The sequence below is a fragment of the Nothoprocta perdicaria genome, unplaced genomic scaffold (assembly GCF_003342845.1).
Source record: "Nothoprocta perdicaria isolate Ctin4 unplaced genomic scaffold, notPer1 scaffold_2, whole genome shotgun sequence".
Lineage (NCBI taxonomy): Eukaryota > Metazoa > Chordata > Aves > Tinamiformes > Tinamidae > Nothoprocta > Nothoprocta perdicaria.
The window spans coordinates 2,293,233-2,360,970 of NW_020455204.1; the positions used below are offsets into that span (position 1 = coordinate 2,293,233).

Below are 67,738 nucleotides of genomic sequence, written 5' to 3' on the forward strand. Positions count from 1 at the left end.
TGCCTCTCTTGGCACTGCTACAGGCAACATTAGCTTCATGATGTAAAGATAAAACAAAAGGAGCCCTGGGGCTGCCAAAGAAACTGCCACCCAACATTCACACTTATTTTTTTTTTCCAAATTTTATTGCATTGTGCAGCATCTACAGTGGTTTGTTGCTGAGGTCTCATTTCCAGAACAAGACAAATGCAGAATTCCTTGGCCTGGACAACACACTCCCAGAAACTGGGTTGTTCTCCATCCCTGACTCTTCAATCCAGGCGTGATCACTAAGATGTGTTTTTCTAGCCACTGCTTTTTTTTATTTCTTTTCAGTAAATTGCAAAATGTGACAGAGAGTGTCACACTGTAGAGCAGTGTAGACAAAAAAGTGAGGCTCCAAACACATGGAGTATCTGGAGAACCCGAGGGCCAATCAACACTCAGCCATTCAGACTGGGTTCCCCAGGAGAGGCGTGAGGTTTTTTGGTCTTATCAGTACCAGCAGGTCCTGGGAACCAAACCCCACAGAAACCCAGTGTTCCTGTCTCCCCATCAAACAGGAAACAGGAGGTATGTTAAATAGTCGTGTTAATGATGAAGGGAAAGCTACCCGCTGTGGGTTAGCCCACTCGTGCATCTCTGCAACTCCCTCGTGCTCTGCAGTCCCTACAGCTGTGCCTGCTTTCAGGGCTGGCATGGCCCTGCTGAACCAAGTGGAAGAATCTCAAAAAGCTGGACAAGGTACCTGGTTACCAAGCAGGAGGCTTGGCTCGAAGTGGCAGGTTTTGCTTGGATGCTTCCCCGTGTCTCCTTTATGTGTCTGCTTTCTACCAGGTCTTTATGCCTCCTTTGCACCATTTTCTTCAGATGCAGCAGTGACTTCCATCCAAAAAACAGTTGAATGGCACCAGCTTGATAAGACCACACTGCAGCTCGCAGAAATCTGATCACAAGCAGCCCAAGAAATTCCTGCTTGCTCCAATACCACGTGCTTGCCCACAAGTTTACGTGGGAGAGGGGGAAATACTGCATAGGGATCATGTCTCCTGGCAGGCACAGCACTTGTCGTCATCATCTTCTTGGGAACAGCAGCAGGTCCTTTGCTTTCTGTCTAGACAGCTGCTAAGTTGCAGGAGCTGATAAACATCTTGTTTCTTTGCACACCGTGTATCTTTATTTTTGTTATTTCTGCAAGGGATTTCACTTGGCTCAAATTTCAGAAGTTGGAGAGAGGTCCCAGGCTCATTCTGTGCCCTGCACAGTAGTCACTATTTTGTAATACAGATTTTTGCCGCGTGTGGGCCAACAGAATCTCTTTTGCATAATGAGGCTTCTGGGCAAGATTCTTATTGCAAGAGAAAAGAATCAGTCCAAGAGCAGAGGGTTCCTTGTTACAGCCTTGTAGCGACCGTCATGGAGCTGTCGTTCTGCCTCAGGGCCGACGGCCTCCGCTTCCCACGGTAGTTGAGCCGGTTGAAATCCTCCATGATCTGCAGCATAGTCTTGCCTTTGGTCTCTGGCATCACCAGGTAGACAAAGACAGCCATGGACAGGCAGTATGCGAAGAAAATGATGAAGCAGAAGCTACCAAGACCTTCCTACAGGAGAAGAAACAGAAAAAAAAAGATTGTTTCATACAAATTGTATTGTGCTTCCTTCGGTGCTATGGAGGTCCTGGTTCGGTATTTATTGAAAAGCCTGGCCCGAGCCTCAACTGACGTAAGTCCTGCTTGCTACCACCTGGGGAATGGTGCTCAGTGTTAAGCTGGACTAATTCTCCTTTCCTGCTTCAGTGGGGAAAGCAGCGCGCTCAGCAGACACTGTGCGCAGTGCTCAGCTGATCGGAGACATTCCCAGCTACATTCCTGTTGCTCTCCCTTTCTGCTCCATCCTTCTCGGTCAGGGCTGGAATTGGGAGGGGATGTAGAGCATTAACCTTGTCCCTCCTTCCACAGCCCCACAACTGTGAGGGTTTCAGCTTCCCTTCTGCTTCCTAGCAATGGATGAGATGCATGGAAAAGTACGAATGTGTCCATTTTGCACATTAATCCCAAAGGTGATGCAGGGAGGGAAAAGAAGGGAAGCTCTAAAGAGGCTCGAATGACTTCTGCAATGTTGGTGCCTGAGTTACCCCTTCCATGTTTCCCAGTCACTCTCTAGCTGTGCAGATTTAGTGACATTTGTGGGGGTTTTTTTGCCAGACTTGGTTAGATATCTAGGCAGATAGAAAAAAAAAAAAGATATCAGAACTGAATGCAATTAATTTGAGCTGAGTCCTTTGCATGAAGTGTTGAAACAGGGAAAGAGGCAGCTCCAAGATTCCAGATGGGCCTTTGCTCCTCCCCAGACCGAAACAAAACGTCCTGCTTTGCTTACCACGATAAAAGGGAACACAAGCCCAAGGAAGAAGAGTTGGATCCAGTTTGTGATACCAGTTAAAACGTAAGCAGCCGGTCGATATGACTGAATAAATATTTCTGTGGGCAAGGGGCATATCACCCCAGCTGAAAGAGAAAAAAAGGAAAATTTAGAATGTTTGAAAGATTCCTCTGTATCTGAATGTTTGATATTTCTATGGAAGCTGATGGTTTTAACTGCCTGGGAAGTATTTGAGGTGATGCTTGGTTTTGAGGGATGAAGGCAGGTAGGAATGTGTGTGAAATGGAGTTTTACCTCCTACCACAATCTGGGATAGTCTACAAATAGGAATGGCTGCCGCCCCACACGGACACAGGAGTGTGGATTTGCGCTGACTATGGAGCAGCTGGGCTTGGGATCTCTCCTAAAAGCTGCTGTGAGGAGGAAGGGGTGTAGGGAACTGCTCCAGTATGAAATACCTACCTACAATGCCAAAGCTCATGATGAAGGTAAAGATGAGTGCAACAGAGCAGTATGGAACCCAGGGGAAGGAGTCCTGTGGTGGCAATCACAAGCAAATAAGATCAGAAATTAATTTTTTTTTTCATATAGTTTGATTAGAAACAGGGTCAGTCTTCAGCATTGCTGAACACTTAAATGCTAAATGCACATCTGTATCATCCATCTCCCAAAACTTCACAAGGAGGTTTGGTGTCTTTTGGCTTTTGTCTGCGTGTATATGGCTGGGAGCAGCCCCTCTCAGTACGATGGTTAGAAAATAAAACTTCTGTCCCAGCTGAGAGGTGATTTGGGGGATTGGAAGTGGTATCAGCCATAGAGTAAAACACGAAGTGGTGCCACTCACATGCACAGGTGGGGTCTTACCTGCAGTGAAAGTGTGACGGTGAGGAGCCCTAAAGCCAAGGACATAACTGTGTAGCTTTTCCACAGCAGCACCTTCCTCCCCGCACGTTCGATTAGGAAACCCTGAAACCAAGAGGGCCACTTGTCAGCCCCAGGACAGGCTGGAAAGAAGCTCCTGAGCTGCCCCCATCGCGGCCGTCACTGGGCATCTCTGGGCAGCTGGGCCAGGGGTAGAGCTGGAGGGGAGAGTGGAGTATCCAAGGGCTCTTCATTGCCATGAACCCTGCAGCCCAGCACACGCGGCCACTCTCGTTTGCACAGAAAGGGGTGGGGGTCCCCAAAGGGGTCTCAGGCTGCCAATTCGCTACACGACTTTAAGGGAAAAGCTCTCCTGTTCCATCAAGTGCATAAAAATGCTCATGTCTGCAGAGTGCGTGGAGACATTTTTATGTGAGAAATGCGGAGTACTGCTGTTATTTTCTTATTTTCTTATTTTCTGTGCGAGTTTGATTGGAATGGAACATATATTGAAAGAGGCTCTGCTGAAAAGTCACTTACACAGAGGACGGTGGTGAAGATCTCAGTGATCCCGACTCCCAGGGAGACGTAGCGGGTTTGTGCAGGGGGGATTCCAGCTGTTATGAAGACATTGTAGGCATAGAAGTAAACCTGGAGAGAACAGAAGCGGGTGAAGGTTGCACCCCTGTGGTCATTTTTACACTCGCTTTTACAGGGTAGGGTAGCTTTACCCTTTGTTGCCAGAAAACAGCTACTCAGATCTTAACAAGTGAGAAAATCTTCTCCTTGGTCCCAGTAACTATTGTCAGTGTCCTCATGAAGATCATTTAAGCAGAAGAGCTTTTACTGATGTCTCCTGTACTTGTTCAGGGTGAGGAACATGCAGAGATAAAGCAGCATGTACTAAGCAAATGGGTTAAACAATCCTTCTGCATAATCTTTAAAATCCTCTTGTGTTTTGATGGTCTTTTTTTTCCAGATATAAATACCTAAAGCATAAGATGTGAATATGCTAAATTTCACAGAATCATCATAGAATCATTAAGGCTGGAAGGGAGCTCTAAAGATCTAGTCCAACCTCCTGCTCCAGCGAGGAATTTCTACTTGTCCTTCTTGACATAATACTGCTGCACTAGTGGGGATAAAAAAGGAGTTTTGTAAATCTTCAGATCTTTCTGAATTAGTAAAATTTATTTGGAATTTGAAACTTGAATGCTTTTTGTATAATCTCATTTTATATAATAACTATTGCAATATAGAGATATATGGAATTTTTTTCCTAGAAAAAAGGTGTATTAGAGAGTAACTGTGAAAAGCATTCCTGGGATGTTTTAACTCTCTCCAGACCAAGCATTGTAAGCTGAGAAAAATGCAAAACTAGAGAATATTTTAAGAAACCAAATCAAGAAAAGAGTATAGAAACATTCTGCCACTGCACACAGCCAAACAGACTCAGTTTGTGCTGGAATAGCAACGAATTCCCGTCACTGCATTTTGGAGTTCGGCCTCTCTGAGGAGGCTACACTCTTCTTTACAGAGATAGCAGAGCTCGCTTTTTGCCAAGCAAACTGCAAGCAGTGCAGAAAGCAGAGAGAAACGGGCACGTACCACGTTGACTCCAATCAGCTGCATACACGAGGAGACGAGGAAGAGAGTGATGAGCTGCCAGCGGACAGCCCTGTCCCGGAACAGATCACAGAGGCTCTTCGCCTTCTCCCCGTTGATGGCTTTCTGCTCTGCCATCATGTCATCTATCTCCGCTGTGTGGTCACCATCTCCCCAGAGCTGCTTCACGGCTGCAGGAGAGAGAGGGACATGACCCATCACCCCAGCACAGCAGCCCGGACACTAGTTCGGAGGATGGTGTCCTGCCTTGAAAAGTGGTTCTCATTTCAACTTCAGACTCTTTCCTCATGCATAGGCTTCAGTGTAGACCCTTGGGTGTAGACCAGTTCATTCCCATTGATTTTTATCCATAAATCTTAATTACAACATGACCAATGGCCAATAGCTCCTTATGGTGATATGGCATGACCACAAAGAGCATCTCTTTCTTGTGATCAGAATACACTGTACCCAGTGTGTGCTGAGGAAAATGCAAGCTCTGTGATCATGGACCCTACACGAGTCTGGCAGAAGATAAGAGAAATATTAGTGCCAAGGGAACATGAGAATCAAGGCAGAATAGACCTTCTGCAGGCAAAGCTGAAGGTGCTTTCAAGCTCAAAGGCCAGAATTTCCCAACTGCACATCTCTTGTGGGCTTACGCAGGACTTTGTTATGGTATTTTCCAGTTTCTAGAAAATTTCTGCTGAAATGAGTGCTACGTGACCCATTCCTTACCTTTGATGCACCCCTCTTTGTCCTTCTTGTCAATGAGCAGGTAGCGGGGGGAATCTGGGAAGAACGGGAGTGTGAGAAGCTGGATGAGGGCAGGGAGTGCGTTGGCTGCCATGAGAACAGGCCAGAGAGCATCCACCCCGAGGGCTTCTCTGAAACGAGACCGGCCGATGGGAGAAGCTGAGAAATTTAAGATCTGGCCATGCCAGGACCTGCAAACAGAGGGTCCCTTGGCCCTGCTGTGTGGCCTGGCAGCTGTCACCTGCAAGGGCCCAGCTTTTCCCAGCCAAAGAAATCCAGAATCCCCAAGGGAGGATAAAGGGAGGTGAGCGCTGCTGCCGATGACACAGCAGTGACGTGGGGATTGCACCATGTTCCCCTGCTGCCCAGTGAGGAGAGCAGAGCACTGCAACGGAGCAGACTGATTGCAACCTCCAGTAACAGCTGAGAACAGCAAGAGTCATGACACATGTGCTAAAGAAAGCACCCGGAGTGGCTGATCTCTCTGCTTCGGATCCAAAACGTCTCCGGTTACAGCGAGGACGGGATCCAGGGGTTAGCAGCTTGGCATCCACTGACCTGGGTGGCAGCTGCTGGGGCTGGTGGAACTTCACGTTCGCTGTGACAGGAATGAAATGTCCCCTGGGAAAAGAAGGGACCGTGGGGTGGGGGATCCTTGGTGTAGGGCAGGCAGAAGGAGCACGTGCTGAGGGGAGGGAAGCCCCCGTATGGCTCTGTATTTGCCTGTGTGTCTAATGTGGGGGTGTGCTGATTTGTGTGCATTTAAAGAAAAAGGGATGTCTGACATTCTCCATTTCTTCTAAATAGTAAAATATAAAGCTCAGTTCTCAAAAGCTGGTTTTGTTTCAAACCCACCAAATCTAATGAAAAGGCTTTCATCTCTATTTTGTTCTGCCTTTGATGGGAAGCAATATAGGTCTTTGGGATTAAAGGTTTTTCTGCCTCCCATTTACCTAAGCCAAGAATTTAGACTTAGCTGATTCAGCCTGGCTGCCTAGGAGACTGTGAGCACCTTAAGCACACATCTAAAGAAGATTGCAGAGTTGCCCGTGCATTGAGATACGCCTGTCCTTAGTAAGAAGCCTTACCTGAGCCCCAGAGCAAATCCCACAAACTTCCCGATGGCGATGGCCGTGGAAGCCGTGATGGCAATGGCCCCACGCAGCCTCTGAGGGGCACATTCCCCAGCATAGGGGACGTGGATGTTCAGAGCCATGCCCGCGGTGACTCCGGAGACCATTCTCCCAATGATGATCATCTCAAAGGATCCGCAGAGGCGGCTGAGGCCCAGGAGCGCCGAGCTCAGCAGGGCGGGGATGTTGGTGAGCAGCATCGCCTTCTTCCTGCGGGCATAAAGCACCGATTGCCCCACAGAAGGGCACGGGACGTCCCATGGTTGAGGACTTGGTGCCAGATTGAGGGTTCAGCCACGGTGATGCAGAGGGGAATGGGAATGGGGACGGTCTGCTGTGGACTGAGAAGCTCTGGGAGCTTTTGATGCCTCCAGTGCCTTTGCATGTAGTCTGTTGGAGCTGCTAACTACACTGGAGAGCAACTTCGTGAACTGTTTTTTGTGAAATTCACTTAAAAATGCACCTAAGGTTCCAGTGATTTCTCTGGACTGCCTTTCCTTTGGAATTTACAAGGGCCAGGGCATGATTCTTGTTCTGATTTTTAGCAGTCTTCACTGTTCTGCTGCTGGCAGCTCTGGGCTGCCAGCGCTGCCACTTTACACTGCTTTTGCAGGTGCAGAGAGAGTAACATGATGGTTATTCCTACCTTCCAAACCTGACTAGGAAGTATCCAGCAAGCATGGATCCCAGGAGCCCACCGATGCTGTAAATGGACACGATGAAGGACCACATCAAAGTAATTATCTCTTCACTGGGAGAAGAGCCGTATCTTTTCAGCCAGGTCTCATGGATGAAACTTTTGATGTACTTTGAAAGAAAAATAGGAATCAGTGAACTTGGTCAACATGTTTCTCATAATTGCAGTCTTTTTCACTTTTCTTACCTACTTGTCTTGTTTGGTACATTTCTATTGACACCTTTATTGAAATCTTAGCCCCAGTGAAATCAAAAGCAATTTTGGCACTTGCATTCCTGGAGTCAACGTTTTAACAACAAGGTGCAGCAGACCACAGTAAATATCAGTATTAAATATCAATTATGAGTATCACTGAGTGAGTGGCAACTTGATCTTGTGTTTGGTAGATTCTCCCCTTTCCCAATTTTGTGGCACTAGGCAGATGGAAGTTAAAAATCAACGAAACACAAAATGACAGGAGTTAATGTGAGAATGAAGAAAGCACAAAGAGTTAATACTGAGAGGAGAAGCACAAAGCTGTCTGGGTGCATAGAGAGGCAGGAAGACATTGGGAAGACATTGAAATCCATGCTGGGAGCTCATTTTAGGAGTTGTCCATGCTTACCTCGGCAGGAGAATTGATAATGGAAACCTGTAACCCATAATGGAAAGTTCCACCAATGCCCAGGACCAAAGCCAAGAGGAAGAGGTTGCAGCTCATTTTCTGGCAGAGAGAAACAACAACAAATGGAGCTGGGGCAGATATTCAGGCACGTCCCAAAGTGTCCTCCTGGTTTTCCTGCGGGAGCTCTTGTGGCTTGGGAACACCACACACCTGCTTCATCCAGGACTGAGCAGACAGTGCACAAAGTGTGGCTGCTAAAGCACAGGGCAGGGAGGAGTTTGTGGGAAGGAGAGACCAAGCTGTCTAGCAGATCCCCGTGACACACGTGAGTGCTTCTGGCTTTGGCTTGGAGCATCTGACCCTGTGCTGTCCCAGGTCACTAGCCCGGCAGCATGGGGCAATGTGCAGGCATCATGTGCACGCTGTCCATCTGTTTATCCCTCCTCCTTGCCCACTTGTTGTCTAACTTGGCTGTTTTGCACTGTGACTTGGCTGAGACTGGACAAGCAGTTGAGGTTTGAAGGACATTCCTGGTTTCGCAGGTCATACACCCTTTCTTAGAACTGTTCTCTCTGGAGACTTTGCCCCAAATATATTTCTCCCAGACCTGTGTAGTGCATCCCTGCCCCTCAAAGGGCTCCCTGCTTGTTGCTGAGTGTCCTAGTGATCCTGCATCCTGCAACAGCGCAGCGACGCCGGCCGAACAAGGACTGGCAAATTCACCCGTGTTGGAGCATTGCTGAGCTCAGAGGAGCCCGCTGTGAATGAGCTGGGTGTACATACTATATGTATGTTCATATAGTAAATGATGATCAACTCCTTTTTGTCAAAGCACTAGGAAAAAATGAGATTTGCAGCCTGTGCTGTCAGCTGCAAATCCTTCTACTACTAGAAGGATCCTTCCTTCTTGCAGAAGGATCTGTAAATTCTGCCATCCTTCACGCCACAGAAAGTGGCACAGGACGCTCGTCTCCAGCAGCTGAGTAAGTCTCCCTGTAAACTCAAACTGTGTTTTATACCAGCAGCAAAACTCCTCACCTGAGGAGTTTGTCTTCCTCTGCAATGTATCAGAAAGTAAATATAAAAGCGCTCTTAAATCCATTTTCACTGCTTTTTAGAAATAATTCTCTGAAATATTTGCTATCTCTCTTACACCTCTTATTATACGACCACTTCTGATTGGCCTCATATTATTATTGATGCCATCTCATTCATTAATTTTCTTTGTCTACAAAATTTATGCAGCAGGTCTTTTAGAATATTAGAAAAGAGAAAAATCTGTGCTGCAAAAACTCCTATTTGGGAGAGAGAAAAAAGAGAAATGTATATACCAGCGTGCATGGAAAGGCAGCCCTCTCAACTTGCAGGCTAGATCTCTCATGACGCTTCCTTTGGACACTTGGGAAGAAGTCACTCTATATATAGAGAGACAGGATTTCAACACGTCATTTCCTTCTCGCTCGGCCTTCGTGCTCTCATTGGTTTGTCCTGCAGCTCTTGCTCTTTGGTTTGTCATGATGTTGGTTACTGATGAAGCGGTGGATACTTTGGGTTGGTTGTACATTCATGCCAGGTCACCATGGAAGAGAGGTGATTAGAAACAGCCAACGGAGGGTGAGAGCTGCGGGAGATGAGTAAAGGACAAGAAGAAGGACATTGATGGAAGCTGAAGTCCAAGGCCTGGCTCATACTGGCTTAGGCTCCCCAGGACATGGCTTGGTCATCAGCACATTTAGCGCAAAAGTGCTGGACTCCCACTTGGAGCCTCAGTGCAGTAAATGCTCCCATAGCTTAAACCACACCTTGCTGAGCATAACTGAGGCAAGAGATGGTGAAATGCTCTTCAATTTAAACAATATTGTTGTTACAGGCTTCCCTCTGCATTCTGGGGGGAATCACCTTCCTTTTGAAGAGCTAGTGGTGCCTAGCACAGATTAAGAAAATTGGCCTAAACAAGTGACTTTTAAAAAAAAGTTTTTGAAGGTGTTTTGAAGGTTTTTTAATTCTGTAACAATTAACCAACTTGTTAAAGGTGACAATTAAAATGTAACCAGTTAGACCAATTAAAATGTAACCACTGTCTGCGTTTTGTCAGTTCAAAGGCGCCTGATTTCGGGCCATTGTCATGGAAGTTGGAATTAGTGTTTTTGGACATATGCACTGCAGGATGGGGTTGGATACCCAGAGCATGAAGGAATATGGATGTGAGTCCTGACCAACCTTCCCATTGCCAACTGCAGCAGGTCTCTATCCATCTGGGACCTGAGGAAGGTCTCCATCCATCTGGGACCTGAGGAGCTGCCTTAGAGGTGGCCTGGGATAAGGACCTCTGGACACTGGAGGACTTCAACCTTCAACCTTCAACCCAGCCTCTTACCCTGACCCTTCTGTACTGCCTTGTCTTCATCACTTCACTTGTGTCTCACCTCCTTTCTGATCCTCAGTGAAGGAACTGTAGTGATGGTGCCAGCACTTCTCTTTACCTGTATGTGTTACTCTTTATATCTGCCCCTCACTGTCCTCTCCAAGTATTTCTAAACTTCCCAGTTCCATGGAGCCCTGCTCTTGGTCATGTAGTCTCAAAATATCTGTGAAAGGCAACATTAGATGAGGAGCTCTGGCCTCTTTTGCCCCAGGTGGACTAAAAAGGATCAGTATCATGCCTGGATATTTTGCAATATGTTTTATGAAGACAGCTTGGAACATGTTGCGGAGAGGAACATTTTACTGGAATCTAAATCTGCACGTCTAAAATAAGCTGCTGGCATAAGGAGCTACCCAGTCTTGGCACATGGAGAGCCAGACATGCCTCTGGATCGTTTCATTACTGCTTACATTTCATGCATTGTAAGGAAAACAGGTTTACTTGGGATACTTTGACCAGAGCACTTGAAATCTGATGCTCAGAGACCATCGTGAAAGGCCTTTTGAAGCACCTCAAGAGAAATCACCGCAAATGCTTTGTCTCTTTGTCCCCTATTCCACCATTACAGATAGGAGGCAGTGCTGGCAGGTAAAGAAGGAGCCTGTGTGTGTCCAAAACTGCAGATCTAGAATTCCAGGGCGTTTGGTACCTTGGTGCTCACAAGCTAATGATTGAAACCTAGACAACAGGCAGAGCTGCAGGAGGAGTCGCACTGAAAACCATGCAGCACTCAGCAAACAAAAGTTTCTTTAGAAATGGGGACAATTTGCTGTCCCCGTGAGCCCCTGCTCTCCTCAGACAGCCCAGAGCAACGAAATGGTACAAATTGGCACCAAAAAGCAGTGAGCTGGGCGGGAGGTGGCTGTGCATGTGGGGATGCCTCTACGTGCAGGGCCAACATGCACCTTCTGCCTGGCTTTTATGGCCCTGGGACAGAGAATGAGCATTTCCCTAGCTGTTTGAGGCATGGATAAATGTGCAGCAGTCTGAAGAACGCATTAGGACAGAAAGAAGATGGACAGCATCACTTCAGCCTTTGAATGAGAGATTGCCTTAAAAACCTGCCAAAGAGCCAAAGAGACATCCGTGGTGTGGGCCAAATGATCTGATGTAGGGCCATTTCAGTGCTAGCCCCACAGCCTGCGAGAGCAGCCTCTACTCCAGCAAGTTCGCTCCGTGCAGCTGATCTAGAGCCACAGACTGTGGCTGGAAAATGACCCCAAACTGGGACAATTGGCCAAGTCGCCGGGGCGGCTCGGGGTGGAGAAGGGAGCAAGGAGCAGCTGGAAGTCACAGGGATGGAGATCAGCTTCCGATGGCCCCTGGAGGTCCTGCTGCCCGTGAGGAAGGAGGAAGCTGCTCGTCCAGCCCCGCGTGCACAGGGGGCAGGTGCTGGAGGACCAGAAGCTTTTGATGCCTCCTCCCCATCCTGTAGCAGAGCACGGGGGCCCAGGAGGTGCTACTCCCTACGAGATGCATCAACAGCACAAGCAGCACTAGAGGATTGCATGTGCTTTACAACACAGACCCAAATCACAGCTAAAAAGCCATGAAGAAAACCAGTCTAGAATGAATAGTCCCCCAAACAATGCCCAAATATCAGTTGTATAATAAGCCACTTAGCAAGTACCAAAAGCTTTTCTTCCTAATCCTTCTGTCACGTGTTTTTTTTACAGCTGAAAATAATTAACTGCTCAATATTGCTCAACAAGTAGGAGTTTATTTGAAATCACTTGTTAACAGAAACAACAGGAGCACTGAGACAAGGTACTCAGAATTTCATGTGGTGTCTGAAAACACAACATAATCGTATTAATCTCAGTGTTGGAGAGCCCAGACTTAGGGCAAGGAAAGAAAGATTTTGGAGGTGAGAATTACTGCTTGGGTGGAGGAGTAACGTGGAAGAAATTTGCTAGTGTATGGTGTTGTTTGAAGTTAAGATAAGGCATCACTGTCACTCTTTAAATAAGGATTCTCATATAGATATATGTTGCTTATTGCAGATATTGCAGATTGTTAAGCTTTTGTTGGGATTTATCAGTTGAAGTATATCACAATATACTTGTCTATAGCTGTCGATATGACTTCGGCAGCACAGCTGTGTACCTCAGAGATCTCGGTGGGCTGTGACTTTCTGGCAGGCTCATAAATCTAGGCTGCTCACGCTGGATCCTATAGTGGGTGCACACATTTATCCATAATTACTTTTTAGTTTCAGAGTGAGAAGAGGGCATTTTCATACATTTTTTTAAATGTTTTTTTAAGCCGTTCTTAGAAATCTAAGCATGTGGGAGCAAATTTCAAATGTTGGTGCCTAAATCCAGAACCCCAGACCAGAATCAGCTGCTCGGCAGCCTGGACGTTCAGCACTGGCGGGAGGCAGATACTTCATGTTGCAATTCCCTGTATCTGGCTTCTGAGCGTTGGGAAAATTCTCAGGCTGTGTCCCAAGAACATAAATGATTTGTGGATGTAACAGAATTCAGCAGCCAAAAGGTGGCTCACAAGTTTTCATAATATATTTTTTATACCAGTGGTATAAATGTAATGTGAAGCCAGAGTAATATCTTCTCTATATTACTATGTAGTAATACATATTATAGACACACATGCATAAAATAGGTATATTCTATATATTACTACATATCTCTATATTATTCTATGTATGTAGTAATATATATAACTGGATTAAAGTGCTCTCATTAACCCAATCACCTCTTTGTGCCCACGCAAGAGAATAGAACCACTGCTAAACGTCCTGCAGATGCCACCTTCCTCTCTTTGTCCTTTCTGCCTCCTGCTACAACACAGTGGACTTGATCTCCTCAGGGCCTTTGTAGGGAAATGCATGGGCGTGAGATTTGAAATTCCGTTTCTTGAACTCCTCCGAGATTTCCAGGAAGGACTTTCCCTTTGTCTCAGGAAGGAAGAAGCCAACATAGAGCGCAGTGCAGATGCAGACCAGAAAGAACGGGACGTAGCAGAAATGTGCTAGAGTTTTCTGTGGGGGAAGAATAACAAGACAGTGTTGGAGCCGTTCTGTAATGTGACAGACAGGCCATTAAACCTCTTTCTGACATGGAATAAATTTACCCGGGCAATATTTTGTATTTACTGGTGAGGGTCTTGCGCACCTGCATGCAGCCATTCCCCAGCATGCCTCGTCTTTTGATACAGCAAGGAAAGTGTCTCAAAATGTCTTTTTCTGTTCACATAAGGGTACAGAAAGGGGACTCGCTGTAGGAGACAGGGCAGGAGCACATCATGGAGATTTGGTTCCTTTCACTGCAGGAGACGCCTTAGGGAATAGTGCGGAGTCTGGCCAGGGGAGATTACGCCTCAGCTCTGCTCCTAGCCGTGCTCAGCTGAGGACAGAGCAGGAATATTGGCCATTAGAGCCCCACATTGATGTGAGTCCAGCCTCCCCTAAGAAATCGCTATAGGGAATGCAGGGGAGGTATGGTTTAGAGGAGTTCCTGCCCACTTTCCCCATAAAGGGTGATTTTCAGGGCAGTGCTGTCTTGCTGTGCATCTGCTTCCCAGCTCCCCAGGGCCTGTCTCCTTTCCTTGACAGTGTCCCAGTCTCTATCAGATAAAATACTAAAGAATTAGAGCTGACTACGTTGCCTTGAGAACCCACCACGATGAAGGGAAAGGCTGTGCCGACCAGGAACAGATTGAACCAGAGCAGAGAGCCACAGATCACATAAGCAGCTGGCCGGGACATTTGATCAAAAACTTCTGTGGGCAGAACTCCTGTTACACCAGCTGGAAAAAGAAATGGAGAGGAAATTAATTCTATTGTCAATATTATGTTAAAGACTAGCAAGCAAGACCTTGTATGGAAGCATATGAGAACATGGAGCAGTTTGCAGGGAGTTAGTCTCACTACAGAACAAGGCCAGAACAAGTGGTAATAGAACTTAACTGCAATGGGGAGGTTTTAGGTCACTATCAGGAGCTGGCGATTTGTGCAAACTCTCTCTTATTAGAATGACCTTCTAGGGAACGTTTTGTAATCCGCATTATTCTCACCAGGATCAGCCTGGGAGACCGGATTACACATGTCCAACCCCAGCAGCACCCGTGAGCTCGATGCGGACGCACCAGGAACTGACCTGGCCCAATTCCAAAGCTCAGGATGTAGGCGAAGATGCAGATCACGCTGAGATAGGGCATCCAGCTAATGCGAGCCTGCAGCCACAGAGAGCAGGGCGAGATGAGCGGGACACTCGCAGCCCCTTGGTTCCCCCCAGCTCCCAGCCCCCCAAGCCCCCCAAAGGAGCCCCCCAGGCTCCTTTGCCCCCCAAACCAAGGGAAGTTGGTTACCTGCTGGCTTAGGGCCACCATGAAGACAATGGCCCATCCTGCCATGGAGCTGTAGCCCCCCAGGAGCAGCAGCCGCCGCCCCGCGTAGTCTATGATTATGTTCTGCACAAAGCAACAAGCAAATCAGTGTTCAGTGTTAATTAGACAATTACTAGCCAGGCCTCACCTGGGGGTCCTGGGTGCGAGACCCTCTGCTACTCATCTCTTCATCAGCCTCTGAGCTGCGCCCAAAGCTTTTACGATAAATAATCACTCTGCTTACTTCTGAAATGTCTGTTTTAAATTCTAATTGTAGAGTTACAACCCGAAGGGTTGGGTGGTACAGGTGCACAGGCAGAAAACACCGAAACCCTTTCAAACAGCGGCTTTCAGATCGTTACAAAGATCCAGCCAGGGCTTCAGCATTAACCTGGACACAAACACTGAGCAGCTACCTGACTGCTGGGTGTGAAGTGCTGCTTTGGGACGAAGGGCAAGACATCTGAAATTGGGCATTAACAGCCCCCTGCCTGGCAGCAGAGTGAATAAGAGCCTCACGCAAGTGACCGATGTGATCAGTTCGCAGCTTCCTGTGCCGATTACAACATAGGGGATTTTTTCCTGTGGGATTCCAGCCTCTTGGAACACATAAGCTGCATAAAAATACATCTGAGGAGAAAAGAGAGGAGAGAACGGTAAGGGAAGATACCTGGAACACGAACCCCTGCTTTTCCTGAAGGGAATGGGCAGTAATGGGCAGCAATGAAAGACTCTTGTTTCCTGACCTCTCAGAAGGCTGTGGGCATACATAGATCTTAGCTTGTTTTCCAGGATTTATTGTCTTCTTTATCTAACCTTCCTCGCCTCACCCAGAGCTGCATGCAAAAAATTCTTTGCACTAAATAGGGCAGCACAACTCTAGCATGTGTGCTCAGGTCTCTCCTTATGCCTCCGCTTTCCATATTCCAACCTAACATCTCCCCTGGGAAAAGCAGCTCGAGCATCGCTCCGTGCCCGCGTCGCGGGCGAGGGCGGCTCCGGGGCGGGAAGGCCGTGCGGAGGGAAGGCGGGCGCCGCGGTGCCCTCACCGAGTCGTTGCCGCACAGCTGCATGGCGCTGCTCAGCACCACGATGCTCAGCAGCTGCCACCGCACCGCCCGGTCCTGGAAGAGCTCCCAAGGCTTTTTGGGCCTCTGCCCGTGGGTGGCAGCCTGCTCGGCCAGCATCTCCTCCAGCTCCGCGCTCAGGTCGCAGTGGCCTCGGAGCTTCTGCAGTGCTGCAAGGACAAGAGAAACCTCTTCTTTTCCCTGAACCCTTTTGGCTTTTTCTGGCTTTTTCTTCCATTGGCTTTTCCTTCCATTTGCCTCCCTCTGCAGGGTGAATGCTCAAGCAGCAAGCGAGGGCTGCGGGAAGCAGGGGAGCAGTCTGTGTTCCTGCACCACCATGGCAAGTTGGGCTGCAGCCGCTGGAGGAATCCGAGGGAAAAGACACTGCGAATCCTTCCCTGCTGTTTCACAAGGAAGTATTTGCAAGCAGTAGCATTTCAGCAGCCATGGGTCTGACTCGCTTTTCAAGTAACTTTCTTGGGAAACTGAGGGAATTAAATATTCTTGGTACGCAGCACATGTTCTCTGGAAACTAATTCCAGCCTTTCTGTGTATGGGGATTTGCATGCTACAAATCTAAGCAAATCCCTTAATATGAATTGGTTTCAGATTTGGTCATGAGCTCTTCAACCAGCATTAATTTCACTTCATAGCTACAAGGCCTATGTCCCATTGTGGACATAAATTCCACCTTTTGACTCTACCTTCATAGCAAATGTCTTTTATAAGAAGATGCCTTCCAATTTTCTCAATACATCAAAAATACTTAAGATTCCAACATATTGCTTGATTTGGAAGGAGGAATCAATCATGTTTGGAGCTTGATGTGACCAGAAGTCCCCCGGACTCACCAGAGATGCAGGATTCTTTGTCTCCTCGGTCAATCAGGAGATATCTGGGGCTTTCAGGGAACCAAGGCAGAGCCATGAGCTGGATGAGGGCAGGCACTGCATTGCTGGCTAAAAGAAGCGGCCAGCTGTTTTCTGCTCCTAGGAGCTCCCTGGAGAAAAAAGGGTAACAACAACCACCCCTTGCACAATACATTTTACATCAGGGCAAGAGCCCAGCCTCCTTGGCAGCCTGTGGGCACTGGAAGAGAAAGAGAAGAGAGGACAGGCAAAGCAAAAATAGGAGAAGAAAGACATGGAATGAGTGTAAAGAGGGCTTGTAGCAGTACATTACCTGAGTCCAACAACCTGCCCCACCAGCAAGCCCAGGGCAGTGAACGATGCAGAGGTCAAGGCCACAGCTCCTCGGAGCTTCTTTGGGGCACTTTCTGCCAGATACATGGGCTGAATGTTCATGCTTATACCTGGCAAGGCAGACAAGACAGCTTGGAGATGGAGGAGATGGGGACGAGTGCAGCCAACCCTCTCTCAAGGCCACCACCTGGGCTCTCGTGTCTGCTGCTACACGATGACTGATGTGACAGTGCTTATGATTTACCCAAACATTTAATTTTCCTCTTATTCATTGCATATTATGTTAAACATACACTTCCATACTCAAAAGTAGTAATAGATAATAAAATTGAAACTGGACTGGGCCTGAGCACCAAGGTCTTTTCAACACTAAACACAAGGCTATAGATAAATCTTCACTCTAGTCCCTCATTTTGGAGGGAATACCATATTGTAAGTCACTTGTGTCAATCATTATTCCCTAGAATTAACTTCTGTGAGAAGTTTCACGTTGGTGCTCACACTGGTGAGTGGTTGATAACCTTCCTACAAGCAGATAGGCATCGGTTGTCAGCTTAGTTTCTCCAGGGCTCCCCTCCTAGCAGGCCCACTGCACACGCAGAGTCATGGGTGTATTACACACATACCATTTCATATGTTTGCTTAAAGAAATCCATAGAAGCAACAAGCAAACTGTGTATATGCAACTTCTTCCTTCGTGTACATATGATCACATTAGAAGACAAACTTTTTGAATGGCTTGGATGATTCCTATTTAATCTCCTCTATTTCTGACTGATACTTCTCTCCCATGTGTCCTGTTGTGTTTCTTACATTTCCATACCTGCATTCAGGCCTGTAAAGAATCTGCTGAGAATAATCATCTCAAAGGATTTTGCCATGCGGCTGAATCCTGACAGGACTGCGGCGATGATCACGAACACGTTGTTCAACAGCAGGGACGTCTTCCTTCAGAGAGGAGAGACAACTGTGAGCTCAGATATGGACAGGTTTAGTATAGTTTTAGGAAGGTTTAGTTACCACATTAACTGCTCTGCTTTGCAGGGTGCCATTCCTACAAAGTCCTTGGGTCGATTCTGTCACAATTTTTTAATTGAATGAAGGACAGAAAAGTGATGGTGACTCTGTAGGTAGTTATTGTTGGAAATAGCTGAGCCAAAATCTATTTTTTTAATAGTCCAGCTGGGCCAGAATATTTTCAGAAGATAACAAGGGGACAAGAGCTGTGCCAGGTTGGGTTTGGAGCCACGAAATACAACCATACAAGGCAGCATCTCCCCGCCAGCTCGGAAGATTAATGGCAGACTCATCTCCGACGGAAAAGTCTTTTCATGTTCTTTAGCCACAGGGTATTTTGCTGTATTTTGCTCATAATTCTGCTTGGATTAAAAGAAGCTGCAAGGCTTAGAGCAAAATTCAGGGCAATCTCACCTCCCCAGCATGATCGCCATGGGCCCGGCCGCAATGGCCCCGGTGAGTCCTCCCAGAGGGTACGCGGAGACCGTGAAGGACCAGAGGAGCAGGATCACATCGCTGCCAAGGGGAGTGCCCGTGCGCTCCAGCCACGTTTCGTTCATAAACCTCTGGATGTACTGCAACGGAAGGGCAGAGATACTCAGCTGCAGCCCTGAGATGAAGGACCCTTGGAAATGTAGAAACTTCTTTCATTTTTTCTTAATATATCTGTTTATTCTGTGCCCGTGACTCCGAAGCTTTGGTTGAAAATGAGCTCCAGGTCTCAGATGTTTTTTTTTAACAGGTGCTAAGGGTGTAAAATTGCACCTGTTGAGAAGCTGGAATTAGTTTATGTATTAACTATCCTGTATATTTTAAAAATTTATTTCATGGGTCCAATTTTGAATTTAAGGGAAAAACTCAATTTCAAAGGATGCAGGCTAGAAAATTTCAATGTTAGATTTGCTGAAGTAATTGAAACAAGGCTTCTGTGTGACACCTCCTGAAGGGTGCCTGCTAACACTGTGATGCTGAACATCAGCAATCAGCTCTCCAGAGGGAACAACATATCCGTTCTTTTTCATCCATAGTTTTAGCAGGCTGCACATTTGGTGACAAGCCATTTTTCATGGCCTGGTGTTAGAGACCTCCTGGTAGGAAACTTGGCTCCTGCCTTGGCCGGAGCTCCTGACCTTGCGGTACTTACCGAAGTGGGAGCGTTGATGATGGAGATGTTGTAGCCGTACTGGAAAGTGCCCCCGATGCCAGCGGCACATGCGGTCAGGATCAGGATCTTGTTCTGAAGCTGAAGAAGATGGACAGAAAGTGGGTGGCTTTCTTGCATAGAATAAAATAGCCCAGCAGGAATTGACACAGGCCCATTGACACAGGCCCATTCACACTGAGTCGTGAGGCTGCAGAGGCTACAAACATCTTCATAAGATGGGAGGCACCAAAGATGGGAAAAAAATACAAATGTTTATACTCTATGGATCCCGTTACTGCAAAATAATACATATAATTCATTGCCATTCACAAAGAATTTGCGGTAGCTTTTGGACAGGGGCCTACAAGTGTCTTTCATTTAATATTTACATGCTTAGAAAGTGTGTGACAACAATAAGTAGTGGTACAGACTTGTGTTATTGCTCCAATTAATTCAAGTTATTTAAAAACACTGCCAAAGTTTTATGTCTTCTGTCCGTTTTCTGTCTGAGTTCTATTGAATGGAGCTTCCCTATAGTATTGGCCATTTTCTCGTGGCTATCCTATGTGATTCTGATTCATCCTATGATATTTCTTCTATCTCTTCCCTGAAATTCCACATATGTACCCACATAGCTAATTCACATATTAGCTTAAAATTGAGACCCTTTCCTTGCTGCTTCACATTTTGTACAGAGCAAACCATGTCACACTGTTGAACTTCCTCATTCCTACAAGGTCTTTGACTTACCAGTCTGTAATTTCTTGTCCAGACAGAATATTGCCTGCTTTTTAAATATCATTTTATGAGCAAAATAAGCAGCCAGACGTGGCTCCTGTGTCATGTTCTGTGTCTCCTGGATGCTACTTTTTAATCTGTGCTGCCAGCTGCTCTTATTGCCGGTTAAACACTGGCATTCTGCCCTTGGAAGTGCACACAAGTGAAGGGATATGGGAGCAGGTGAGGTCTCTTGCCAGCTTTCTGAGGGACCTAGAGCGCCACATTTTGCTGACCTCTCCTCCTGTGGCAGCTTTGTGAGCCTCGGGTCGCCCTCGCCCTGTGCCTGGAGGCTTTGCAGAGCTCTGGCTCTGCTCCAAGCCCAGTCACTGCCTCCCTGCAAGAGGCAGCCCCGGGGCGGCACGAGGACGAGCCCTGGACGTGCCCGTTGAGCCCTGGACGTGCCCGTCGCAAGCAGCTCCATGTCACTCGCTCCCACTTCCCCGGCTGCCCCCTGCACTGTCTCGTTAACCAGAACTGAGCTAAGGCTGCTGCCTCTGACACCTCTGCTCCTCCAGCTGCACAAGGTGCAGCTAAGTGAGATTTCTAAACCAGTGCCCTGCTTCTTGTCTGATTGCAGGGGCTACGGACGTGACTCCCTCCTGCTCCCTGCTTTCCTTACAGAGGACGTCACCTGTCAGCTCACCGAGCTCCTCCGTGCCCCTGGGCTCAGGCAAGTTGCTTTGCTTCTCTCTTCAAGAGCCAACAAGCAGGTCTGTGCTTAGAGTTACACTCCATTTACAGTATCACCCCTCAGTCTTTCCCAATACCCAGCAGCTGCAGGGTTGTGCCAGCCCCTGTGGTGGCTTCCAGGAGACCCATTAGTCCACCAACTTCATCCCAGCACTGTGATCATCTGGACAATCAACTCTGTAAGTACCTGCTAGTACTCACACAGCCTGCTAAAAATTAAAATAAGAACTTGATCCATCAATAATAATAGCAAAATAGGTGGGTTTTTACCAGTCTCTGTAGCTTGTTCATCTTCTTCAGTAGATTTTCCTCCGTTTACCAGGCTCTCTGGTACTTTCAGCAGTGCTCTGAAGGATTATTTAAATCTCCAGCACTGGAATGTGTATTTAGTCACCCATTACATTACGATAAGACACTTGACTTGGCAGGTGTCCTGCCAGCTGATTTACAGTCTCAAAACTGGGCTGCACACTCATTAGCAAGAGGCAGTTCAGTTTTGTTGTAAATACATGACAGTTTAGGGAAATGATACCCAGAGTCACAAAAATCCTGAAGGTCCATGAAGTTTACAGCAATACATTCCCTCTGGAAGCATCTATCCCCAAAGGTGTTTGTCTGACTGAATGACCCACGCAGAAGGAAACCAAAGCTTTTTCTCACTGTGTTTCTCCTGTAGCTCAGCCTAGAATCTGAAAGGCAGATGTTATTTCCCTATATCCCATCAGTGACAGGAATGGGCCTACCGCCCATGACACGGTGGAAGAGCCTTCTGTAATGGACTTATGTCACCCCATAGCAGTTCACAACCAATTCCCTTAAAACTCAGCCCTCTTTCAAAATTCTAGTTAAAAACTAAGCAGCTCTATGCAGTAGAAACCCCCCGAGGGGCTGCAGCTAAATTCTAACGAGTAGGAAAGGTTTCATTCCAGAGCAACGGGGGCATCTTCAGCGACCTGTCATCCGTGCCTTCCGGCTCACCTTTCCACTTACCGTGGGCCGTGATCTCTTCCCTGCTGACCTGCCATTGGCTGCTCCGGATGCAGGATCCGCATGTTTGGCTGCTGCGGCAGCCGCAGGGCGGCAGACGGTGCCAAGGCAGCAGCAGGAGGAGCAGGAGCAGCAGCAGCGGCGCGGGGTTGGTTGCATCTTCCCTTCTGTGACGGACATCTCTGGCAGAGGGACGTTGTGCATATCCCAAATCCTGGAGATGGGAGCCAGCGGCAGGAGAGGGGTATCCCTGCGGGCACAGCCCTGCTCAGCATCCCCGGGCCGTGTGCGGATGCGCAGGAGGGAGGTGCTCACACGGTGCCACATCCGCCTCAGCCACTGAGTGGCAGGAGAAGCCCGAGGTTCCCCTTTTAGCTCTGAATCCGTCATGCCAGGGTTTGCTTCCCCGTGGCGCGTGGTAGGGGTCACGGGACGACTGCCAGCAAGTTCATAACTATAATTTAGAGACACAAATCCCACTGCCATCCACTCATGCGCTGGGAAAAGAAGGTATAGAGTTGAACAAGTTAAAACATGTATTTTAGACATAAGGTATAGAGTAGTACAAGTTAAAACACCCACTGATATGTGTTTTAGGCAGCATTTTTCAGGAACTCTAAGACATTTTAAAAGCATCTTCCTCCTGCCCAATCTGAATGGGATGGGTTTTGAGTAGATCTTTCTTCAGGAAGCCAAACATTTATTCTGTGTTGGCAAGAACCTTCCCATTCTGCTAGCACTATGTACGCAGAGACCGCTGCTGCTGGCACCAAGGGCACCGCCAGGTGCAAGTCCTGCCCGCCAGCTTGGGCCATTGCTTTGCCTTTGACAGGTCCTCACATCTTCAGAGCCACAGTTTGTGCAAGGGCAGGGAGGCCCTGGTCACAGAGCCTGTCCCCAGGGTCAGCACCTCGCTGCAGACGCTGTAATTCCCACACTTGGAAGCCCTCACGTTGAACAGGCAGAGATCTAGCTCTACTATTGCAGGCACCCTCTTCTGTCCAATGCTTTTTCACTGAACTCAACCTTGTCATCGTGAACGTGAATTATGATGCCATTAGATGGCAAAGGAGTTATCTGGAGAATGTGACGGCAGTCTCTGTGCCAATGATAGTCTGATTGCAGGAATAAGTGGTAGTCCCAGCATTAGGAAGGGGAACACATGCCCTGCTTTGTGTTCTGATCTGCCATGCACTGAAAAGTTCCTACATTTTAGAGCATTTTCATCCCAGGACCCTCTGGACCAACTGCAGGAGGAGGAAAGGGCCCCACATCCATCCCTGAGGCTTGGGACTGCAGAATGAACTGCTGTGATACTGTTATTCTGACTTCCAACAGCTCAGGAATGTTAACTAGGGAAACAAGCAACCAACCAACCAAAAAACAAACCCTACAGTTTATGTGAGTTCAAGACACTGTAAAAGAGCGTCAGGAAGCGGGTCCATTGCAGAGGTTCTCAGGGCAGGGCCCCAGTGCTGAGAGCTCCCGCCACCACGCAGGGTCACTGGGATGGTTTCCAGCATGAAGCACTGCTTGGGAGCTGAGTCCTCTGAGGCCATGGGGCTTGATCCTGCCAGGGACACGTAGCTGCTTTCACTTGCCAGCTGGGGGCTTGGATGGCAGGGGAAGGGCTCTGACTTCTCTCTGGTCAATCAGCATCCTACCTTTCCATCCTCTTGATAAGCAATGGAGGTTCTCTGGGAAAACCCAGGAAGCCTAAGATACTAAAAGTGCTTGGAATCTGCTTTCCTAGATCACCGTGAGCTATAGATCATGCAATGGCTGATTTATTCCCTTTTGTTCATGTCTTGCACCGTACACTTATGCCAGGGCTTAGTTTAAACTGCAGATCAGAGATAAAAACTGCTTCACTAAACAAAATTTCTCTTCCTGAGTGCATGCAAAGAGTGTTTCCACCCTGCCAAATGGCAATAAATATTCCTAAATGTTTCCAACAGAGGAAAGAAAAAATAAGTGCGGGGTGTCAGAGTGACTAACCCATCCTGACTGCAGGAAAAGCAGCCAGCAAAGAGACAGAGCTTCTTGCCTGGTGTCTGCAGCTCAGGACCAGAAGGTGCTTTGGGAGAGGCGCTTCCTTTCAGTAGGTCTGGGCTCTGCTCAAGGACATCCAGGTGAAATCTTTCCCACCTAAGGTTGTGTGCACTATATCCTGGACTATGAGATGGAAGAAATAGAAAACTATGTAAGCCTCAGTATCCAACAGGCGCTGCACAAACTGGGTGTCTTTGAGGGCTCAGCACTAAGTGTAATTTTTAGCTACTTTCTAAAAGGCAAACAAAAAGCCTTTGAGGCTCTGCTGTTGGCCTGGAGCATCAGTGTGGGCCAGGGTTGGGTGGCTGGGGAATGATCCCTGCCCCGTTGTGCACCTTATGTCCTACCTACAGAGGGAGGTGCCTAGGTGTGACCTGACACAGGCTGTGCTACGAAAGGCCCTGGGGCAGACCTACCAAAGCCACACGTGCCACCAGATGGACACTTTTCCAAGTGCGGGGAGGTGCCGGGTACCCCGTGGCCAGGGCTGGCCCGCAGCAGCCCCCGTCGCCCCGCGCCGGCTGTGGGAGCCGCCGCCTCTAAGCAAAGCGCCTGTTTATTCTTGAAGCAATTAGCGAGGGCAGCTCTTGAACTCGTTACCGAGCCCGGAACAGTTACGAGAGAAACAGCTTCCAGACAGGCTCCGGAGGGGTTGTTTTTGTCTTGCCTAAATGGAACAGATTCCATGCCATGGAGCTCTGCCGGCGCTTGTGGACAGGAAACATGAATTACACACAATAATTCACCACAAACAAAAGAGATGAACTCTGAAACAGCCCATTTGTCTTTGCTCATGTGCCTCCTTGAGGTCTGTGTGTTGTTTAGCTCTGGGGGAGAGCTAATGGCTTCTTTCTTTGTTTTGCAGCTCTTTGCTATTTTAGTTTGCAGAAACTGAAACAGGAAGCTGTTGAGTTTCTGTCACCGGGTTAAGCTCACCTGCAACCCGGACAGATACTTACGTGTTCCTTAAAATCACCCCAGAAACAAAGAAACTAAAACAGAGCAAAGGGGAGGGCCCAGCAATCGTCCAACACCTTATCCACAAAAGGGTATCCGCAAAACCCTTCTCTTTCAGGAAACTAATATTTTTTTTTACCAAAGCTAAATTAATTCACAGAGACAAATATGCAGAGTGCACTAGCTCTGCACTTGCAGGCCTTCTGAACTGAGCTGGCTTGTGGGTTGCGAAGTTCCGAGCGCACCCAGTTGCTGTAGCTAAGCTGCCGATGCAGAGCTGGTGTGTGGAGCTGCATGGGAAAGGGCTGCCCCGGGGCCAGGTGCCTGAGCGCATCCCCAGGCTGACGTAAGGAGGGATCACGGATGCGATACTCAATCCCTTGGGCAGTTCCATGGGTCCCCTGACTGAGACCTGTCCAACAGCGGACCCGGACGGCCAAGGTTGAGTGTGGGCATTTCTAATGGAAATTGAGAGCAGCTTTGGTGGGTTTTTTTTTTTTTTTTTTGGTCTTGTCTTGGTGGCAGGAGACAGACGGACAGACGGACAGGCTCCCTCCCCCACCAGCGCCATCGTTTCCCATTAACTGCGGCTTAAGGAGATACGGCAGGGCTCATTAAGAGCCCGACGACAGTTTAACCTTCTCCTGGGAACCCAACACCGGGGCTGGGCCGGGGGCCCCGCGCGGGCCTTGCTGCCCCCCGCGACCCGCCGCGGCGCCGCGCACCTCGGGGAAGCTCCTCCTCGTCGCGGCCGCGGGCGCTCCCGCGGCGCCCAGGCCCGCGGCGCGGCGCGCTGCTGAGGGCGCGGCGGCTGCGGGGCCGCAGGGGCTGCTGGGAGGGCGCCGGCCCGGCGCGGCCGCTCCGCTCCCGCGGCTCCACGTGCGCTGCGCGCCGCCCCACCCCACCCCATTGTTCCGCGCCGGCGGCCACGCGGATTGGCCGCTGCTAGGCGCCACGTGACCGCTTTTGTTTTTGCGCCGCCTCCTCGCACACCTGCCTGTCGCGGGCTCCGCCCGCTACCATGGGCCACGCGCTCGCCCCGCCCCCTCAGCGGGGCTCCTCCCTCCCGGCGCCGTCCCCCTCCGCAGCGGGTCCGTTGCGGATTGGCGGAACGAGGAAGCAGAGGGCATGAGGCACGCGCCTATTGGCCCGCCCGCGCTTCCTGGCGCGCCGCCATTGGCCAGGTGCTGCCCGCGGGGCGGGGCGGCGGCGCGCGGCGGAGGGAGAGGCGGGGCGGCGTTAAAGGGACGGCGCGGCGGCCGGCGGCGGCGGTCGCCATGGCCTACCAGGGCCTGGCGCAGGAGTACCTGGGCATGCCGGCCGTGACGCGCGCCTACACCACGGCCTGCGTGCTCACCACGGCCGCCGTGGTGAGCGCAGCGCCGTGCGGCAGAGGGGGCGCCCCTCTGAGGGGACAGGTGTTGGGGGGAGGCCGGGGGGCTCGTGGGGGCCAGGCTCGTGCGGGGCCTGCGGGCAGCCGCGGGCCGTTGTGGCAGTTGCGGGTGGCGGTTGCGGCCGTTGTGGCGGTTGCGGCGGTTGGGGCGCAGGGCCCCGTGGCGCGGGGCGCTGCTGCCGCAGGGGTGACCCGCGCCCTGCCCGTCTCCTGCAGCAGCTGGAGCTCATCACCCCCTTCCAGCTGTACTTCAACCCCGAGCTCATCTTCAGGAGGTTCCAGGTGAGGCACCGCCCGGATGGCGCCCTCCTCTCCCGCTGCTTCCCAGCGAGGAGCCCGGCCGCAGGTCCCGCTCCCTCAGGCACCCAGGGTGCCCTCCTTGTGCCCGCTCCGTCCTCCCCTCCTGTGGAGCTGGGGCGCTGCCGTGGCCCTTTCACACACAGCTCCATGGCAGTGGCTTCCCCTGACCAAGGCCACCTAGAGCTTTCTTCTCTTTCACTTGTAACCTGTCCCTTCTTCCCTCCCCTGGGTGAGGCGTTGACCCTGGGAAAGGCTCTGCACTGAAGAGCGCTGAAGGGCTGTGTGCCTGGGTGCCCAATCACGGCTGTCAGCCCTTCTGGAGAAGCAGGGGAAGCTCCTTCCCACCTGGAAAAGCAGGGAGTGCTGCCAGTGTGTGGAGCCCCCTCGGGGAGGTGCCGTGGGAGGGGATGCAGCTGCCTGGTGTCCCAGTGAGGGGCTGGGTGACTTGGTATCCGCAGTGGATAGGTGCTGGGCTGCTGTACATGTGCTGGGAAGGCACCTGGCTGGCCGCCGCCTCCTCTCTCCTCTCTCTTCTCTTTCAGATATGGAGGCTGATCACCAACTTCCTCTTTTTTGGGCCCCTGGGATTCAGTTTCTTTTTCAACATGATATTTCTGTATCCTTTGTCTCAGTCAAGCGCCCTGCCCTATTTTATTTTATTTTGACTTGGACGTGACTCCCCACTGTCCCCTTTCCCCCCTCCAGCAGGCTTCCCTTGGCAGCAGCACATGCTCCCCGTGTGGGTCTTCGTCTGAACTGGAGCCAGTGACTCCGTCCATGGCCATTGCCACCTCCTGCAGCCCTGTGAGCAGCAGGGCAGCCCCTGCTAGAGGGGAAGCAGCGGGCAGCGCTGGAGAGCAGCGTTCCTGGCGCTGAGCCCCGGCCAGCACAAGGGCAGCAGAAAGGGGGTGGCTCCTCCTTTCCCTGGGGCTGGTGGCACAAGGGGAAACTCGCACTGTCCCCTCTGGGGCTGGGCCCCCTGCCTGGCACCTTCCTCTGGTGGCACTGCTGGCCTCTTGGCCCTTGGCTGTGCTGGGGACACAGGGCAGCCAGCTGTTAGTTTCCTATACTGCAACCCCTCCCTTCTCTCCTGCTCCCAGGTACAGGTACTGCCGCATGCTAGAAGAAGGCTCCTTCCGAGGAAGGACAGCTGACTTTGTCTTCATGTTCCTCTTCGGAGGATTTCTCATGACAGTATCCTTTGGAGCTGCTGTATGCCCCGTGGGCTGCTCTCCGACGTGGTTTGAATAGCATGGGGTTGGTCTCTTGGCTTTTTCTACACAGCTTGTCTTGTTTGTAAGCATCTGGCTGGTGAACAGAGCTGCTGGCTGCCAGACCCTGGGCTGGGGAGAACCTTGTGGCTCCCTGAGCCTGCCGGGCTCGTGCCCTGTGTGCCTGCACGGGGCCCGGGTCACGGGTGGGTGACTTTGGGCTGTGTGGAGCAGCTTGTGCTCCTCGCCTCAGCACGCTGCATAAGGCAGCTCGGGAATGAGCAGCCTGCACGTGATACTCCGAGGTGCCCTGTTCCAGGGTGGCGGGTGTCAGGGGCGGTCAGAGAGGGCTCAAGCATGTGGGTGTCACCAGCCACTTACCACTGCCAGGTTCTGTCTTGCAATGCATCCTGTGCAGCCTGGAGCCTCTGGGTTAGTGCACCGTGTTCTCCTTGACTCAGTAGCTCCCAGCTGTTTGGCCTCTTTGCCAGCCTGTTTTTCTTGGGCCAGGCTTTCACCATCATGCTGGTGTACGTGTGGAGCCGCAGGAACCCCTACATCCGCATGAACTTCTTCGGGCTCCTGAACTTCCAGGCTCCATTTTTGCCTTGGGTCCTCATGGGCTTCTCCCTGCTCCTGGGTAATTCCATCATCATCGACTTGCTGGGTGAGTTGAAGCCAGTGGGTTTTTTTTTTTTCTGGATGCAGAAGTTGTGAATGGGGAGTCTTGGCTGACAGCTGTCCCCTGTGCCAGCCTCGAGGCCCAAGGCTCAGTGCCTGCTCCTGCACCCGAGCAAAACGTGGTTACAGCCACCCTCCAGTGCCATGCAGCACCGGTGGATCTGGTGGGAGCTGGGACATGGGTGCAGCTTGGGGATTCTTGGAGCTTCCCTGTGCTTCAAGCTCCCTACTGCTCAGCTTTAGCAGGCAAAGGAGGCAGAGCCAAATATGACCATGGTGACATCTCTTCCCCAGGGATTGCAGTGGGTCATATCTACTACTTCCTGGAGGATGTCTTCCCCAACCAGCCAGGAGGAAAGAAGCTGCTGTTGACACCAGGCTTCCTGTAAGTAAAGCTGCTGCTCTGGGGTTTGCTGTGTTGCCTTCAAGACCAGCTCACTTGCAGCAGACTGTGCTGGGTCACCCTGCTTGGGCTGCTGCTCGTGCTGCTGCTTCTCCCTTAAGCCCCGGGACCCAGCTGTGGGCAAGTAGCAGCTGTTCATGCCTCTGTGGTGGAAAATGTTGACATTCAGCATGCTGTGTACATATATATGTAAGTGCCATAAAGTAGCTGCTAGTACTTTAAGCTCTGTTACCTGGTGTTTTTAAGAAAAAGTTAGATGCAGATAGAATTTGTTTAGCCTCCGCCCTGGGGGCTAAAGCCCACCTTCTGTGGCTTCAGGAAGCAGAACAAGCAGTTCAACAGTGTGCACACCAGTGCTGTGAAGGGCCACGATGCTCCTGGGAGGGCTGGGGGGGCTTTCATTATTCTTGGCTTATGTTAACCTTCCTGCTTGGTGGAATGGGCACCTCCCTTGCCAGGAAGATGGTATTTGACACACCTGAAGAGGATCCCAATTATAACCCTCTCCCTGAGGATCAGCCAGAAAACCATCCTGGAGCCCAAGACCAGAACCAGCAGCAGCCACAATAACACAAAGGACTTTTCCATGTGACCAGATTCTTCTCTTCCCACTGGACTTACGTGGTGCCCCAGCGGTCCTACTGGAATAACACCAGTTGCCATTCTCATGTGTGATGTTTCACTGTCTGTATGGGTAACACATCTTCCTCTTGTGTCAGGTGGTTCCACAGAGCTTTGCACGTGAAAACTGGTGAATGTTTTGGCAAGGTGTTCTAGAGACAGGGCTGGAAGCTCTGGGATGTTCCTCCCTTACCCAGCAGGGAGTAAGTTTCGAGTGGGGCCTTAAATGGCTTGCTTCGTTCCGTGCTGTTACTGACTCTCACTGCACCGTGTGGATTCTGCTGTTTGTGCATGGACTAATGGTCCCTTTACAGTGCTGGGAGGGATCACGGTGGGCTTTCAGTCAGCTAGTATGTCCTGGCATGGTACAGGCACAACTGGATCTCCCCAACAAAAACTGACCCTAGCAGAATGCAGTTGAGCCTGTGTCTTTCCTCTAAACCCCACTCCCACCCCTTTTTGTTTCCAAAGAGTCTTTATATTAAAATCTTTATTTTTCAGTTTATGTGTCCATTTCTGCCAAGGGCAGTTACCACTTTCTCTGTAGGCCAAATCACCAGTGCTTGTCTGGGCTTTCCTTGGAAGTGCCAGGCTGTGAAGGGGACAAAAGGCAGAGTAACCAGGTGCTGCCCTCCCTGCTCTGTCAGCAGGAGGGGTGGTTGGAGAAAGGCCGTTGTTCAGACTGGAGCAAAGCTCAAAGCTTGTTCTAGTCTATGGCCACAAGTAGTACTTGGAGCTGGTAATAAAAGCTCTCTAAACAAGTAGTGTAGTTCCATTCTTGAAATTCCTTTTGAGTAATATTATTGCTAACTTGCAAGTTTTAGATTTCTGCAGAGTAACATCTCGAAGAAGTTTCCTCCTGCTCAGGAATCAGATGGGCTCTGCTATTACTCAAGCCTAAACATGATAAATTAAGGTCAGAATGTATATATATATTTTTTGACTGTGCTAGCAGTGTGGGTGGGTGAGCAAGGACTGTAGAACCTCTTCCCTTTATCATAAGGGCCTGAATGCAACTGTGAGGCTGCCAGCAAGGTCTGCCATGCTTGCACCACTCTTCCATTCCTGGCAGGAATGGTGGGAACTTTATCAAAGAGTCCATGTACCTCTGCAGCAAGGTACGTTCTAATGAGGCTTTCTTAAGCAAGCTGAAACTTTTTAATCTCAATTCAATGACTTTTCTGTTTGTAAGCTCCCCCCGGAAAGACAGGTTTGTTTCTAGAGTCACCAAAGGCTGACCTCCCTGTACTCTGGGTCTTTATGAGTCCATGCTGTGTTCAGGTAGGGTTAGTGCTAAGCCCTGTAACCAACTGCTCTCAGACAACCCATGCTCTGACCAGGATGGTCGTGGACAAACCATGCAAGGCCACTTGCAGAAGAACAGTCGCAGTAAGTCATTGCAGGCTGTAATTTTTGTGTAAGTTTGCAGACTTTGTTTCCCAGTCTGAGTTTTCACAGACAGAAGGCCTGCAATCATGACATGTGGGAGGTTCACATTTGATAAATGTAAATGCCAAGTTTAACCAGTCATGAACTGTTAACCCTCATTCAAGGAATCCAGCTGAGCACCTCACTGAGTTAAATTACTGCCCCCCTCTGTGGCAACACTCTAGATCTGTCCTTTGCAGAGAACAGTTTGTTCCTCTCTACTCTTATCTCGCTGTTCCCCCTTATCCCCTACAGCCAAAAGCTTGTGGGCCATTCTACCCCCTCAGGGGCTCATTTTCCCCCATACCTTAGGACCAATGAATGCGGGCAGGGGATCAGCACTCCACCTAAAACCATTAACATTAGGCTGGGGACTTATTTAATTGCCAGAAGAGCAAGAACCATGGTAAGATTTGATACTCCTTTAACTTACTGAACTCAACCAATGTAGTATACATTCCTTTTATTTAAAAAGTTATCCTAACAGTGCCTGTTGCACCTATACAAAAGAATCTTTACACTGTCCACACACAGGTATGTTAGGGCTCCAACAGCTGCCACAGGTCTCAGACAGATCCTGAGCTAACGCAGCATTCCTGGTACGTGGCATTTAGATGGAGGGGATGGGGGCAGAAGGCAGTAGTACTGGGAACTGCCTGACAAGTGGAATGTGTCCCTCCTCTTGGGGACAGAGAGACTCCTGCCAATCCTAGATCCATTGGGGGAGAGGAGTGGAGATAGAGTCTGTAGGAAGAGCACCAGTGTCACAACAGGAGGGTTACCAGGCCGGAGCAGTATTGGCCAAACGTCTCATGCGCCTAGGAGAGAAGAAGAGGTTGGTTAGTGCTGTGCTGAGTCTAGTCAAGTCGTGCAGAAATGGCTTCTTTGGGAAGGAGACTGCACCTTTAGCATAGGTTTATTGCTTAGACAGGGCCCCAGGGTTACCCGAGTCCCCTGTTGATAAGGCTGGGATACAGCAATTTTCTGCAACTGCTTTTGTGGGAATTCTGTCATTAACTGGGACTGACTCAATCCTCCTGCGAGCCATTCAAGCTGCATTTGCTGAGAAACAAAAGGATTCTGAATCTGGTAACCTACAGTAACAGAATTTCAGGAAAGAGCCAAGTCAGCATATTTACTATTCCCACACTTCTCGCAGAAAGACTCCAGCAGTTCCTTTCTGTCTGGCAGCAGCAATCCCACCAAGGAGGCACAAGGGCCCTTGCTGGCTGTGGGGACAGCGCTCAGCGGCTCTCCAGAGCAGGCAGAGCAACTCCTGGAATCACAAGAGTGCAGCCCTCAGTGGGGCTGCAGCTGGGAGCCTGCCCATTCCTGCATCAAGCAGCACTTGAGCCAACATAAAAGAAAGCCCTTGTGGCAGGAGTCTAGTTAGCATGACAGCGCACGAAGCATGGGTGTTTTTGATGAACGCCTTCCTAGAGAAACAGATCCCCCTGCACAAACAGGAAGCTCAAGAGAAAGGAAAACCAAAACAACCTTTGTTTCAAGCAGGAGATGGTGAAATGAAGATTTCAGTGTTTGGGGAGTGAGGTGAGAGCAGTTTAATATCCTGAGGCAAAGGGATATGATTTTCTGTTGTGGTGCATGAGTTTGAAATCCTGCCAGTTGGCTCTCAGCAGGGAAAGACAAACCTCAAAGCTTTTAACTTCTGCCTTAGAAACAAGCCAGAAACAGAACTGTCTGAACAAGAGGCAGCACCTTGTATTTCTGTCCTGGTCTCTGATCTTCTTCTCCATCTCGGCATCTGTGAGGGTTTCCAGAAGAGGGCACCACTGGTCAGCGTCCCCTGTGTTGCGGATGGCGATTTCCACAGTCGGCAAGGGGTTCTCACTGCAGGGCAGGGCAGAGGGCAACAAGGCAACATCCATCAGTGCTCCGAGTGCGCGCTGCCCTGGGCTGCTGTCCCAGGATACAAGGACAACAGAACATCATTTAACGTCTTAGATGTTAAATTTTAGGATGTTAGGAGTTGCCAACTCCTGCCATCTCCTTTCAGCACAGCGAGGGGATTTGACAAAGCAGTTCCCTCCTTGCAGCAACCCTTTGCTGGCTGTCAGGGCTCCAAGTGAGTAAGTACAGGCAAAGCTCACACCAGTTTATTAATGCTGACAGCTTCCCCCAAAATGTTTTTGAGCAGGGAATGTCAACCAGGCTCTTGACCTGGCTTTGTCATTCTCCAACTCAGACTTCCCGGGTGTAATTTGCCTAGCACAGCTCCAGCAGCTCTTCCCTGGCAAAGCAGAGGTCTGGCTTCCTGAGGAGAGCAGCCTGAGAGCACAAGTTTGCCTCTCCCAATGCCCACAGAACGGGCAGTCTTTTAGGACCTACAGTTTCAATTACAGGCTCTGGCCCCAAGATAACCTACGTTGGTGCTAGGCCCAGCACAAGCCACGGAATGCCAGGCTCCGTCCCAGATCACAAGATCTGCTCCTTGGCCCTCTCTGCCCTGAACAGCTGTATTATCACACGCACAGAAGTATTTACTGCTTCCCTAGCCACTTTACATCGAGCGTCAACAGGAACCGACCACGAGTAGCTTCCCAAATATTGACAGTGGGGCTGGAAGCCCAGCATAAATACAGATGACCCTCAGCGTGTAAATGTTTGCTCCGGACGCCGGAGCGCGGCCGGGCCAGAGGCGCACGCGCCGCGAAGGCGGCTGCAGGTGGGCGCCCGGCCCCGCGCAGCCACCCAGTGCCTCGGGACTGCCCGTGTCTGCATCAAAGCTCTTAAGCAAGAATAACAAGCCTTCAAAATGACCCTACATCCAAAAAATCCAAAAAACTCATCCAAAGCCTTCCCTTATCTGATCCTGGGATCTGATGTTAGTCAAATCTACTTCGGGTATCTCCAATGACTGCTAAGCAAGGCATTTCATCTTACCTCCAAACTGCTACAAAGCCTAGGCAAACTGCTAAATCTCTCTTTCGGGCACGGTGTATTTCTCATTTACCATGTTCAGCCCTGTGCATGCTACCCAGCCTGGGAGCACTGCATGTGAGGCCCTAGAAACAGTATCAGGATGGGAGATACTGCTGCAGTCACCCCCTAAAAATCCCATGGGCTGCCTGCTTCCAGTCCTGCCCCCCTCCAGGGCTTTCAGGCTCCCTTTGTTTTGCATGGAGACGCTCTGCTGGAAGAAGTGCCCTGGATTTCTTCAACTGTGAGACAACTTCACCTCTCCCACAGATGAGGAAGAGCCACATGACTTCTCAAACTCCCAGTCCCTGGAGATATTAAGGTTCTTTTGATACAGCTACAGTAGACCATTCCCCGCATCAATGGAATGTCTCTGGAGCAACAACTACTCCTGTGGTTTGGGAATTCAGGAACTAACCAACCACAGAACCCAAATATCATTAATCAGAGGGATGTTTCAAAGTACTCCTTTGCTAGAAGAAAAATGGGAAGAGGAGGTCATGTTTGTACCATGACACAGAACATGGTTTTAATTAGCTTGTCTCCCCCAACCCGTGAATAGTTCCTGTCCATAGAGTTAGTTCTGTTGAGGTTCCCTTCCTCTTCTCTGACTCTCCTCCTTGCAATATTGCAGCAGTCTAAAGGAAGTCTGAAATCTACCTACTTAACTAGCCCTAAGTGAAAGATCTCTTCAGTAATCAGGGACAGATATACATCTTTATAAATATTAACAGCAGACTGGCATTAATCTGAAATAGCTGCAGCCTGGGCAGTTTTAAATAAATCCTTGCTTGCTAGGCTAGAAAAACTCATGGGGAAGCCCAAGCACCATCCAATACCTTCACTAGAAGAGATTAATCTCCAAGTGACAGCAAGTCTCTTTCCATCCTCTAGTATGAGCCACTTTGGGGACCATTCCAGAATCAAGGAGGTTTTTTTTTTTTCAAAGTGGCAATAACCCCCGGAGGAAGCAGAGCAGGGCTGGTGAAAGAGCAGCTGGCCCAGGGCAAACAAGCAGCCCTTTTCCAAGCAGGCCAACCGGAGAGGAAACCCTGGAGCGGGGAGCAGCTCTCACCACAGCAGCCAGCTGCCCCACAGCTCCGCCAGCTGCCCCACAGCTCCGCCAGCTGCCCCACAGCTCCGCCAGCTGCCCCACAGCTCCGCCAGCTGCCCCACAGCTCCTCCTCGCTCCACTCCAGCTGCTCACTGCCCTCTCCCTGGGGATACCCAGCAGGGCACAACTCCCCTTGCTGCCAGGGCATCCCGTTCTCCTGGGCTCACCCTGGCACTTCTGCAAAACCAGCGCCAACAGGAGCACCTTCCCTCTCAGAAATACAAATGCAAATACAGCATTTGTGGAACCCCAGCCTCCTGGGGTCGGACAGCCTCAGCACAGACCCTCGCACGCTGACGGGCACCGAGCGCCTGCGCGCTCAGCAACGCACACGGGGTAACAACGTGAGCACAGCAACAGCACAGAGCACCGCTCCGCACAACTGGAAGCGATTACTGCCGAGACAAGTCACCAAGCTGACTAATCAAGCCCGACATGGCCACATTCCAGCTACAAGGAGGGCCTGTGATCAAGGCAGCTTGAACTCAGCCCGGCTAGCGAGCTACGGCTCCAGTCAGTCCTAGCTCAGAGCGCCAAGGCTTAACCAAGGACGTGGCCCCAGCAGAGCAAAACTGAGGAAACAGAAACGTGCCTGGGGCTGATCAGTACCACAGCTTAGAGGGAGGCACAAGGCAAAGTCACTGTTGATTATGTTGGTCTTTCATTCCATGGCCAAAGCTGAGACACCATCAGTATTCAGCCCTGCAATGCCTCCCATACAAAAAGATCCTCAAACACAAGCAGACTGATTCACACCAGCCTCTAAAACAAAAGACATAAGGTAGTAGATCACGCTGCTTTTTGTCATTCCTCAGTCAGGCAGCCAGCAACAGCAGATCCATGTCTCAGGGAGATCAAATCTAAGCTGCCCAGGCATCACAAGCATTCTGGATGCTTTGGTTAGTTCCAGTCCCAGACCTCCTCTTATCTGTAAGAGTCCCCCCATTTCATACAAATCATATGCTCTGTTTTCCTGCCATATCTCATGTACCTAATCGAAGCACCCTGCTGCTTCAGATCAAACAGCCACCAAGAACAGTGAGAAAAGGAGGAAATTGTGAAAGCTGCTAAGCTTGCACAAATGGTGGTCTTTAAATGGTACTGGCTCTAAGAGAACTGCCTATTAAATCACCAGGAAGGATGCAAAAGGATGTTCAAGGAAGAGGGGGTCTTTAACTGCCCCTACTTATTTGGTAAGTTTTCTTACAAGGCTGGTGGGTTTAGGTGCTAGTGAGCATATAAAACAGAGAGGCCAAACCCTTTCCCCATGGAAAACTTCTTTAACGGAGGACAGAACAGCAGCAAGCCACCATCATCGGGGCTGATCCAAATGAAACACTATGTCACTGAAAGATTCATTGACGCTAAAATCTGTGAAGCAAGAACATCCACAGCCACACCAGTAATAACAACAGTAATAATGAAAGTTCTCTACCTGAAGGCGTAGGTCTTCTGATGCCAACTCAGCTGTCCGCGGATACTGTAGGCTATAGTGGTGACAAACTCGCCACCCAGGCCAAGCTCGGAGCACAGCTTCAAGGCAAACTTTTCTGGTGAATTCTCCTTCTCTGACATGTCCCATTCAAACTGGTCTACAAGGGAGATGTTCCCTACGTGGATGTTTAGCTAGAGAGAAGGAAGAAACACAAGTGAGTTGTTTCCATCTGTCACAACAGTTGGTCAAGGGTAATTTAACATGGATAAGAGAAGCAGAGGCAAATTCCAGTTCACTGCATCGCAGAGCTCCTGAACCAAATTCTCTAATTCCAGGAGGGTGAAGGCAACTTGGCTCTGTTCACCAAGGTTCAGCTCTTCCAAAAGGACAGCATGTGCTTTAACGGATCTCCTTCACCATTTCATGGATATTTAGTAATCTGCCACCTTAGTGCTGTCCTCAAGACAAAGCACAGAAGTAATCTGGACAAAGGACAGGGATTAAGAGCTCCTTGGTTCTGAAGGAAGACTCTGTACTTTTCTTACCCTATACCATAACCAGACAAGTGATTTAGCTCCTTTCCTACCTTTGCTTTCGGGTATTACCTTAATAATAACTCGTTGATCTGACTGGTCTTCTAGAATACTGTCCGTTGGGTATGACTCTATCTGCTGTCGGATGGCGGAGGCAATAGCAGGGACAAAGGTCAGAGGATTCAAATCCAGGTCATCACAAAGAATCTCAGAAAACATTTCCGGGGTCATTAGCTTTTCTGACAGAGAACAAGAACGAACAGACATCATTAATTTTCTTGCTAATCAATGTCTTCCACTTACAGAATACACGAAGTTAAGCCTATGGCGTAAAGAGGGCAATCCCAAGTGCATCATCTTTTGCTCTTAAAGGCATGTTCAGTTTCAGGTTTGCAAGAAGATGTGTGCTCTGACACATGGACTTGAACTAACAGCCTTCCTTATATGTGCTTGGAGACAACATAGTTTTAGCCTAATAATCCAAATAGGCATAAAGCAGCCATACACATTAAATGTTTAAGGTGTCTCAACTAACAGAATGGTCTTGTTAGGCTGCTGAAACGGGTCAGCAGAACAGGCCAGGTAAACACTTCAATTTATACATCTCCAGGAATGACTGCAACCCATAGAGGTGGCACAGTAATCCCTTAAGAGAACCAAAAGCTGAACAGAGCCTACCCAACCGGGAGGCCTTTAACTCTGTGTGTACAGGGTAAGGACACGCACGCCCACGCTTGCTCTCTTTACATGTTCTGTGAGGGACACGACACTCTCCACCCTCAGGAAACTCTCCTTCCTACCTACCATTCATGTTCCATGTAAATGCATCTCTGAGCTTCTGCCCATCAATTTCCATATCCAGCCTGATTGGAACCAGAACCTCCGGCTGTGACGCATTCTCATGGATCACTGCTGGGTCGTGGTCATCAAAGCTAATACAAAAAGCAGCAACAATGTGAAGCTCAAAACAAAAAAAACATCTGGCACCTGGAGCTCCAGGTCCCCATCAGTCTTTATGGAGGCTCCTCAACACAAATTTACAGGCCTGTGGCAACCAACGCTGAATTTTTCACCTTTTTTCACATGCATCATAATCCATTCCTGCAAATAAAGAAGCCTTTCCAAGGTTAACTTTTATCTTGGTCTCCTCAACTGCTCACCAGAAAACAGTAGTTACGAGTCACAGCAGCAGCTTCTAATGAGGTAACCAGATACAAAGTTAGTGGAATATGTCAGTGAGAGGCAGTCTCAGTGCTTCGTATACAGGATTTGCATGTGTTTCAAATGCCAACTGTTCAGCAAATCACAGAAAAAAAAAATCTTAGGAACCTATCAGGAAAAGAATGGACATTTTTCCTGACAAAAATGAAAGCTTATTTTCCGAGATACCTGAATCACGGCTGGCTGCTTATGGAAGAGCCTCCAGACACACAGTTCAACTGGAAAGCTCTAAATTAGGAACACGCAAGTCTTTTGTCAGGGATAAACCAGAGCATTACACTAACACACGAGCACTGCTCTGGCAGTGCCTCGTGTCCGTCATGGTTTTCGGTTTTCAGAAGCGAGCAGCTGTCTTACCAGAGCGGGAAAGTCCTCTTCTTGTCCCTGCCCATGCGATTCCTGTTGATGGTCGTTGAACACGGCACCGCATCCAGGTGATGAGAGCTGTTGGGCAGGGTAGGCACCCACTGGTTGTTCCTCTTTGCCTTCTGTTCCCTAAAGAAGGAGGCTATATATTAAGCTGTACACTGTGAACATCACTGCTATTATTTAAGGCACAGTTTAGCTTTCATCTTTAAATCCTGTTATGAAATCCTGACATTTTATCCTGGAGCCTAAACCAATATTGTTACACACAGAACTTGTGTTCCATACTAGCCTCCAGAAAGCTCACCCTCCAGTTCAGTTATTCATCACATGCAAACCCAGCTATATCTTTATAAATAATCAGGTTCGTATTTGGATTTCCTGGATATATTTTATATGGGGACTGCTAAGGAGCACGACTACTCAAAAAAACAACAGCTAATGCAGAAAGTATTCTGCAAAACATCCATTAGACTGGGGTAATTTTAAAAAGAGCAGTACCATCAAATGCTGATGTTTTCCTTCTTGTTTTATATGGGCAATAACTTTATATTCTCAGCCTGGAGGTTTTCATTTATCCAACACTGCATTTTTTTTTATCTTTTTTTTTAGTCCGGAGCAGCCAGTGCCCCTCTGCACCATGGGCTCATGCAGTGACATGTCCTGTCAAGGACAGGACAGAGCTTCTTGTCCAACCCAACACCTTCCAAGTAACTCCGGCTCAGGCTCAGCCCTCGCTGCTGCTCGGTACCTGAGGTAGGTGGGAGGTTCTGTGCTGATAGACACTGCTTTATACTTCTCATCATTGCCATCCAAGATCTCTTCCACTTCAGAGGCTTTTAGCAGTGTCACACTAGTGGCTAACGTGGTATAGCCATGATCTGCCACCAGGAGAGATGCTAAGAGTTAAACACGGAAAACAGTATCATACAGTAACAGAGCATTAGTAGGATTTATAGTAATAGGTTCTCCCTGCCATAAAGGTGGGACTAAAATATATTTAGCTGTGGTGAATATATCCCCCCAAAGTGCTCTGGATTTCAATCATTCTCTTGTAGATGCTGAATTTTAGCAGGAGATTTTAAGAAAGCATTCTGAACATGTGGAATAAAGAGAGATCACTTTCTACTGACATTTCTGCATTGTCCTCACTCTCCCTCACACACCAGAATGCTCTGCTACTTGGAGATTAATTGCACTGCAGTAACTAAAGAGCCAGCTGTTTTTGTGGCACTTAAAATACAATCTAATTTTGACATCCACATAACAGAAAAAAACAAGCCTGACTTCCTTTGGGAGAAGGGGAGATTATGAAATTTACCTAAGATAGAAAGCAATGCTGGCAAAAACAAAAACTACAGAAATAAAAGTCCTTGGATCCTTATAAAGTATTAGATAAGCATTAAATCTAATATGGGAAATCATATGATTTAGCTCTGTACTCCTGAGGTTAAATCTCTTCCACAGCCTTTCTGGTTGAAAAGGTCCAGGAAATAAAAGATCCTCAGTTTGCTCAAAGGTTTGAAATAGAGAGGCAACAATAAACCCAAAACTGAGTGGCTGAACAGACCCATCAGATATTAGTGAAAGCTAAGTCTTCTTCAGCAAAGGAGCACAAACTAAGAAGACTTGGGGAAGAGGGAAAAACCTTGAGACAGAAGTGGCTGAACTGCAGGGACTGTGTGTACTTGGAGAGCCCATAGTGTTCTGGGATGGAAAAGTTAAGCATATGATCAGCATGCGCAATTAGGGCGACCACAAAATGATTAGAGGAAGAGGATTAGACATCAGTATATATTTTAAAAGCACCAAAGGTTGCTTTCTCCAGCAAAACCAAAAATAACACACAGATAAGACTTACATCTCCTGGGACTGTGAGATCGCTGATTTTCTGTTGGAGAAAAAAGAAAAAAGCAGCGAGTCAGCAGGATACTTAGAGGAAGGAGACATTAAGTCCATAATGAATCATTTTTATTATGCTCCGAAGAGTTTACAACAGGTTATTCTGCTAAGAATTTTAACTTCTTGTTATTAGTTGCTCATAAAGAATAACCCTGAGACAGCAGAATTCTCACTGCAACAACTACATCAGTAGCACCACCAGTCATAAATATTCACTCTCCGCAAGGAAGGTTAAGTAAAGGCTCGCATTTTCAACAGGACATCTTGGTAACATCCCTGACAGTGTGACAAAAGGTACAACAGTGTCCCTGCCTTTGTCAACAGCACAGCATAAAATCCCCTTCTGCGATGGCTTTTGCTTTGTGATAAAGGGGGCTGGCCCCAGAAAAGCCACAATGGGCATTTGATTTTAGAACATGTTTGGTCACATCAGGTTGCAGGCCAGAAACTGCTTGTGCCTTCGCTGCTGAGTCCCCCTCGCTGAAGCCACCTGAAGGATCTGCATAGCCCTACGGAGACACGAGCTTCCCAAAATCCGGACCCCATTTTCCACGGCAATTCTCCAGGCTTCAGTGCTGGGGATATTTATGTGTCTCCTTACCATGGGAAGATGCCACTATCTTCTTCCTCTCCTCCACTGTGGCGAGTCGCCTCCACAGCGACGGGTACCTCTTGTACAGGGAACCCCGGAACATACGCAGATAATTCCCCACCTGCAGGGAGAAACGGGGAGATGTGGCCTGGAAAAATGCTCCATCTAGAAAAACCTTTAGCAGAACCTGCAGCAAAATCAGGACTTTGTATTAACATCCAGGACACCTAAAAAGGATTTTTTTCTCTTGTTTTTGCTGAAATATTCTTGTAACACCATATTCTTTGTAGCAACAGAGAAGCTTTCACCAGCATTTATTTCACTAGCCTGAGAAGCAAAAACTCCCATCCGTTGACAGCAATCCGTTTAATAGGAAAACTCCATTTTCATGCCTTTTCGAGCAGTGTAGTGTTTGCTCTGCTCCAGCTGCTGCGTCAATGGTCAGTGCTCCACAGGACACCACCAAAGCCCCCTGCTCTCCAGCTCCAGCGCTCTCCCCTCCCCTCCATGCAGACATGGCCTGGGCCCACCGCCGAGGCCCAGAGCCCGGCGCGGGGATCAACTCCAACCCCGCCGGGCTCGCGGCGCTGCCAGGGATCCCCCCCCAGACTAAGTGCAACCCCCAAAGCAGCTCTGCCCCTTGGGGGTCCCGCCCGCACCGAGGGCTGCGCCCAGGCCTGCCGCCGCATCGCCTGGCGATCAAAGGGGGCAGGGGCCCCCCCGGGGACACCCCCGCCGGGGGGCTCGCAGGCGGCCCCACCGAGCCCAGCTCCCCACGCTGCCCCCCAGCTCCCCGCGCCCCCCAAGTGCAGCCCCCACACCTGCCCCCTCCCGCAGGTCCCTGCGGGCCCCACAGCTCCGCAGTCAGCCCATGTCCCCCCGCCAGGGCCCTGTCGCTCCCCGCAGCCCGACCCCCCCCTTCATACCCAATCCCATCCCAGCCCCCCCGAGCGCCCGCGGCCCCCCCGGGCCGCCCGCGGCCCCCCGGCCCCGCCCGGGCCCATTGTGCGCGGGGCCGCGCCGCCGCACCTCGGAGCCGATCATGTAGAACTCGCCGTCCTCCTCCAGCTGGAACTTGACGGGCTTCTGCCCGAAGGTTTTGCTCAGCGCCATCATCATCATGGTGGCGGCGGCGGCGCCCGCGGAGCGGAGCGGGAGCGGGCGGCAACGAGGGCGGCAACGACGGGCAGCGCCGCGGCCTAGTCCGGGCGCCGCCCCGCGCATGCGCCGCCGCGCCCCGCCGCCGCGCGCCGCGCACCGCCCCCTCCCCTTCCCGCGGAGGGGCGGGGCCACCCGTGGCGGCCGTTAACGGTCGCTAACGGTCGCGCACTGAGGTGCGATGGAGAGACAGGGCAGGCTCGGGCAGCAGGCCGGTTTATTGGTAGAGCACAGCACATAAATATATACACAGTATATATATATATATATATATATAGGTATAACGTGGGAGGGAGCGGCGCGCGGGGAGCCCGGGCCTGGGCTCGGTTTGTCCCAGGGAGGGCGAGTCGTGTGGCCGGTTTCAAGGCAGGCCCCGGTTACAAGCCCTTTTCCCTCTTTCTTTGCATGCCGTGGTGTAGCATGTGCAAGGAGTTGAGCTTGTGTGCAGCCGGAGTGGTGTCCAGCTGGACCTGTCTGCTGGAAGCGGCACAGCGCAGTCAGTGCAGGCACCTAATATCGGGAGCCGAAGGTAAGGAGAACTTTTGGAGCACCAGGGCAGCGGCCAGCACTGCAGCCTAGCACCTTGCAAGGAAGGAGGCACTTTGTTTATTTACAAAACTGTATAAAATTCTAATGTAGACTAGTGGTGCAACATAAAATGAGGAGTAGGGCTGTGACAGGGTGTGAGTGTTCACCGTTGCCACCACGGTGAAGCCACCCTGGTGACATAGCCACACGTCTGGGTTTCTCCATAGGCAGTCAATGTCCTGAAAACTCCCTGGCTAAGAGTGAGAAAGCGTCTCGGTGGAATCCTCCCTCCGAGGCTGAGGGCCGGAACAGTAAATGGGATGCTGCTGTGAGCAATGTAAACATCGGAAATACCACCAGAACCGTTTAACATGATAGGGCCTGGGTTAATTAGGAAAACTTGACCCCATTTCAGCTTTACTCAAGCTCTCTGGGGATGCTATTGCTGGAAGAGCCTGGCCACGTTAGGGATTTAGTGGCCCCTCTGTCTGTAGAGAACGTACCAGCCCCTTTGCTTTGATAGCAACTGAAGTTGGGACTGGTAGACCTGGAGAGAAGCAGCCTTTGTCACTTGTGACAAACACCAGTTGTGTCAGATGCTGAGGCTTAAAGGGAGCCAAGAATGGCTGTGGGAGCCCTGTTTCTGGGTGGCTGCTGGAGATAAGGGAGATGAGAGGGAAATGTGGAGGATGTGAGCACCCCTGCTCATCTGAAGGAGTTGGAGGCAGGTGTGCAGCTGAAGAAGTCCTGGCTGATCTGGCGTGGGTAGCCGTCCAGCACTTTAACCTGCACCGGGTCAAATTTCCAGTAGTTTTGGCCTCTCAGGAAATAGGCAAAACCTGTGGATAGGAGATAAAGGATTAGGAAAGACAAGACCCACACAGCTCGGAGCTCTTTCCTAGCATTTTGTTTTGCTGATACTCCACAGAATCTTCAGACCCACTAAAGAGTACCTGTTACCAGAGGGCAATTTCTCTGGGATTTAAGTCAATGCTGGAAGCATGGATGAGCTATTCCACCATGTCCAGGAATGGCTGGAGAGTGTCCCTTGTTACTGAGCATCTAAATCTGCTCAGTTCTTCCATCTGGGCCAGCCCAAAAGTCCACCCCAGAGCAGACCTTGTGCCTGCTGGCACTGACCAAACTCATCCTGAAAAGCAGCATCAATTTCCTGAGGAACGCCACGCCAGTCGGCCATGGTCCGAGGGTAGATGTTATCCACCTGACGGGTATGAGGGTTGAAGCGCCAGTAGTTGCCTCTACTGAAGATGTAGATCTTGTTCTTCTCAGCCCCCCACACCAAAGCTGCCTGGACAGGAGAGGCAGGGAGGCCCAGCTCCGCAATAGAGGTGGGGCCAGAAACTCGCCTTTCGCCTTCGTAAATCCAGTATTGAGAGTCTGGCAAGGAGACAGAAAAGGGAGAAAAGCTCAGAAAATATTTAGTGTCTGATAACTTGGCACTGACCTGTGGAACTGGAGGTGATGCCGGTGAGCTTCCATGGAAAGCGGAAAAATATTACTACTGTCACGGATCCTGTCACCAACAGGCATTTGAAGCACTAGGAGCACAGACTGAATTCCCACCTCTGTCCAACCCAGAGGGTGTCAGTGGGTGGTATAAAGCAGAGTGATTTACCAGCTGTCTTGTCTTTATTTGTAGAAGTTATTATAAAATAATTTGGCTTTGCACTTGAGCTGTCCAGCTGCCCAGCCTGTTTTCTCATCAACTTAATGCTGTGGAGAGCTCTGTGCACATATGAAAGGACGTATTTCTCTCAAGCTGCTCCAGTCAGCTGGGCCTGGTTTTAGTTTTCAAGTAGGCATTTAGGCAATGGATCAAAGCCATGAGCTTTGAGCTTGCTCTAGTTAGTGGAGGGAGGATCAGAACCTGTTGCTGGATAAAACAATTCACAAAGCCATGGAGATTGACGGGGTGAAGGTTGATTCCTATGACACCTATGTTGTGAAGCCCTGGGCTGATGGGTGGGGGGAAAGAAGGAAAAACAGATTGTGCTCTGCCTGGAGAGCGGATGCATCCCTTGTATCCCTTGTACTCCATCTGTGCATGGGATGGACTGGGAGGGACCTGCACTTACCAAGCCCTGCTCTTAGAGAACATCTGTGGGCATGCACAGGCATAAGGGGGACACATGGCTCTAAAAGAGCGAGCTACATAAACCAGCAAGAGGTTGCCAAACTAAAAGAGAGACTAGAAACATATTTCCAGTTTAGATTAAAGTGGGAATCTCTGTAATTACCCTACAGTATGTAATACTATTCCCTTATCTCGTTTTAACTCATGGTAGGAGCTGCCAAATTTAGCACTGTAAAACCTTGTCTGCAGGTCAGGTGCAAAGTAATCTGCTTATGCAATAACAATGCCTGCAGAGCTGCTCGGTGAGTTCTCTGGTACATGATCTCACAGTGTACAGAGGGGCATGCCTGCGCAGGGCAGCTCCTAGCGACGTAATCCTGCATCCTTTCTGTTAAATCTACACAGGAGGAAGCACTAAAGAAAACAGTGAAGCTGGAACAGGCACTATTGCTGGTTTGGGGCTCCAGAAATGGCTAGGAGAAGGTTTGGCTCCTCCGTAAGTGATTGTTTTTTAACCTGCACAGTGACTGGGGATTGCCTGGCTCTGCACACAGGCTATTTCAGCCTTGGAGCAATGTGTCTAGACCCCTGAGAAGCAGGAAAGATCGCGTGCAGGATCTCTGTAGTACAGGCTCAGGAGGTGAGGCAACCTGTGAAGCTATGTCTTGGGCCTCTTTTTTGCACAATGCTTTCCAGGGAACTGAGAGCAGATGATGGAGCTTTTAGAAATCTAATAGTGGTGTTGGTTCCCATCTTCCTTGAGCCTGGGGCTGCTGGAGGTGCAGTGGCCTACTTCTTGCACAGGACTCCGTTGCAGGAAAACCTTTCTATTCCCATAGTTGAACCAACAGCATCATGAAAATGCATTCTGTAAAACATCAGAATGCATTTTGAACTGTGTGTCCTGGATAAGCCCTTAGACGGAGAGAGATGCACTACTCTTTTCTGTGATACCTGAGCTGATCACTAATTCTTGGTGACTGGGAATGGCAATGAACCTGCCTTTTTCTTCCTCGTGTTTCCATCCCTAGGGAGAGCAAGCATTTCCTTTGTCCTCTGCTGCCAGCAGCTTTGCTGGGATACAGAGGATCAAAGAAAACAACTGTCCTTTTTCTAAAGGTGGAAAATATCCTGGCTGTGTCTAAAATATAAGTGATTCTTCCTTCTCTATACCCCTCAATATCTGCTAAATGGTAAAACAGAGAAGGAAAAAAATACAAAAGATCATTGGTGTCCAGAGTTGGTTTCTTGTGGGAGCTCGTTGGGTTCTGAATAGCCCTCAATAAAGACGCTTTTTCAAGCCCCCGATCCCCATCTAAGTCTTACCTTGGAAAAACCAGATATTGCCCATAGGGTCCTCAAAGGCGGCATCGATGGAGCTGGGGATCCCCTGCCAGTGACGAGAGGCCAGAGCGGGGTAGCCGGCCTGCAGTTTGCCAGCTCGCAGCCGCCACACAAAGCGGGACTTGAAGAAGAACAGCTCACCCCGGATGGTGGACACGGCATCGAAATCTGTGCTGCAGGCGTCGGGCTGCACAGACTGCCAAAGCACAGCCTGGTCAGGCATCTGGGTTCAGAGAAACCCCCCTTGCCTGGCTGGGTTCAACTGACAGCATATCCCGGTGTCCAGGCTTCTCTTCCCCACAACCCCAGCTCTGAAAGATTCTGCATCCTGCCAGTATCTCATCAGCAAAAGCTACAGGCACCCTGTGCTCCTTGGAGCAGTGTCTTTTCTTAATTTGTTTTTTAGTGACCTTCCTTGGAGGAGGAGATCTCAGGCATGACTAGGTGAAAGGAGGTTTAAACAGCAGGATCCCTGTCCTCTGTGACTTACAGCACCCACTTACAGCACCCACTACAGCACCCACTACAGGAGTGGTCAAACAGCTCCACGGCTGCAAAACTGCATGGGTCCCTTGGGCAGGTGTTCTGGTTTCGACCAGGTTTTGGTTGGACTAGCATTGCCAAAGACCAGCCTTGCACATCCCAGCTCTAGCTGGCAGTTGGGCTTGACCTGGGCATGGTCTGGCTACTTGGCAGAATGTGGGGAGTACTTGGGCTCTGCTCTGCCTGAACACAGCGGTATGGGTGGAAAACACAGGCTAAAACCACACATGAGCCTACTGATAGTGTCAGGTGAGCACAGCTGCAGCAGCTAGGAACAAACCAATGCACTCATGGTGCTAGGAGAGGACAAGCTGTTCACTCACCTCCACATTGGTGATCTCATTTGTTTCAAGGTCTGGCTGGGGTGGCTCTGCTGGCTGGGTTGGGGTTGGGTTGGGATCAAGTTTGGGTTTCCCATAGAGGTACTGGATACCTTGTTTATCATCCTCACTCAGGCTGAGCGGGTAGCGGAAAATGTAGAAAGGAGACATCAGCGACTTGGAGACAGCCGTGTGCTGCAGGCCAAGCACATGGCCAAACTCATGAGCAGCCACTTGGAGGAGGTCGGTGCCTAAAAAGGGAAGAGATGGGAGATGTTATTACCTGCCTGTCTGAGATGGGCATCAGTGAGGGACCACTGAGATCTACACTTGTCACACAGACAGCAGAGGGAGCTCATTTATTGCTTGTGTGAGCAACTGTAGCAAGAAGGTGGCATTTAAAAGTGAGTCCATACAAATTCCTCTAAGACCTGGCTTTTCTTCACTGGACTTGAGCAGATGTATGGGAGATTGTATTTTAGAAATACATGACCTGAGAACATCTTCAAAAGGCGAGGGGGAATAAAGAGATTTCAGTATGCAAAATACTTAATTTGGCAGATGTTATTTAGCTTCCAATGGATCTTTTTTGATGCCATTAAATTCTAGAAAGGAGGCATAATAAGAAGCAAAGCTTGTGAACAGAGGCCAGAGGTTTGTTGACAAGCCCCAGCATATTCGTTCACTTGGCTTCAAGTAGAAATCATCCAAGCTGCAGCCCAAGTGATGAGAAGGGCTGGTATGTGTCAGCTTATCTTGCTGCTCCAAGCAGGCTATCCCTGTTGGCTCCAGAGAGGCAGGTCACTTCTCAGCACAGGGTCTGGGGGGAAGCTGTTGGGAACAACCCCTGGAAAGGACCGAGGGGAAGGTGAGACTCTGGCTTCCTCTGCTGATTAATGTTACGTCAAAGTGATGAATTTCTACGGCACTGACACAATTAAGTCAACCACATTCTAGGTCATCTGAGAATACGGGATTTCTACATCAGTGATTTATTACAAACTTTCAAGACACTTGTTTAGCTTGGCAGGCTCCTCGCTTGATGCTTTCCAGTGTTGGCAGATCTGCAGTGCTGTTGTCAGCTTCTCGGAGGGAGCTGAAAACAGCAGGGCTGCAAGCACAGGGTGCTGGGAGGGCCCCCTTGGGGTCCTGCTTTGTGCCTGCCTCTGGGGTGGCCTCAAGGCTCACCCTGCACTCCTAGTTCTGCTTGTCCCTCTGCAAAATGCGGCTAAGGATTTCTCTGTCACACTGAGTGCTGAGACAAGGATTAACCTGTGTTTATATTATAAAGCTCTTTTCAGCATATTAAATGGCAATTACCTGCCATTTAAAGAGCTTTTACTACCTTTTTTTTGTGGAAGACACAGAGGCAGGGGAAAAGGCTGCAGAATAGGGCCTGATAGGAGCGGACATGTGTTTTGCAGTTCCCAATTTGCCACCAAATGCTGTTCTTGTGGGAGAAAATCTTCAAGCAAAGGCAGCCCCAACAAGGGGTAAAAAACTCCCTAAGTGAGAGATGGTCAGAAAGATCAGGTGCTTCATGATTCTTGTTTTGAGTTGGCATAAGGGAGGGTTGGAGACATGACATTTCTATCCCCCCATGCATAGGATCTGACTTGGCATAGAGCTGGCATGGAAATGGAGTTGCAGCAGCGGGGAAAGAGAGGACTATCTGAGCCTTGAATGTTGGTATGGACAAAATATTTGGGAATCCCCAGAGGGACAGGGCTTTGTCTTAGGCTTTGTGGTTGTTTCTTGTTCCCTGTAGATTAACTGGGAAGAAGGAGGAGGGCTTGACCCGGGTGAATTTGGGTGGCTCTTAGCAGAAGTGGGTACTTTGGGCACTGATCCAGGTGTTTCCAGGCAGTACTGCAGTATCTCATGAGATAGCGTGACGCCAGGCCCCCAGTGCCCAAGCAGAAAGCCACCAGCCAGGATCTATTATTAGCAGGAGGAAAAAAATAAAAAGTAATTTTTGATTCAATGTGGTGGTGTTTATGGTCAGAGCATTCCCAGGCTACAGTCAGAGACCCGAAGCCTAGCTGGTTTCCCTTTATGGACTTGTTCAAGGAGAAAAGGCTTTGCAGGCAGGCTTGTGCAATGCGTGCAGGGATGGGACTGAGACCTCATTGCTCTGCTGTCCTTTGGAAGATGGATGCATCACCTGGTGCCTGAGCCCCAGTTTTCTTCCATCCCTTCCCTCTTTTATTTCTGATGTTTCCCACCAGTGCTGAGTGCAGTTCCTGAATGGTGGGACATATTCTTAGCAGAGGAGCGGCCTCTCCCCCTTTACACCCCTGGGAAATCAAGCTGCTTGTGCTTGACACAAACTTTGCTGTGGCTGAAAGGTGATAAGGAAAGACTGAATGCAGATGGACTTGAAAGCAGTGGGAGGGACACGTACCACATAAAAATGACTGTTGCCTTTGAGTTTTACAGGGGCCCTGCTCACATCACAGTTAAATCATTTCTAAGTGCACTGATATCCATCCTGTAGTGTCCTCAGCTCCCTCTGAAACAGTACCGTACCCAGGTTGTTCCCAATAGTCCAGGTCTCATCATAGTCAAAATGGACATCTCCTTCGCGATGGGTCTTGGGGAAGAAAGCGTGTGCCAGGATCCCTCCGGGCCCATCAAAAGGCAGGTTATCTCCATGCCAATACCTGCAGGGAAACACATTGCATCTCAGCTGAACAGTGTGGTACCTCAGATGAACAGCATCCTATGGCCCAAGGTCTGAAGCCACCATGAGGGGACAGGAGATCTCGCTCTTGTTACAAGCTCACCCCAACAGTCAGCACTGATTGCTGCTCATCTGGTTCTGCACTGGGGGACCAAGGAGGCAGAACTCAGGCACAGGAAGCCCTGGGGAGTTTTTATGCTTTTCTCATGGAGGTTTCTCTCCTCCCTCGTTCAGCTTTCAAAAGGCTGACCATGGAGCCTAAATAATTACGGAAGTGACTGCCTGAGCCAAGATTAAGTCAGCATAGCTGAACAGCAGTGGGATGTGGAGAGGCAGCCAGCGGAGAACACGGCCAAATCCTCAGGTCCACACTCGGTCCAAGCCTGCTGCTGATGGTTAGGGAAACCCATGAGAGGTGGGAACACTTCAGAGATGTGAGGGGGCATGAGCAACTACAGAGAATGCAAATCCCACCACTGCTCAGACAATCCGCACTGCTGTTACTAGCTTTGTGCAAACAGGAGCAGAGGGAAAATAGCCCCAGTGACTATTTTGCCAAAACAGAATTTTAGGCTGGGAGCCAAGATTCATTAAGAAACTATATTTGTCCTGGGCCAGACATTTAGCTCGTCCAGTCAAGCGACAGGATGGAGAACCTGAAGATGTTAAGTCAGGACAAGACTTAGGAAAACAATCGTAGGGCAGAGAAACATAAACATTCTTGGAAATGGAGTAATGGTGCTGTGCACAGCCTGCATGGAGCTGCTGTATTTTCATCAAGCAGCCCTCAACTGACAGAAAGATCCTAAAGTCTGAAAGTGGCAACGTGAGCCTCCATGTAAGTGTCTCAGTCACGTGGTGACAGTCCACTCTGCCCTTGTAAAGGCCTAGGGATGCTGTGGGCAGGGCTGCGGCTGCGCCAGGCGAGGGTCGCTGCCCACCACGCTCACCTGGTGAAGTCGATGACGATGTCCGCGCGGCCCTCCTGCACCTCGCTGAAGGTCAGCGGGGTCACATCGCTCCACACTTTTAAAGCTTCCTCAATGGTCCGCCTCACTTTGGCTTTTACCAGTTGCCATGGGAACCTAATAATTCTGAAAGGCAACAGGCACCGGATGAGGACAGGCACTACTGCCATGAGGACACCAGATGTAGGATCAGTGGCATTAGGGTAGCCCATCTCCGTCCCCAGTGCACAGAGGCACTGCTCCAGCAGCTGCATCCAAGCAACATACACAGCAGATAAATCCCATCGGTGCTGGACCCCTCTTGCTGGTGGGCCCAGAGGGGGCTTCTCCAGACCAATCCTCTGAACAGCCACCACTGGCCTGGCCTGATATGGCCAGCAGCACTGCACTGTTATCACTGCTGAGGGGACCCATAAAGGTGCCAAGGTCTTGGATGGAAAGGTGGCCCCTTTCTGGGAAATGTATCCTCATCACTGTGGAGCGCACTGGAGAGGGAGTCTGTGGCAAATGGTCACCCTGCCCTTTTGCTGGCTTTGATACCAACTCATAATTTCATCTAGTGGTCTCTTATGGATGGAGCTGCTGTCTCTGTGAGGACCCAACTAGATAGTGACTTTTAGAAACCACAGTGCTCCCATGGTGACAGGGCTGTCACCCTCTTGTGCAATTTTATGCACTTGACTACAAACCTTGTGATGCTGTTTCCAGATAACTTTGTGGAAGATCTATGTTTTACTGAAGTGCTGCATTTCCCAGGTCTGTGCCTCCCAAGTCCATGCCCACAGAGGTACATGGGAATGGTGTGATGTCATTTTTTTCCTTCTGAAATTTTGCTCTAAGGGCATCTTTTTTTGCCCCTGGAGAGCTGGGCTGCTCAGAGCAGCTGATGGCTGTTACATGCTCGGGCTGTTACAGCCCGACTACGGGCTGTTACAGAGGGGGTTTCCATTCCCTTCAGATAACAATGTTGGCATGTGTTCATCTCAGCCCTCTTTCTTTCTTTAAGACTGTTGACCAAAGGAAAAAGCCTTTCTGTTACCTATGGCCTTTCAAGGCTATGAGGAAAGACTCTCCTGCACTTAATTAAGTATACCATGATTGAAATGCTGTCAAAGAACATACGAAGGTGCTCACTTCTCCACTCCTGCAGGCAATTAGGGAGACAGCGGCCTATCCTGCCTTAAGTGTATCCTGAAAATTCATGTGTGAAAATGTGTGGGGTGATTTGGGCAAAACTTTACCCTGAGGTGGTGTTTATGGGAATGTCAGGAACAGCAGAATAAAAGGGGCTATTTAAAACAAACAGAGAGCTCCCAGACTGGCGGCTGGGAGGAGCCAAGGCGCAGCAGGAACGGCCAGGGGAGGTCCTGCACATGTCAGGGGTTCGATGTAGGGAAGTGAACACGGTGGGGTGAGGGGTGGCACTGATGTGGGGTTGCTGGGGGACAACGCAAGAGCTGGGCAGTCTGTGCAGAGAGCTTTGCAGAGAGGTAACCACAGAAGCCTAATGCCCCGTTTGGGCCTCTCTTACTTGTAGGTGAGATCGGTCTTGTCCCAGCGCCCGCCTGAGAGGACAAACCGCTTCTGCCGATTGCGCCCGCTCTGGCCGTCGGGCAGCGTCGGGAGGTCGGGCACGCCGCAGCGGGGTGGGTTCCAGCCTGCTGCCGGCTCCTCAGCGCCCGCGGGGAAGTCCTTGGTGGGCACCCCAGTCCCCACAACGTTCACCAAGGAAGAAAGCCAGGGACTCTGCTCCTTCCAGGCGTGGTGTTTTCGAGACACATCCTGAAAGAGAAGAGGAAAAGGCTTCAGTGTCTGGACGGGGACTCCTGGTGCAGAGTGGCAGGTGTCTCTCCATAGCCGTCCTGCAGCGGTGAGTTCCACCTGTCTGTGGGGCCACCCCACCCTGCCGTGGGCACGTCCCCACAAAGAGCCTCTGCTCCCTGTCTCTAGTGGTGGCCCTGGGCTCTGCTCCGCCACCTGAACACAGGCCAGTGTTCACCTGGGAGGCAGCATGCAAGGCCATGGCATTCCCTGAGCACTGCTCTATTTTGGTCCAGTCTTCTTTGGCAGCTGGCCGGCAGGAAATGCTTTTGCAAATTGTGGATGAGAACCAGACCCTCCAAAAAAGAAAGAATTCTCTAGGGAGTAAACTCTCTCCCTTTACCCCACATCCTTTTAACCTCTCTTCCACCCTGGCCCTGGGCAGGGAAGATGCTTATGGGGGGAAGCCATTAGCTCCCCAGCACACAGTTGTGCCCCATTTTCCCTCCGATGACATCCCCTTGCTGTCCAGGCTTGCTGAACAGTCCCTTAGCATGTGTACATGTTGACAGAACTGGGGGTTGGCCTGGAGCCGGGACATAGGCAGTGGTGACTTTCCCCTGGGGAAACACACTGATAAGGGGCACTGTCCCAGGTTCCACATGACAGGAGGGTTATGGGGCACAGGGTCGCCACAAGGCTTGACCCAAACTAAATTCACAGTCTGCCGTGAAGTAAAAGGGATAAGAGTGTGTAGCTCCCCAAGTAACCAGGCTGCACAAGACAAAGGTCCAAGTGCAGAATTCATCACCTCATTCTGTGCAGTCAAGTTGAAAGGTGTTTGAGCATGCGGTGGAGTCAATGACGCATCTCTATCCTGAGAGATGGGCTGCCATCCAGCAGGGCTCCAGAGAGATGATACCCTTCCTATCCTTGCAAAGAGCTTCATCTTCCAGGGCAGTTTCCCTTCCTGCTTCGCCAGGCTGGCGTGATGCCAGCACTTCCATGATGCCGTGTAATCTGCATGTTGCTGTCGCACTGTTCCCCCACAATGAGCCCATTCATGCGGACAGGAATGAAGTGTGAAGCCCTTGGCATTAATTCCACTATCATGCTGCCCTCCCTGCAGCGGCCCTGTGCCTTTGAGCAATGCATGGATGGACACAAGAACCAGGCAGGTCACGCAAGGTGCATTTTAGGTGTCTGGCTTATTCTGTCACCACTGCAGCCTGCTGCCTTGTCCTTCCCAGCCAGTCACACCCCCTGTTTCTTGGCAGCTCTCACCCCTTGCTATCCTTTGCCTCAGAAACCAGGCCCTGCATCAACCTGCTCTGGGTGTCTATGGTGCACTTTGATGCACCACAAGAATTGCACCATCTGCCCTCCAAAGAGCAAAAGCCATTTTAAGTGCTGTATAACAAAGCTTACATAGCCCACCAGCTGTGGCACTGAGAATCTATCTAATGCTTTGATCAAAGGAGGGTGGGAGGGGTAGCCTGTCCAAGGCGAGTACCACACTGCTGCTGGTGAAAATTGGAGCCCAGCCGAGTTGGAGATACCTGTTTTTCTAACAGGAGCTCTTTGAGAGCTGTCTGGCACGCTGCCTGGGCTAGCAGCTCATGGCTGCAAGAGGCATGAGGAGCTCATAAGGTCCATGTCCTGGCCAGTGTCTTGCTCTCAGCCCTGGTGAGACGCTGCTGAGTGCATGATGGCAGCTGATCTTGCTGGTGCTTTTCCCTGGAGTCCAGTCCGAAGGCGCTTTCTAGTATTCACTACACACTCACTGCCATGAATGAGCACTTGCCACTACTCAAAGCAGGACCTGCCACCCAGGGGACATCAGGTAATGAATGTGTCTGGGTTCCCAGGAGCAGGAGATGCTGGCCAGCCATGCCAAGGCACACAAGCAGCAGGAGCAGAGATGGATCCTGGGGAGAACCCTTGCTGTGGAGCTGGGAGCACTGTGAAGTCCTCAAGGAATCACACAGGTAGGCAGGTGGGCGGGAGTGACCCAGATAGCTGGCTTTTTGTCTCAACTATGTTAAGAACATTCCTGGGTTGCTGGAAGGACCAGTGGATCTCCCAGAAAGGCCTATTATTGTCTTCATGACTGGGGACACTGGCACAAGTTTGGGACCATAATCTTCCTCTGAGCTGGGTCAGAGAGGGGAAGAGCGGCTTGTTTCCTTTCTACCTGGAGAACACCCATGTTCAGTGGCAGAAGGTAAGTTTTGTTTCTCCTCTTAGTGAACAGGAGGCCACTGGCGTGAACCACAACTTACATGTGTCCAAACCGTATTTTGTTTTGGGCAGAAGCCTCCCGGCTCCTGCGCTCTGCCATGACCGTGGTCATGTGAAGGACACAGAGTTGCCCTGTGACTGGCTCCGGGTGGAGGCAGGAGATTAGATCTGCCCGCCTGCCCCACGCGCTTGCTGTGCCCCTGGACAAACAGTTGGTAGGGCAGCAAGTCTCTCCCTGTCGTCACCAAACTGGCTGTAGCTCGATGGCAGGAAAGGGCTGGAAAATGCCACTGCAGGCGCAGCCGGTAAAGGGAAATGTGACAGGCAGAAACCACTTGCCAAACAAAGCTCTGGAGACCTGTTAGGCTGGAGATTTCAGCCTCCTTAGCAGGACACGCCTTGCTGCAGTGCCTTCCCAAGCTTTGGATAACATGTCTCATGCTTAGGTTGCCTCCTCCTACCCACTCTGTGGGCTGTGGGGGAAGATGTGGGGGAGATCTAGCTCTGTCCTCTGGAGCCAAGCGGGGGTCTAAACCCTGGCTGCTTGTGTAGCAGACAGCAGCCCCAGCAACCCCTCACCCACTGTCCTTCCAGCAGCAGCACTGGGAAGGCACTGGCTGCTGGGTGTCTTACCCAACACTGGAGGGGAAAAGATTAACAAAGACCAAAATCAAAGGCAGAGCGCTGCAACCCAGAGGAAGTTTTGACCAACTGAGTGCGGAGCTGGGCTAGTGCATAGGGAAAGCACCTATAAGAGAGAGGACGAATCGGACAAACAAAACAAGAGAGGCTGTTGCACCCTCCAGCAATCCCTTGGGGCCAGCCTGGGGAGAAGGAGGGTCTCCAGAAATCTGCCAGCCTTCCTCCAGAAGCATCGCTGCACTTCAGACCAGCCACAGCCCTTCACAAAGGGAGCAACACTTCCTAGCAGTCTTGTGACCAAAAGGCTAATGGCAAACCAGAGGGAAAGGAAAAATCCTGTGGGAGAGCAGAAGCCACAGCAGAGATGCCGGCTGCCCACTCAGTTTCCTCCAGCTTTACCAGCCCTCAAGTGCTGTGACACAAACAGACATCCTTTCTGGGTCTGCTGAGGCCACAGGAACACTGGCCAAGCTCTGCAGGAAGCGTCGCAGCCATCCTGAGCAGCCAGGAGCATCTTCAGCCTCATTTCAGCCTCCAGAGCCTCCCAGGAGCAGCAGCAGCACAGCCACGAGGGCGCAGAGCTGTGGCTTGCCAGTCCCTGTGCTCCACTGCCTGGCTCCATCCTCCATTGCCTGCTCTGCACTTAAGCCTGTCTCCAGTGTCACATGCCTGGACTTCAGCCTGCTCCTGAAGCAGGGACATGAGGGAAATCCCATTCCCTGGCAGGTGAGAGCAACCAGACAAGTTCCTACTGTAACTTGAATCCCATCAGTCTCAGATACCGCCCCTTTTGTTGGGAGCTGCTTTCTGTCCTGCTAGAGAATGAGCTAATGTGTTTGGGTTTTTTTCCCACCTCCTTGTCCTTTTTGCTGCTGCTTTCCCATTTCTCCCTGCTCTCTTCTTCTGTTACCTAGTGTGTTTGGTGAGGCCCTGGTAATTGCTGCCTGTTTGGCTAGTTAGAAGAACCCACAAACTACTGAAGCATTTTTTCCTCACAGCTTTTTGCAGGCACCTTAGAGCACTCTTTCTCTTAGTGAATGGAAGGACAGCGCAGATGCTTCCCCTGCCGTTCTCAAGATAGTTTCATCGCCCCATTCTTGGTCATTGCCTTGTGGTTCTGCCCTTGGGGACTCTGCACCCCTTTATCCCTTGACAAATTGCAATGTTCTTGACCAAGATCAGTGCTGTTTTCCGATGCACAGAGTGCTGTGCCTGATTGGTAATTCTGCTCCTCAGCCCAGGAGAGATTTTCAGGTTTGGATTTCAAAGTGTGGCTACAGCCTCTAGTTAGTTGTAACCCAGTCACTAGTTCGCTCCACTCCAGTCTGGGAGAATAGAGACAGGTCACATCCCAAAAGCGCAGCGCTGCATGAACTTGGAAGGTGCTAATGTCCAGCTGACATTTCAGGGCAGAGATGATGCATTTTTGGTCTGATTGGACTGGGTTGAGCATGAGCATAGGCAGTATTACTGGAGATGGAAAACTCAGTGGGAAAAAAAGGCAAGGATAGAGTCACCAGATTTATTGATCCTACTCGCCACCTCTACCCTCAACAGGGCAGAGTTTCCCAATCCCTCTGTGAACACTTTGCTTGCACAAACTGTTGTTGCAACAGGACTGGCTCCTTCCTGCTGGGCTACAGTCTGGTCCCACTGTAGTCAGAGCCAGAGTGGATGTGAAGGTTAAGACCAACCTTTAGCCAAGCGAGGCCAACCGGGAGGTGCTGCAGGGCCTGGGGTTGTACACAACTGTTGCACAGTTGGACATTCCTTTCCACTCACTTCCCATAGTCCGTGCACCATCAGGCACTACCTCCTGGGGCTTGACGGTTTGTTTCCGGATTAGTTGTTATTGGCAACAAAAAAAGGAAAATGTTTATTTTTCCTAAGCAACGTGGGACATGAAACATTGTGAACTGCAAATGTTTATGGCTGCAGACAGAATGAAAAGGCCTCGGCTCTGCTGCACCAGGGGAAAGCAAATGAATAAGCATGGCTGGACTATTATTACTATCAGACAGTTTAATTATGTGACAGTTTGTGAGTCTAGTCCATCAATGGCACCACAACCAAGCTGCTGGTGTCACCCAAGTAACAGTTTGCCAGAAACAGGAGTACTTGCAAAGCAAACAAACCTCCGGATATGCCCCTGAGAAAGCAAAAGGTTTCAAGAACCCTTAATCTGATGACCTAGAAGTCCCCTTGAAACCAAGAAACCACCCTGGGATGCAGCACACTCCAGCCAGAAGAGGAAAGGGGTTGAAGAGTTTTGTTTATGGTGTATTTACATCCCCGTGAAGGCAAGCAACAAGCTATCAGCACGCAGCTGAGGGATAACAGCCAGGACATGAGGTGAGTACAGCTACCTGGCACAGCACAGTCCTCCCCGAAGTTCTCAGGGGGTGTCCCACCTCCAGGGACTATATCCCTCTGCTGCAATCTCTACATCTACAGGACAAGCTCTTCCCCCTGCGCAGTCGCCTGGAGAGGTCTCCTCAGTCCAGGGTCCTGGTCTGTGTCCTTTGCCTAGTTTGCAGAGCAGGTTCTGTAGCAGATGCCCTAGGGAGGGTCAGTGAGGACCCTCAGGCTGCTGGAAGGTTAGGAGGCAAAAACAAGGCACTGTACTGCAGTGGCTCAGCCTTGCTATCAATATGCAATACTTTTAACAGCTTCGTCCTGAAAGGCACATTGGTTACACCCCTGTGTGGCCTTGTCAGTACAGGGCACCATGGAGAGCAAGAATACATCCGGTCTCTGAGCCAACTATCAATGATCCTGCCTGCACAGAGCGCTCCAGCAGATCAGGATGAGCAGAAAACTTAAGTGACAAGCCCAGCAGCCCCTACCTACAGCATCAGTCTAAAAACTGCTGCTCTATCTGAACCTGATCTCCTCTCTGTCCTGGATAAAGTGCAGCTCTCCGCTGGGTTCCCAGGGAATCTCCTCTGGATGCCTCCTGTCCCATCTGTTCCTTCCTTCAGGGTGGCTGCAGCACTCACAGCACATTAGGAATGCTTCCACTTCAAACATCTTGAAACTTGAACCCAGCCCAAGCTGAAACTCGTCCAAAGCTTGCAAATGCTCTGACAGCTCGTGCTTATTCACATTTCTGCACACCTCCAGAATCAGGCAGGACCTACCTCTAAGAGGAACATTTCTACTTTTTACACTTTCCATCCCATTCTTGGGCTCTTGAAACAGAAATAACTCTTCTCAGCTGTTCTTCTCCAAGCAAAAACCTTACTGTGAGATGATAATTCCTCTCTTCTGCCCAAATCATACCAACAGGAGGAGGTTTGGTCACCCAGGGTTATTTCTGTCTGCATTGGGGGCCTTATCTGCATCAGGGTCTCCATGAACCTCTAAACTGTGTCTGGCCCCTCAGCGAGCCCCTGCAGCAGCAGATTTTGCTTCAGTTCATGGCACAGGCTGAGCCTGCCCCCAGTTTAAGAACATCCCAGAGCCCCCTTTTTACTTGTCTGCTGTACTTGGGGATTAGTACAGACGAGCTGGCAGTGTCACTGCCCTGAAAAATCTCTGCAGGCCAATTTATACAAGATTCTTTTCAAACAACGGATCTAGACAGTGCACCCTGCCTCTGCTGAGTCCAAGTTGCACCACCCAGGTTATGGTGCAAGGACAGGATAGCCTGCGAAGTGCCATGGGAGCTGCACATACTCCTTCACACACTTCACACGCACTTCTCTCCTCCCTCCTCTTTTCTCCCTTTCCAGTCTTCTCTGTTGGCTGCACCCTCCAGTCTGGCACCCTGCAGCATGTGCCTGGCTGCACTGCCTGTGAAAGCACAAACACAACAAACCCGCTGGAGAATAACTCTTGTTTGTTTCTTGAGTCGCTCCCAGAGCAGAGGATAAACATGCCTAAAAGTACCTTAACAGTCATTGCAATATTTAAATAGCCAAACCGAACAGTGCAAATTAAACCTTTCCTGCGAGAGCTGCCTGAGCCAGGCAGACGAATGCAGCTCCTCAGCCAGCCGGCAAGGGCAGCGCAGCCCCTTCCAGCTGGGAGCCTGCTGGGTTCACCGAGAGCTGCGGGATGGGATTCCTCATGGATTATGCTGGCACCTGGGAAAGCATGCACCATTTCTCTATGGGTAGATAGTTTCCCAGCAAAACAGACTGACTCTGATTTCCCAGGGGAGCCAAAAGTAATGCAGGAATTCAGCATGTGTGCAAGCACTGCTCTGAGGACTGCAGCTCTTTTGTTCTCGGGTTTTATAGTGGACACCAGCGACAGCCTATGTTCTGCGCTCAGTTTTGTCTTTTTTTTTCCTTTAGTTGTTAATGTAAAAGTGATGGAGATGTAGGAGTTTCACTCCAAAGAGCTCCCCCCTGGCTTTCAAATGAATCTTAGCCCTCGATTTCCTTCCCACCCCCAAGCTAATGCTCTTGTGATTTGTTACTGGAGCACCTAATAGCCGCGGCACGGTCGGTCCAACACCCCTCTGCTCTGCGCTCTATAGGGTGGTCCATGCCCATCCCATCTACCCGCACAGAGCTTGAGGAAGTCCCTGTACCCTAGCCTGTAAGCTGGAAGTCTCTCTTCCCAGCCTCTTGACCCCTTTCTCACTTATCACCTGGCCACACAAGGTGCACAGAAAGGAAAGCTGACAAAACTAGACATATGAAAACATCTCTGTGCAGAGAGGCTAAAAATGGTTAGGAGAAGAGCCCGTGTGATGGCACGGCAGAGGTCTCTCTAAAGAGGATAGGAAGCCTGTGTGAGAGGGAAGCAGCAGTTACGTGGGCAGCCACAATCCAGGGGCACTGCCAGCTGGGAGGCCTGGAGGAGTGCAGTCTTGGATGAGATGGAGCAGGAGTCTGAGCAGAGCTCGGTCCCTGCATTAACTGCGCTCTTCCCGCATTTTGGAATGTGCCTCTCTGTCCAAGGAGCACTGCCCAAGACAGATAAGTCTCAGCAACCTCTGCTCTCAGTTGGCAGCTGCAGACACGGGCCGATGGATGTGAGCATTGCAAGTCTCGGTTGGACCAGAGCAAAGTTCACAGGGGGTGTGAAGGCGCAGGGCAGGCTCCCCCATTCCCTCAGGATGCCACCCGGGCCGTGCCGGCGGCACGACGAGGACCAAGCGCTGAGCGGGGTCACCGCAGGCGTGGTGCGGAGCGCGTGGCCTCCCGAGGCCGCGGGGCTGAGCACAGTCACATTTTGTTGTGAAGAACACAAGCACTCTGGGGGCCAAGGCTGCTCTACGCCAAGTCCCAGCCCACGGCGTATTTAGCAGCCAAGTTAGAAAGTACTCAGATGACAGAGGCGATAATAAAACCATCGACTGAACCTGAACTAATCCCCTTGGGCTGCTACTGGGCATTTGCTCTGTCATTATTTCACGGCGCACCAGCGAAGCGCATGGATATAACAACCCGATTACACGCGCACGCTCTCCGGCACAAGGAGCTCTCTGTCTTTCCATTGCCCCAGTCTCGCGCAGCTGCTCTCCTGGAGCAGCAGCCTCATCCAGGTGCGGGAGTCTGGCAGGCACGGCCGCGGGGAGCCCAGCTGCTCCCTGCACGTTTGATCCGGCCGTTTAGTCTCTGCTGCGCGTAGCGTTTCTCTCTCCTGTGGCACCGCCAGCGCAGCGTGCGGGACACGTTATTAGCAGGCAGCAAGTGCTCTGCTACCTTTAAAGGAAGGGGGGATCCCTTGTCCTCTGGTAAGCCCTGGCTGTCCCGCCGCTCGCGCAGCTCGCTGGTTTTCCCGTTCCCTCTCCCGCACAAGGCGCCGAGGGAACCTACCCCGAGCCGCCACAGCAGGGCGCGGGCGGCGGGCGCGGGCAGCGCGGGCCGGGGGCACTCACCGGCCTGTGTCGGCGGGCGGGCGCGGCGGGCGCGCAGTGCAGCAGCGCGGCGGCGAGCAGCGCGGCGGCGGGCAGCGGCGGGCGGGCCATGCCGCAGCGCGCGGGCTCGGCCACGGCCGGGGGGGCTCCCGCCGCGCCTTTTATCCCCCCGCGGCCGCCTGCCCTCCCTCCCTCCGCGCGCGCCTCCCTCCCGCTCCCGCTCCTGCCTTTTGTTCTCCCCTCGTCGAGTTACAGCGTTGCGGGCTGAGGGGACACGGCCCGGCGGCAGCGCGGGCGGAGCCGCGCCGGCACGGGCGGAGCGGGGGGCGCTGGGGAGCCGCGCACGGGCGGCCCGGCAGACGCGTCGCCCCGCGGGTGCCGACCCCGGCGGCTCCCCTGGCCCCGGCGGGCTCCGCGCTGCCCTGCCGGGCTTGGCACGGGGCCCCTGCGGCAGCCCCGGCTTTGGCACCTTGTCCCGGGGGCCAGCGGCATCAGCACGAGGCCTCGTGGGTGCCCCTGCCCTGCTGCTGCGGGACAGTCCCCTCAGGGACTTGCAGAACCCTTTCCTTGGCTTCGGCACGCCATGGATCCACTTGCTCTTTGGGGTTGTTTGGCCCTTTTTGCAGTCCTGCTGCAAGCTTAGGTGTCACTTGCTGTCTCCTCAGCTGACCCCCCACTGGTCCTTTTCTTGGTGCTGTTGTCTAGCCCCACCTCTTCTGAATCCCATCCATGGTGTTTTCACCCTTGGGGTTAACTTTCCTGTTCTCCGTACTGAACCTGCCTGTGTATTTTCTGCCTCTGTCCTCTCTGCTGTGTCCACCGTGCTGGAACCGTCTGCACATGGTGTAATTGCTTGCAGTCTGGTAGCAGGGGTTTTTCTGTGTTGGAATGGCTTTAAAGGAGGCAATTAGTACTGCTTTTGGGAGCAGGTTTGGGAGAGCCTTTTTCCAAGGGGGTACTGAAATCCCCAAACACTCACTGCGCTTCATCCCCAGGTTTGTGGGACCATGGAAGCTCTGGAGCTGCCTGGGAGCAATTTAGGGGGAATGGTCCAGACATCTCTATTGCTCCAGGTGCCATCACTCATGTTCCCCCTTTGCTGTTGTTTGGGAGCTCAGAAAAGGACTGGCCCTGCAGGCACAGGGAATGGACAGGAGGACAAAACAGGTGTTGTCCAGCTCTCCTGCCTACGACTATTGGGGACAAAAAACCCTCTTAGATCCCTGCTGCCTGCCTGGACCCTCTGGGCCCCCATGGGGGATATCTGATCTCCAGTTTAATGCAGGAGGAGCGTTTGTGTGGCCGCTGTGCCTGTGAGAGGCTCTTCTGAGCCACCCGAGTGCCCTCGCCCTCCGTGTGCCAGGTGCTCGCAGGGCAAGGAGAGCAGCATCTGGAGATGCCAGCGGCTCCATTCACTCAGCTTGGAGATGCATGCAGGCAATGCACAGCTCCCTTTTCTTGGTGCATATTTCTGTGGGAGAAAACCTGGACTGTGTCAGCTTCCCCCCAGTGGCCTGAGTTTAACTGCAAATTGTTTCAAGAAATGGATGCAAACACGGAAACTTTGATCTCCAGCTGCCTGGGCTGGTATGCGGGGAGTGGGCAAGGCTTCCTGACATCCCGGCTTGTATTACTAATTCATTTGTCTGTGATCGATTGTTTGTGTTTTGTTTTATGGGAACCATATTTAGGAGGTAGATTCTGAGTATGTGGAACAGATGCAAAAGGAATGAGCCTGGTGGTGGTCATGCTTGGATGGTGCTGCAGTGCTTAGTGAGTGGGAATGTGCATTAAACAGGGGAAGCCAAGGCAGAAAAGTGAGAAACTGCCCAGCAGTGGCACAGCACAGAGGAATCAGCAGGGGTGTGCTGATATGGCCGGGCCACAGCAGCACAAGTGTAGAGTGTGGGCACTGCTGTCGCTGCAGGTCTAAGCCCCCTGATCCCAGGCATCTCTCCACGTTTGTCCCTCCAAATGCTGCCAGCCATGACTAGTAGGCCTGGCAGCGACGGTCCCCACAGCTGAGCGGTGCCTCAGGGTATCCTGAGGCTTTTCTTGCAAGAGAAAGAGGTAAGGAGTAAGGAAAGAAGTAAGGCAGAAGTAAAGAGCCGCTTTTCACAGGGCTCAGGCTTTACACTGTGAATTTGCGGTCCTGCTGCTCTTCTGGCCGTGCCTCGTGTGTGCAGAGCAGTGGCTCCTTCCTTGCCTTGCTCTGAGCCACGCAGCTGGCTCCTGGCAAGGAGGGTTTTCCTGCCTTTTTGTCTCTCTTCAGCATCTTCCCCTTGAAGAGCTGGTGTTTGGTGAGCTTGGGGCCTTCCCAGCCAGGCCAGAGGAGAAGGCAGGGCACATGCGAACAGGCTGGGGGCAGCGACGGGCGCGTTGGCTCTTCTCAGGAAACAGGGAGCTTTGGGGGGCAGCCTGTGGGAAACATGGTTCTCACTGAGGTGGGACTGACTCCTGCCAAGACACATAACCCAAAGGAAAGAGATGGGCCATTTCCCAGCAGAGCCAGTACACACTAAACAGCAGCAAAGGTCTCTTTGGTGGGCTGGGTGCTCGCCAGCTGCAGAGGACCTGATGTGCAGCCCTTCTTGCTGATGATGACACAGTAGGAATAGTTGATGACACAGTTGTTTAGGAAAGTTTGAGAATGTCTTTTGAAACAGAAAAGATTGAAGCGTAATATCTGCATGATTAATGTGGATTAATGTGCAGAGCAGCATGTTCAGGTGGATTCTAAGTTTAATTCCTTAGTATCATCAGTTGTGGATGGTCCTTGGTGCTGAGATCAGGTGCTGTTCTCCCACAAGGAGGAGGATGGTGGGACCTTTGTGAGGTTGGGGAGAGGCATCTGGCAACACCTGGAGCAGGCTGGAGGGGCACGTAGCTGCCCTGGTGTCCTGCACATGTTCTGATCTCCTAGTCTTCATCTGAAGCAGAAGAGAATAGATGGTGAGAGAAAGGTCCGAAAGAGAAGGGTGGATTTTGGTTTCCTATCCCACACCAAAATGATTCATGTCTCAACATGGTTTTGCAGTTGGTTTCTGTAACTCCTGTTTTTTGAGGAGGTTGCGGGGGTTTACCTGCTCTCTTGAGGAAGAAACCAAGAGAAGCAGGGAAGAAACCCATAGAGAAACCTCTCTTCAAACCTGTTTTGTTGCCTGCACTGTGAGCGCCGTGGTCTTGAGGAAACTGCATGGATGGCTGGGGAATTCCCTGCCCTTCTAGTCATGACCCACTTGCCTCGCTCACCTTCCCCAGTGCTTCCAGATAATCCCCATTTAGCCAAGTTTGGGACATGGTTTGCTGGTTTTTAGCCACTGAATGTTATCCCAGAGCATTCCATTCACTCAGGACCAACCTAACTGTGTCCCCTTTTCAGCAGTGAGGAGGTGGATAACCCTGTTTCAGCTAATGGAACCGTTTTGGCATGAAGCTGCTGTAAGACACCACAGTGGCAGGTTGGACTGAGAGGGGGTAGCAGATGAGGTCACTGGGAGAGTTAAGGGGGAGGTGAGAGATAACAAACTGAATTTAAATGGATTAAGGCTGTCTGTCGAAAATCCTTTGTTTCCTGCCACTTCCCTGGTGTGATTTTCACAGCTTTATTCACTGTGGCTCAGGGCTCCCTTTCTTCCTCCTGCAAAGTTCGCATGCAGCCTTGCTCCTCCTGGGCATTTCTCTGAGCAGCTGCAGGGACCAGGAGCCAAAGCCCCAGGACAGAAAATCCCTTTTGATTTCTCCTCTCTGATGTCTTTGCTCTTCTCTCTTTAGGTGACAGCCTGGTGAATTGATCACTCCAGCATCACTACTGAATGGGTGACAAATGGGAACTCATCACCAGCTCTGCAGTGCTTCCCATTTGAACAGAGCTGAATTACCTGGTTCCCCTACTCAGCTGGCAGCCAAGGTTTGGGAAAGGAGGTGAGAACTTGGAGTTAGTGGAAATGTGGATTTGGGGCCTTTGTGGGGCTATGCAGTGCTTCCCCACAGCCCCTGCACAGCTGCATCCCGCAGCAGGGAGCTCCCGGGGTCTCCGCAGGGCACGGCCGGCTGCAGGCTCAGCGAGCGGCAGCCGCAGTGTTTGCTGTCTAATCAGCTCCCACGACCGTGCCAGGAGCGGAATGCACCCAAACAGCACCGAGCCCCGCGGAGAAGCACCCACCGCCTGCGAGATAAGGCCGGCAGGGAAAACACATCCTTCTTCGTGGCCCTCAGCCTGGGATGGGGTTCCATCCGCTGGCGTTCCCCGGCGTGGGCGCAGGGCACAACACGGCTCTGGTGGGAGGCAGGCGCCTGGGGGGCAGCCCCCTTCCTGGCAGGAGGGGTCAGCCCCAGCACAGCACAGAGCGGCTGCCAGGGGCACGTGCTGAGGCCTGGGCAGCGTGGGCCTGGCTGCGTGTTGCGGACAACCATGGTCCTCACCTGGGCAGAAGGGCAAAGCTCCCCTGCGGCCTCCTGTGCCGCCCGTGGCAGAGCCAAGTGAGCAACCCCAAAACTTGAGACGGCGGTTTGGACACAGCAGATATAACTGCGCTTGGGAGATCCAGAGTGTGAGAGCAGAGCGGAGCCGTGACGGCAGCCTGCGGCTCGGCTCTGATAACGAGGCTGCTAGTGCTGTCTTGCAGCGCTCACAACCTGCCAGATTTCCGCAAATAGAGCATCCCACAGAACGCCCCCCACCCCTGCCTCTCTCTGATCCCCTCCAAAGCGAAGCTGAGATTGGAATGTCTCCTGGGATATTATTCCCTCTAGCCTAAGGGGGACTGGGTTCATAAAATCCATTGCGAGATGTGAAGGCAATGGGGGAGGGAGGCAGGTAGGGCTGGTGAGACGAGGCTTTTATGAACAAGTCGTGGGTCTGCTGGAAATGTCCCGTCCTGTCCTCTCTCCCTCCCCCTGTCCCCGGAGCCGAGCTGTGGAATTCAGGGTGTGGGTTGAGACTTCCCTTGCGCACGTTTCGACTCAGAGCAACCAGACTCCTCACCCCCCTTCCACTCCCCCTCCTCTGCAAACACGGCCGAGCTCTCCTCCCACCCCGGGCACGGCCGAGAGCCTCCTCTCTCTCCACGACACACAGGCGGCATCCCCGGATTTGGCCTTTGACAAGGGGAAGGTGTTGGCCCGGGATGTGCGGGACATGCCAGCGCGCTTAGGGCCACAGAGCCCTTGGGCTGCGATGCCAGGTGAGCAGCAGGAGGTGCCCAGTCTGCATCGGGGCAATGCCAAGAGCTGTAAGTGAGGGAGCCCATGGGAAAGCGGTGAGAACGTCAGCTGGGAAGGAAGAGCTATAGGAGGGCAGGCATGTGCTGGGCTGTCAGTAGGACAGAAGAGAGCAATGGAGTCATTAAAACTCACGAGACACGAGAGCCGTGAGGCAAAGGACCCAAATCACAGGGGATCTCAACTGTTTGTGTAGAGACTGGACTATCTCACATCTTTCAGGCTGTCATGCAAGCCGTGTTTTAGAATCCTAGGATCATTATGGTTGGAAGAGACCTTCAGGATCATTGAGTCCTACTGTGAACCCATCACCACCATCAGCTCCTGCTAAACTATGTACCTAAATGCCTCCCCTACACGTTTCTTGAACACTGAAGGGGAGGTTGTGGGGAGGTAGCCTGTTACGGGCTGCAATACTGTAGTTCAAAGCAGTAGCTGTTCACACAAGTCGGTGCTAGGAGCCTCACGAAAGGTCACAGATGCCTCTGCCCTACACACTCTCCTCACTTCCTCCTCACTTCCTTACTAGCTCATATGTCATTTTATTAGAGCTCTGCTTGGGAAAACCACCGAGAGCGGCTCTCTGGACATATTGCTGTCTGTTTGCAATGGAGAGGTGGGAAGTGAGTCCAGCCAGGGAGCAGCTACAGAAGAATGGAGGGAAATAGCCTCTGGATAGACATTTGGATGAGAAGGAAATGCCAAACGCCAAGCCCATCAAGTGGGACAGCAGAGAGAAAGCAGGGAACCCTCTCAAGGTGTGAGAGGCCTCCGTGAAACAGCAGAGATCCCAACTGGGAGGGAAGAGGCAGAATTTGCAGCACCTTGTTGGTCACTCGGTACACACCACAAAAACCTGCACTGGCCTTTTAACCATCACGACTCACCAAAGAATCTGCTGATGTGAAGAAAACAGACTGAAAACTCTAGGCTCCGCTTTGCTGTTTTTTCGTATTTAGTCTTGTATGTCTTGTATTTAGTAGGTGAATTCACAGAGCTCATACTATTTGCATTGCAGTCCACATGAGTTGATAATGGAGATGTTTTTGAAGAGAAAAATGGCTTGAATGGGACCATGTGAGAAGCTTCAGGACATGCAACCCCTTTTTTTAAGTAGGAGCTAATGGCAACAGCCCTCGGCTGGCATCAGAAGGTGCCAGCAGGTATGCGAGCACCGCTCTGGGTGTGTGACTAAGCAGTTGTCATTCTCAGCTGCAGCTGTCACTAGGGAAGAAGATATTTCCTGTGGCCCTCTTTCTTCCCCAGAAGATGAGGGCAAATCCCTCCTCCAAAATTAGGTCCTCATGAATAAACAGTTAACTAAGAAGCTAAGAAGTGTCTCCTTTTGTTGAGTCAAGAACTATCCCATAGCCTGGGCTAGCAGGTGTCTGTACAGCAGCTGGGAAGCAAAAGACTCCAGATTCTAGGAGAAAATAATCCAGCTCCCACATTTGGTGCCTTTCCTCAGAAACTAGCAACGTGGAGCAGCAACGTGGAGGAATTACGTGGTCAGGTGGACTTCTACCCCTCTGCACCCACAAGCAGGACAGAAAGAAACCACTGCTGGGGAAGGACTCTCCAAAAACCCGGAG

At 50.8% G+C, this 67,738-nt stretch overlaps 5 protein-coding genes across 9 annotated transcripts; 1 reads left to right on the forward strand and 4 right to left on the reverse strand.

Annotated features, from left to right (window-relative positions):
* Positions 1-1,373: 1,373 nt before the first annotated feature.
* LOC112945901 (solute carrier family 2, facilitated glucose transporter member 11-like) lies at positions 1,374-8,113 on the reverse strand. The gene is made up of 10 exons (XM_026037615.1): positions 8,018-8,113; positions 7,363-7,523; positions 6,672-6,926; positions 5,566-5,714; positions 4,831-5,018; positions 3,763-3,873; positions 3,226-3,327; positions 2,824-2,896; positions 2,359-2,486; positions 1,374-1,580 (listed from the first exon to the last, which is right to left on the reverse strand). The coding sequence occupies exons 1-10, from the start codon at positions 8,111-8,113 to the stop codon at positions 1,374-1,376; spliced, it is 1,470 nt and encodes a 489-aa protein (XP_025893400.1).
* Positions 8,114-13,111: 4,998 nt separating this feature from the next.
* Positions 13,112-25,460, reverse strand: LOC112945899 (solute carrier family 2, facilitated glucose transporter member 11-like). 3 transcript variants are annotated; one of them, XM_026037614.1, is made up of 13 exons: positions 25,411-25,460; positions 21,680-22,173; positions 19,220-19,318; positions 18,490-18,650; positions 17,882-18,006; positions 17,039-17,168; positions 16,708-16,856; positions 15,839-16,026; positions 15,309-15,419; positions 14,772-14,873; positions 14,561-14,636; positions 14,083-14,210; positions 13,112-13,443 (listed from the first exon to the last, which is right to left on the reverse strand). In XM_026037614.1, the coding sequence occupies exons 2-13, from the start codon at positions 22,160-22,162 to the stop codon at positions 13,243-13,245; spliced, it is 1,953 nt and encodes a 650-aa protein (XP_025893399.1). In that variant the 5' UTR covers positions 22,163-22,173; positions 25,411-25,460; the 3' UTR covers positions 13,112-13,242. The 3 variants fall into 3 exon arrangements, with proteins under 3 accessions (XP_025893399.1, XP_025893397.1, XP_025893398.1); XM_026037612.1 differs by lacking the exon at positions 25,411-25,460 and having other exon boundaries at positions 21,680-22,647; XM_026037613.1 differs by lacking the exons at positions 15,309-15,419; positions 25,411-25,460 and having other exon boundaries at positions 21,680-22,647.
* Positions 25,461-25,937: 477 nt separating this feature from the next.
* LOC112945852 (derlin-2-like) lies at positions 25,938-29,787 on the forward strand. 3 transcript variants are annotated; one of them, XM_026037542.1, is made up of 7 exons: positions 25,938-26,055; positions 26,295-26,360; positions 26,921-26,994; positions 27,479-27,572; positions 28,061-28,256; positions 28,565-28,655; positions 29,132-29,787. In XM_026037542.1, exons 1-7 carry the CDS (start codon positions 25,963-25,965, stop codon positions 29,241-29,243), a joined length of 726 nt encoding a protein of 241 aa, XP_025893327.1. In that variant the 5' UTR covers positions 25,938-25,962; the 3' UTR covers positions 29,244-29,787. The 3 variants fall into 3 exon arrangements, with proteins under 3 accessions (XP_025893327.1, XP_025893328.1, XP_025893329.1); XM_026037543.1 differs by having other exon boundaries at positions 25,963-26,055; positions 26,298-26,360; XM_026037544.1 differs by having other exon boundaries at positions 25,994-26,055; positions 26,322-26,360.
* A 1,382-nt stretch (positions 29,788-31,169) lies between these two features.
* SMARCB1 (SWI/SNF related, matrix associated, actin dependent regulator of chromatin, subfamily b, member 1) lies at positions 31,170-42,025 on the reverse strand. The gene is made up of 10 exons (XM_026037541.1): positions 41,855-42,025; positions 40,835-40,946; positions 40,193-40,222; positions 39,083-39,212; positions 38,323-38,460; positions 37,549-37,676; positions 36,817-36,983; positions 36,212-36,402; positions 32,442-32,573; positions 31,170-31,540 (listed from the first exon to the last, which is right to left on the reverse strand). The coding sequence occupies exons 1-10, from the start codon at positions 41,945-41,947 to the stop codon at positions 31,501-31,503; spliced, it is 1,161 nt and encodes a 386-aa protein (XP_025893326.1). The 5' UTR covers positions 41,948-42,025; the 3' UTR covers positions 31,170-31,500.
* Positions 42,026-42,511: 486 nt separating this feature from the next.
* MMP11 (matrix metallopeptidase 11) lies at positions 42,512-52,487 on the reverse strand. Its single transcript, XM_026037450.1, has 8 exons — positions 52,464-52,487; positions 51,996-52,246; positions 50,447-50,590; positions 49,343-49,476; positions 46,817-47,064; positions 45,933-46,146; positions 43,652-43,909; positions 42,512-43,350 (listed from the first exon to the last, which is right to left on the reverse strand). Exons 1-8 carry the CDS (start codon positions 52,485-52,487, stop codon positions 43,217-43,219), a joined length of 1,407 nt encoding a protein of 468 aa, XP_025893235.1. The 3' UTR covers positions 42,512-43,216.
* Between the last annotated feature and the right edge of the window lie 15,251 nt (positions 52,488-67,738).

Coding starts and splice junctions, on each gene's coding strand:
- LOC112945901 (XM_026037615.1), bottom strand. CDS start 8,113: ATGAGCTGCAACCTCTTCCTCTTGGCTTTGGTCCTGGGCATTGGTGGA. Junction 7,524..8,017: donor TTATCAATTCTCCTGCCGAG/GTAAGCATGGAC, acceptor TTTCTTTCAAAG/TACATCAAAAGTTTCATCCA. Junction 2,897..3,225: donor CCGTCACACTTTCACTGCAG/GTAAGACCCCAC, acceptor TTGCCACCACAG/GACTCCTTCCCCTGGGTTCC.
- LOC112945899 (XM_026037612.1), bottom strand. CDS start 22,312: ATGCTTTTAAAATGTCTTAGAGTTCCTGAAAAATGCTGCCTAAAACAC. Junction 19,319..21,679: donor GGAAGAGATCACGGCCCACG/GTAAGTGGAAAG, acceptor CATCTTCTTCAG/CTTCAGAACAAGATCCTGAT. Junction 14,874..15,308: donor TGATCACATCGGTCACTTGC/GTGAGGCTCTTA, acceptor TGCTTTGTGCAG/AACATAATCATAGACTACGC.
- LOC112945852 (XM_026037542.1), top strand. CDS start 25,963: ATGGCCTACCAGGGCCTGGCGCAGGAGTACCTGGGCATGCCGGCCGTG. Junction 26,361..26,920: donor TCATCTTCAGGAGGTTCCAG/GTGAGGCACCGC, acceptor CTTCTCTTTCAG/ATATGGAGGCTGATCACCAA. Junction 28,656..29,131: donor CTGTTGACACCAGGCTTCCT/GTAAGTAAAGCT, acceptor CTCCCTTGCCAG/GAAGATGGTATTTGACACAC.
- SMARCB1 (XM_026037541.1), bottom strand. CDS start 41,947: ATGATGATGATGGCGCTGAGCAAAACCTTCGGGCAGAAGCCCGTCAAG. Junction 38,461..39,082: donor GAACCTCCCACCTACCTCAG/GTACCGAGCAGC, acceptor CTCCTTCTTTAG/GGAACAGAAGGCAAAGAGGA. Junction 32,574..36,211: donor CAGAAGACCTACGCCTTCAG/GTAGAGAACTTT, acceptor CCTGCCCTGCAG/TGAGAACCCCTTGCCGACTG.
- MMP11 (XM_026037450.1), bottom strand. CDS start 52,487: ATGGCCTTGCATGCTGCCTCCCAG. Junction 52,247..52,463: donor CCTTGCATGCTGCCTCCCAG/GTGAACACTGGC, acceptor CTTCTCTTTCAG/GATGTGTCTCGAAAACACCA. Junction 43,351..43,651: donor TGCTTTTCAGGATGAGTTTG/GTCAGTGCCAGC, acceptor TCCTATCCACAG/GTTTTGCCTATTTCCTGAGA.